Source organism: Eptesicus fuscus, chromosome 12 (genome assembly GCF_027574615.1).
Source record: "Eptesicus fuscus isolate TK198812 chromosome 12, DD_ASM_mEF_20220401, whole genome shotgun sequence".
In the NCBI taxonomy this organism is placed as follows: domain Eukaryota; kingdom Metazoa; phylum Chordata; class Mammalia; order Chiroptera; family Vespertilionidae; genus Eptesicus; species Eptesicus fuscus.
The window spans coordinates 69,583,271-69,644,782 of record NC_072484.1 but is presented as its reverse complement, the minus strand read 5'-3'; the positions used below and the strand labels follow the sequence as shown (position 1 = coordinate 69,644,782).

Sequence of the window (61,512 nt, the reverse complement as noted above, 5' to 3'; positions counted from 1 at the left end):
AAAAACCAGCAGAGAATTCAAAATAGTAGTTTTACAAAACAGGGGTTAGCCTTCTCAGCAAGGCCGCCCTGCAGGCCTCTCCTGAGCTTGTCAGGTTTACAATATGGCCCCTTCCCACCTCCACTCCCCCTCACCTCCACCTCCACCTCCACCTCCCCCTCCCCCTCCACCTCCCCCTCCACCTCCACCTCCACCTCCACCTCCACCTCCACCTCCACCACCACCTCCACCACCACCTCCACCACCACCTCCACCATCGCCGCCGCCCAAGGGGAACCGCTCAAGTCAACAAGCAGATTCTGGGCAGTGGACCCCAAGGATAACTAGGTGGGAGGGGCCCCAGCCAAGGCAAGGAAGCTGGTAAGTTTCTTTCGGGAAGGGGTGGTGACCGGGCAGAAGGCTATAAACCTGATTATGGAGTATTTTACCCAGAGGGAGAGGGGGCCGAGTTTTAAGTTCTGGAGAAGCTGGGTCCGGTTTACGTTTTAGGGGGCTCACTCGGGCTGCCAGAGGCACTGAGTTCGAGGCTGAAGGGGAAGCAGGTGGGAGGGCGCAGCCCTGGTCCAGGTCGGGGTGCGGGGGCCGCTGCAGGCCGGGGCTGCAGGCCGGAGGGGCGGCTCGGACCAGCCCCGGGGCCCCTCTTCCCTCCCGGCGGCTCACGCCCCTCCCTCAGTCTGGGCCGTGCGGGCGGCTCCCGGGCCACCCCAGCCCCACCTGGCCGAGCCCGTTCTCAGCTCCGTGGCGACCCGCCCAGAGCCGCACCTTCCAGGTCCTCCCTGCCCTGGGGCTGCGGGGCCCGGAGCCGTGCGCCGCCCGCCCGCCGGCCGCCCCGAGCGGCCCCGCCCCCGCCAAGCCCCGCCCCGAGCCCGCCCGTCCGCCTGCGCGCCAGGCCGGGCGGTGCCGACGCGCTTGGCGGGAGATAGGAAAGTGCTCCTGCGCGCCGGCGGCGGCTGCAGTTCCTGCGAGCGGCGGCGGGACCGGCGGGGACGCCCACGCCTCCCAGCGCGGCCCAGGGCCCGGAGCGGCCGGAGCAGCCCGCGCTCGGACCCCGGCCCGGCTCCCGCTCCGGGCTCAGCCGGCGGGCAGCGAGCGCGGCGCGGCCCGGGCCGGGGGGATGTCTCGGCGGACGCGCGGGTGAGCGAGCGGGCGGCCGAGGGCCCCTCCCCCTCCCCGGGGTCCACCCCCTCCCCCTGCACCCCGACCCCTGCCCGCACCCCACTCTCGCCTTAGCCCCTCTGAGCGGGGCCGGCGTGCGGCGTACCCGTGGGGAGTCCTGCGTCCAGGGCCGCCCGAGGCCGGGGGCGCACGGAGCCGGGGGTCTCTGGGGGCTTCTCGCTCGGCTCTCCGGGCCTGTCGGGCCTCGGAGCCGGGGCGGGTGGGTCTCCTGGGATCTCGGCCAAGCCCTGTATGATGTCATTTTTGTCTCCCGCCTCATTGCGAGGTGGGGGTGGGACGGCGGTGTCCGCGGGAAGAGCCATTCTGGGGCGGCTGGCGACCCTTGGAGAGGGAGCGATTTCCCAAGTCTCAGAGCGCGGGAGGCCGCAGCGGGGAGGACACTCGCCTTTCAAGCCTGTTGGCGTTCAGATTTGCCGGTGGGCATTTCCCTCCACCCCCACCCCCCAAATTCCGGGGAGCATAGAGCACCCTCAGCCCTCTCCCTGGCCTGAGAAGGGTGCCGGGGGTGGAGGGGTGGGGAAGGCCTCTCCACTCTCCCACCACCTGGACTGCGGGTCCCAGCTGGGCTGAGGTTCAGAGACCCGCCTTGCTGTTCCACTGGAGGAGGTTTCGGGCAGCTGGGGTGGAAGGTGAGGGGAAGACACATGTGTATCGAGGCTTCTGTTCCAGGAGCCCCTGGGGCCGAGGCCGGAACTGCGGTCTGCATTTTACTTATTCCCTAGAGAATACGTGGCGGAGTTGAGCCTGAAAGCTGGGGTCCCTTTCTTAACACCTGTGCGCCCGGAAGGAAAAGGGGTCCTCCCCTGTTCCCTCCCTGCACGAGGGCAGCCCCGACAGATAACCTTGCACCCTTCTCTGGGTGGTGTTTGCCTTCTCGGGCAGAGGGCAGAGACTTGAAAAGCACTGGTGGCTGGCTTGCCCCAGAGTTCCCAGCAGAGCAGCATCTGATCCCCGGGCAGTGGTCAGGGTGCCTGGCACAGGGTCTCTCCTCTTCAGGCCCCCATTTCCCAGGTCAGCCCCAATTCTCAGGCGGTTTCTGGTCGGGCACTTGTCAATTCCCATCCTGGTCTTTGCTTCAGGAAGTGTTGCTCCAGGGAATCCCAACAACCCCGGGTCCCCTTGCTGCTTCTCCCCCCGGGACTCAGTGGAGGGATGCCGGGTGAGGGATGGTTTCTGCACCCTGGCACCCTACAGTCATCATCTCCATTCTTGGCCCCTCACTGGAACGTTCCCCCCCCCAGCAGTGTCCCACTTCCTACTTAGCTTCTGACTCACCGCCTGGAGCAGAGCCCAGCACCTGGGAGGGCGTAGAAAAAGGGTGTGTGGGACCTGCATGTGGTTGCCACCACTGACGTGGCCTCTGCTTTTTAAGCTGAGGAGAGGACTTGGAAGGTGCAGGTTTCGAACCTGGCTCTGGACTTGGCAAATAGCATAACCCCTTTGAGCCTCAGTTTCCACATCTATTAAGTGGGGACAGTGAGAATGCATGTGAAGGGGGTGGTCAGTGCCATGTTGGTGATTGAAGTTTATCATCTCTCACAGAATTCTCCCAGCTGAGTTGCTGTCTCCATCCAGTGAAATGTTGCAGAGTGTTCATGCAGACACGTTTCACCTTTGAAGGAACGTTTGCTGAGCTTCTGTTAGAAGCTGGGTGTTGGAGAACTAAAGATGGTTTCTGTCAGAAACAGGCCCGGGGGCAGTTGATTATAAAGCCAGCTTCATTTCCTCATTAGTATCTTACAGAACTTTTTTTTTTTTTTAATATATTTTATTGATTTTTTACAGAGAGGAAGAGAGAGGGATAGAGAGTTAGAAACATCGATGAGAGAGAAACACCGATCAGCTGCCTCCTGCACACCTCCTACCGGGGATGTGCCCACAACCAAAGTACATGCCCTTGACCGGAATCGAACCTGGGACCCTTGAGTCCGAAGGCCGACGCTCTATCCACTGAGCCAAACCGGTTTCAGCATATCTTACAGAACTTTTGTCTTCTACGTTGAGGTCGTGGAAGACCTCATGAATTGGGTCAGGAATGATTGATTGGGCATGGCTGAATTCCAGGTCCTTCTGTGACTAATGTATTGCTGGGTTTAGACAATCTGTCCTTTTCCTCCTTCCAAAAAATTCACACTAATTGGCATTTCTTATCTACTAGTAGGCAGCATTGTGTGTTCATTCTTTCCTGAATCTGGTCATTCTCTTGAGTAAACATTTAGGGCCTTTTGGTGCCAACCCCCGAAGACCCCGCAGGTGTGGAGGTGGAGCTGACCTCCGTCCATGAGGGCAAGGAGACAGGAAGCCTAAGGGCCTACATTCTTTTTTTTAAATGATTTTGAGAGTGAAGAAGCAACTGGGGAGATCCTAGGCGGGGCTGCTGTGGCTCACTGAGAAGTCAGAGAAAAGGGCGCCTTGGAGACAGGTTCAGGGGATTAGCCTGGGATGAGCTGCTGCTGCCCATGGCCCCCCTGATTACAAGTCTCCTGGGGGGTCCCTTAGAGTTACTAATGTATTGCTGGGTTTAGACAATCTGTCCTTTTCCTCCTTCCAAAAAATTCACACTAATTGGCATTTCTTATCTACTAGTAGGCAGCATTGTATGTTTAAAAGTTGTTATCGAAGAGAAAATACTAAATTGTTGTCTAGTTTTGATTGAATATCATTCTTCTGGGAAGAAGGGGGGGAAGGGAAAGGTGCAGGCTATTCCCAGGATGGGGGTGGGGGTGGGGGCAGCCCTTGCTGGGCCTACATTCTGGAATAGAATTTCCAAGGTGTCCTAGGAGCATAGGAAGATGTTGACTTGAGGAAAGATGTGAGTTCTGGAGGAGGCAGAGGGAAGATGGACATGAAAGGAAGTCCCTTTCACACACGGTCTGCACTTGCCTTGCTTGTTTGGAGATGGGAGGCTCTTTCCACGTAGGAATGGACTCCACAAAGGGGACCTGATGCAGATCCCACCACATGGAGTTGGGAGCAGCTGACACCCTGGAGGTGGAAAGCATGATCTCGATTTTCCTAACCTGATTTAATTAAACCTGATCAAATATGGAAGTTTGGAGCAACTTGGAAAAGCAAACTATGCTTGTGTGTAGGCAGGGATTGGAAAGGGATGTGCAAAAATGGACATATTTACTAAGATGACGTATTTTAAAGGTTTTTATCAAATAACCAATATTTTTTAAAATATATTTTATTGATTTTTCACAGAGAAGAAGAGAGATAGAGAGCTAGAAACACCGATGAGAGAAACATCGATCAGCTGCCTCCTGCACACCCCCCACTGGGGATGTGCCCGAAACCAAGGTACATGCCCCTGACCGGAATCGAACCCAGGACCCCTGAGTCCGTAGGCCGACGCTCTATCCACTGAGCCAAACCGGCTTCGGCAAATAACCAATATTTTTTAAAATTTTGGTGTATCATATTGACTGACACCATCAGTTTTAATTTTTTTTTAAAAAATATGTTTTTATTGATTTCAGAGAGGAAGGGAGAGAGAAATATCAGTGATGAGAGCGAATCATTGATCGGCTGCCTCCTGCCTGCCCCCTGCTGGGGATTGAGCCCACAACCCCGGCATGTGCCCTTGACCGGAATTGAACTGGGAAACGTCCAGTCCTCAGGCCAAGGTTCTATCCACTGAGTCAAACCGGCTAGGGCCATCAGCTTTAATCTTCAGAACATCCATGCAAGTTTAAAAGTTGTTATCGAAGAGAAAATATTAAATTGGTGTCTAGTTTTGATTGAATATCATAATCTTAGTGAAATCACAACTTCTCTTTTCTTGTAGCTTTTCCAATCCTTAGGGTGTACCTGAAAAATAAAAGAAGAAAATGAAAATAGCTCATACCCCATTTTGTTAAAAAATTTTTTTTAAAAGGAGGATGGAAGTACCTTGTGTTTTTGAAAGCAAAAAGAGTAAAAACCTGCTTCCCACAAAACTTTCCCTTTCCCTAGACGTCACTGTCCCCTGCCCATGGGCTGTCCATCCATAATGTAGCAGGATAAGGAGACATATGTCCTTGACCTTTGGCTTGCTCTCCCTGCAGTGAGGAGCTGGATGAGCTACACTACCAGGACACAGACTCAGACGTGCCAGAGCAGAGGGATAGCAAGTGCAAGGTCAAATGGACCCACGGGGAGGTGAGTGACACTGAGGGGCAATTACAGCAGGAGTGTGGGCAGCGGGGGGGGGGTGTGCATGATGCCCTGGTGGGTGCAGTGAAGAGGAGAAGCTGATGAAAGAAGTCTTTGATTCTCCCACGTGCCTCTTCTAGCATTCTTGGGGACCCTTTAATACTGAGGACTCCTGTGGGAGGGGGCACTTGTGTTTCTCAGACCTCAGGACCAGCAATCACTGTTGTGTCTCTTAGAAGCCGGTGTATTCTGCATCATGAACAATAATTGTGTTTCTTGTCCTTTAACTGCTAGGAGGTTTAGCCAAGTCTGCAACCCCCTTTATTATTATTGTACCTTTGGACCTCAAGTTCTGAATTGATTTTCTTTTTATTCTTTAGTCAACTTTATGGAAGTATAATTTATATACAACCAAATAGACCTTTTAAAAGTGAACAGTTCAACAGTTTTAACAAAACATTCCCTTTGTGTTCCATCTTTCCCATTTCCAGGCCACCCCGATCTATCTCTCGGCTTGATTTATTTTGCCTGTTCTTGAATCAGTGAAATTATACAGTTGTGCGCTTTTCTATTTGGCTCCTTTTGTTCAGCAAAATGTTGTGTGATTCACTAATTTGTCTGTTTTTATTGCTGAGTAGTATTCCGTTGGATGGATATGCCTCGTGCTTCACTTGTTGTTGGGCATTGGGGCTCTTTCTAGTTGTTGGCTATTGTGGATAGAGCTGCTGTGAGGATGCTTGATAAGCCTTTTTGAGGATTGTTTTCTCTCTGGGCAGGATACTGAGGTACAGCCATGGGATGGGTGTGTGTTTAGTTTTATAGAAACTGCCAGACCTTTTTCTAAATTGGTTGTACCATCTTAGATGCCTGCTGGCCTTATTTATTTATTTATTTATTTTACTGTAGGAGTTGTAAATCCCTCTTATATTATAAAAGATTAGAGGCCCAGTGCACAAAATTTGTGCATAGGTGGGGTCCCTAGACCTGGCTGGCGATCAGGGCCAATCAGGGCCAGGCTGATCATGGCTGGGCGCGGAAGGAATGGACACCGGACATCGACACCGCCATCGTGGGGTTCCCCGCCTCCCTCCCTCCCTCCTCCTTCCCTTACTGCTGAGCCGCCACTGTGGTGGGCAGGCCGATTGGGGCCTGCCGGCCGGGGGAGGGACAGGGCATAGGAGGTTGGCTGCTGGCCCCTAGGAGGGAGCCAGCTCTCAGCCCCCCTTCGGAAAAGGGCCATGAGGAGGGACCACGGGAGTTTGGCCAGCTGGGGGAGGTTGGTTGTGGGAGCGCACTGACTACCAGGAGGGCAGCTCCTGCGTTGAGTGTCTGCCTTCTGGTGGTCAGTGCGCATCATAGCGACCAGTCATTCCAGTTGCTTAGGCTTTTATATACACCGAGTGGCCAGATTATTATGATCTCTGAATGCATAATAATCTGGCCACTCAGTGTGTATATGTGTGTGTGTGTGTGTGTGTGTGTGTGTGTGTGTGTGTGTGTATATATATATGTATATATATATATTTATTAGAGGCCCAGTGCATGAATTCGTGCATGGGTGGGTCCGGCCAGCCTGGCCGGGGGAGGGGACATGGGCAGTTCGCCAGTCTGCCTGCTGGTCGAACTCCTGGTCGAGGGGACAATTTGCATATTAGCCCTTTATTATATAGGATATACACTGAGTAGCCAGATTATTATGCGTTCAGAGATCATAATAATCTGGCCACTCGGTGTATATAGATGCTTGTGCAGAGGAGTGCTAAGCCAGCCTTTCTGTTCATCCCATCCTATTGTGGACCAGGAACTATTCAGCTTTTGTGGGCTTTGAAGAATCAACAAGATGGGGTCCCTTCCCCAGAGCAGCTCTCTGCTTGGCATGGAGAGAGAAGACTGCGCGCAGGCCCCTGGATGCACTGTGGTCTTCCATGGCGCCGGGAGGATTGGCGTCTGTGTATTGCACTAAGGGTCATAGCACGTTGGAGGCACTAGTAATTGCTGAAATACCTTAGGGGGAGAGTTAATGTTGTCTGAAGAGATTAGGGGAAGTGTCATGGATAAGGATTTGGAAATTCAGCAGTCAGGGGGGTAATTGTTGAAATACCTTTAGAAGGAGAGGTTACTGTTGTCTTAAGAGGTTAGGGGAAGTGTCATGGAGAAGGATTTGGAAATCCAGCAGTCAGGGAAGTGTGCAAAACCATGGGCAAGTCAGAATAGGAAATGGGGTGTAGGTGGAGAAAAGCCAGTAGAGGGGTCCCGGTGTGGCTGGAGTGAAGAATCCTTGAAGGGGAGGGGAAGAAGAGTGGTTAGAAAAGATGGATTAGGGCTAAATTCTGGAGGGCCTCGACTGCCAGGCTCAGAATATAGGCTCATTCAGCTGGCAGGTTTTTAAAGCCGAGGAGTGACATGGACATAGCTGGGCTTCAGAGGAGCTAACCTGCTGTGTGTAGGGTGGATAAGAGATTTGGGGGCAGTGTGGGTCCCAGCAATAGTGCCGGGACCTGGGGAGGGCACTGCATGGGGCAGGTAAGAGATGATGCCATGGAGAGACTGGGGCAGTACAGGGTGGAGTTAACAGGTGGAGGAGCTTCCTGGGGTCCTGGAGGAGTTGGAGATGAAATGCAAAGTGTCTGTGCCAGTTATTGGGAGGACAGTGGTGCTGGAGATGGACATGGGAGGAAGGCAGGTGTGGGCCTGCCCAGGCTGGTGGGCAGAGGAAGCCAGGGTGTCTGGGGATGGCAGGGTGTGAGCTGGCTCAGCTATAGGATTTATGGGGACTTTGTCCAGCGGTGCTACACTGGCCAAGCTGCAGCTGAGGGCCTGGATTTCTGTGATGGCCTTTTTTTTCTGTCCAGGAGAGAGCAGGGTAGGGGAAGGGAACACATAACGTTAAATTTACCGCTGTACCACTTTTAAGTGTGCAGTTCAGTAGTGTTAAGTGTATTCCCATGTGTAACAAATCTCTAGAACTTTCTCACCTTGCAAAACAATCTCTATACCTAGTAAACACTAATTCCTCATGAGTGGAATCATAGAATTTGCCCTTTTGTGACTGGCTTATTTCACTTAGCCTCATGTCCTTGAGGCTCATCTATGCTGTAGCGTATGTCCGAACTTCCTTTTGTTTCAAGGCTGAATAATTTCCCACTGTATAGATATAGCACGATATATGTAGTTTTTGTTTTGCTTGTTTTCTTCAAGTAAAATTGCTATCTCTCATTTTGGAAGCAGTTTTCAATACCTACCACCAACTTTCTCAAGCTCTGCACACTTCTTGTTTGTTCATGCTAAAATGGGTCCGTGTGCATTCCAGTGAGGGGTGTTCATTTCCCCGCCTCTGGTGGCCCCACTCGAGGGCCAGGGCAGCACTGAGCAGGGGGGTGCGGAGCCAGCGTGTTCCCTTCGGAAGTTATTGACTCTAGACTCGCTAAATGTCTTAGCAAACACTCCTCTGGCTTAAAAGTGGAATTACTACTCAGAATTTATAGGTCCACAAATGGAGTGCTCCCGCTCCCTCTCTCTCTTTCTAAAAATAAAGAAATAGTGCAAAAGTCAATAAAAATGGAATTCACAGAAAAGGGGGTTGGGTTCAAAGCAGAAACACCTTGGAGGAAGCGCCCTCGCTGCCATCTTCCCTGGCTCCACCCATTGAATCGTTTACTTTATATATTAATATTAAATTTAAAAATCAATTTGAGCCCAGCCTGTGTGGCTCAGTGGTTGAACATCGACCCATGAACCAAGAGGTCACCAGTTGGATTCCTGGTCAGGGCACATGCCTTGGTTGCGGGCTCAGTCTCCATTGGGGGATGTGCAGGAGGCAGCCGATGATGATTCTCTCTCACCATTGATGTTTCTATCTCTCCCTCTCCCTTCCTCTCTGAAATCAATAAAAACATATAAAAAAAAAAAAAGAATGGAAAGTCCTTACTGCATTAAATTTAAAAAAAAACAGTTTGAGGAATACTTTATGTACAATCCACTGCAATGACTTAGAGAATAATTCGATGAGTTTCTACCGAAGTATTATGTGCAACTTTCAGCACCTTTACCTTATAGGACATTTTCATTGCTCCCAAGCATTCTATGCTCCCCTTGGCTGTCCATCCTGCCTCCCTCCACCCCTGACCTCAGACAACCACCGACTGCCTTTTTGTTCCTATGGTTTAGGTCAGTGGTTGGCAAACTCATTAGTCAACAGAGCCAAATATCAACAGTACAACGATTGAAATTTATTTTGAGAGCCAAATTTTTAAAACTTAAACTTCTTGCCCTAGTTGGTTTGGCTCAGTGGATAGAGCATCAGCCTGCAGACTGAAGGGTCCCAGGTTCGATTCCAGCCAAGGGCACATGCCTGGGTTGCAGGCTCGATCTCCAGTAGGGGGTGTGCAGGAGGCAGCCAATCAATGATTCTCTCTCATCATTGATGTTTCTATCTCTCTATCCCGCTCCCTTCCTCTCTAAAATCAATAAAAATGTATTAAAAAAAAATAAACTTAAACTTCTAATGCCACTTCTTCAAAATAGACTCGCCCAGGCCGTGGTATTTTGTGGAAGAGCCACAATCAAGGGGCCAAAGAGCCGCATGTGGCTTGCGAGCCTCAGTTTGCCGACCCACAGGTTTAGTTTATAGTTTCTAGAATTTCATATGCATGGAGCCATACAGTGTTTACTGTTATGCCTGGCTTTATTTTTTTTTCCTTTTTTTATCCTAAGTTGAGGATACACTTACTGATTTTAGAGAAAGAGGAAGGGAGAGGGAGAGAAACAGAAACATTGATAGGAGAGAGAGAGGGGGGTGGAGAGGGAGAAGGAGAGGGAGAGAGAAACATTCATTGATTGCCTTCCATACTCACCCTGACAGGGGATCGAACCTGAAACCCAGGTATGTGGCCTGACTAGGAATCCAAACCCACAACCTTTTGGTGTACCAGAGGATGCACCAAACCACTGAGCACCCCAGCCAGGGCTATGTCTTGCTTCGTTGTCATGATGATATTGAGATTCTGTGTTGTGTGAATCAGTAGTTCATTTGCAGGAGAATATTTGTGACAGACACTGTTTTGCCTTCTGACTGCTCTTAAGTTCTGCCCATGTCTCCCCATCTCCAGAGCTGTGTCACTATCGTCTCTGGCCTGAGTGCCTGGAATGGCCTCCTGTTATCCTTCCTGTCCTCTCACAGCCCCTTTCCCTGCAGCTGCCCAAGTGAACTTCACAACAAGCATGTTGGACTGGGTCCGCCCATGCTCAAATGCATCAGCGGCTTTGCATAACATAACACGGAGTCCCGAATCCATCCTGTGTGTGGCCTGGTCCCGGCCGTCCCCTCCAAAAGCAGCTTGCATATCTCTCCTGTGTTTCCTGCATTCCAGCTACCCTGGGCTTCTTGGAATGGGCCTGTCCCTTTTCCTCCCTGAATAGGCAGTCGCCACACACCTCTCTATGCCCCCAGCATCGTGGCTTTACTTTTGTCTTTGGGAGACTTGGATTGGATCTGTCTCCCTCTGGACCGTAAGTCCCTCAGGGTGAGTTGTTGCTTCGACTATAGCACCTGGCTCAGAGGAGGTCTTGCTGAATGGCTGGATGAGGCTGTTCCTGGACCCATGTGAGCTGAGCTCTCTCTCTCTGGTGTTGGCAGGATGAGCAGTTGAGGACCCTGGTGAGGCAGTTTGGACAGCAAGACTGGAAGTTCCTGGCCAGCCACTTTCCTGTGAGTGCAGCCCTTCTGTGGCCTCCTGCCCCAGGGGCAGGTTCCGAGTGACCAGACAGCGTTCCTGGGACAGACTTGCTGCCAAGCAGAAGACAAGGAAATGATACTCCTGCCGAAACTTCCCAAACCCCACCCCACCCCCCAGGCCCTTTCTTCCCAAACTGGAATTCCAGGCACCCTGATTAGGCATCACCACGCAGCAGCCTCAGCATGCCTGTGGTCTCTAGGCTCTGACGCCTGCAGCATGTGACCAGTGGCACGTAATCAGTGGCGTATTTGCATTTCTTCCTGTGTTGGTGCTCAGTTTCTCAATAGTGAGTCTGAAACTGAGGGGGAAATGGTACTTCCAGCAGGTTTGCGGGGAGAGCTTCCTCAAGGGGTCTCCCTCAGACTCCCCCTCCCCCCCCCAGCTCCCAGGACTGCAGGTGTCTGCTTTGGAGAGGTGTATGGCGGGAGCTGCTGTCTGGCTTATTTCTTGGGTCACTCAGGGACCAAGTCACCAGACCTCTTCTGCCCATTCCTCATCTCCCTCCGATTAAAATAGCATGATCAGGGAAACAGCGCTGTCCCAGAAGCAAGCAAGCTGGCTTCCCACGGGGTTCTTAGTTTGCCCAGTTCCATCCGGTCCTCTGTAGCAAAGAAAAGCCATGGGTATTCTGACATGTGGCCACGGGGTGTGTGGTGGTTCCAGGAACAAGACAAAACCCATCTGAGCCACCTGGCCCAGGCCATAGTCCCCGAGCCCAGTGGTCAAGCATGATGCAGGACTGCCTCCCCAGTTCTCATGATTCCTGTCCTCCCAGAATCGCACTGACCAGCAATGCCAGTACCGGTGGCTGAGGGTCTTGAATCCAGATCTCGTCAAGGGGCCGTGGACCAAAGAGGAAGACGAGAAGGTAACTAGTGGGACAGTGTCTTGCACACAGTGGGCCTTCACTTACCCCGTGAGTCACGAGACTGCCAGGCTGCCCTTGCGTCTGGCCGAAGGTTGGGTGTGTGTCCTCCGCTGGTCAGTCCGTCGCACCTCTCAGGGCTGCGGTGAGGCCCACGTGGAGAGAAGGTGCTGGTGTGAGACGGGCAGGCTCGCTGCCTTCACCAGGCTTACTTCCCAGGTCATCGAGCTGGTTAAGAAGTACGGCACGAAGCAGTGGACACTGATTGCCAAGCACCTGAAGGGCCGGTTGGGAAAGCAGTGCCGCGAGCGCTGGCACAACCACCTCAACCCCGAGGTGAAAAAGTCCTGCTGGACCGAGGAGGAGGACCGCATCATCTGTGAGGCCCACAAGGTGCTGGGCAACCGCTGGGCCGAGATCGCCAAGATGCTGCCGGGAAGGTGAGCGACTTCCGGGGGCTTGGGGACAGTGGTGACAGGCAGGGTGAGGTTCCCCGGTCGGGGAGAGCCTTGTGGCTGAATATTCCTCCGGTCTTCTCTGGAGTTGTTCACTTCACCCAGAGACGCAGGAGTCCTTCAGACTGGTCTTTCTCTAGAGAATAAACCTCCCTCCTGCCGGCATCTGGACATCCAAACCTCTGCTCTGTTTTCATCCTGCTCCTCCCTGGGCCTGGTCCCTCCAAGCCCTGAGCCCCTTGGGATCGCAAGGAGCATCGGGAAGACTTGGCTCCATTCTTGCCAGAATCTTCCTCCGGATCAATTCCCAGTCTCCTAAGTGTCTTATTGCGCCCCTACGTGTTCTCCAATTTCTGGAAACATAAGTCTATTGTATGCTATTGTCTTCTACCCTGTTCTCTTTGTCCTTGTGCATTTTTACCTTATTTTGCTTTATTTTTAATCCTTCTTTTCTCATGACACTGGGGTCCTGAGAGGTAGAGGAGGTGGAATGCCAGCTGGTGTATTTCCCTTGAAGTATAAATGGGTCTGCTTCACACTCAGACCCGAGCATGCTGTCCTTCCGGAGCTTCTCCTAGCTCTGGGGTTGAAGACCCGGCCTCTTCCCCTCTGTGGCCTGTTGGCCCGGCTCACGCCACCAGCCTCGCCTTGGTCCCTCTCTGTTATACACAGTGAGCTCTTCTCTGAGATGCCCCCGTGCACCCCTGCCTTATGCCCAGTGTTCTCATCCTTCAGTTTCCAGCAGGAGTGTCATTTCTTCAGAGAAGCTTTTTTTTAAAAAAAATTTCTTTATTGATTAAGGTATCACATATTCGTCCTCATCCCCCCATTTCCATCCCACACCCCTCCCCACGCATGCCCCCACCCCCCTGTTGTCCTTAACCACTGGTTAGGCTCATATGCATGCACACAAGTCCTTTGGTTGATCTCCTCAGAGAAGCTTTCTGTCCTTCCAGCCTCTGGTCAGTCCGTGGTGACCTGGCCACAGCGCTCCCACCGTCTTCTGAGCAGCCTGTCCCCCAGTTGTAATTAGACCATGATGCCCGTCTCTCCTACCCGAGGAGACGCTAAATGTAGCCGCCCGTCTTCCTTGCCCGTGTGTCCCCAGTGCCTAGAGAGCAGTGTTTGCCATGTAATGGGCACTCCGTAAATATATGAGAGCAAAAGAACGAAGTGCATTATAGCTTGGAGCACCCAGCTTTGATCATTGTGGGCGGGAGGGCTGGGAGGTGTTTTGGGTCAGGGTTTCCTAGAAGGAACCTGAGATGCAGAGGTTAAAGGTACAGGGGTTTATGGAGGGAAGGGCTCTTGCCTGTGAGAGGAGGGGTGGAGAAGAACAGGGCATGGCCCAGCAAGATATGGGGACTCAAAGTCTGGCCTTGACGTGGTGCATGCTGTGTGTGGGCGTTTCCTGATGGTCTGCAGCGGGAGTGACCAGAGGTAGAGACCCTCCTCTTAGACTGGTTGCTCAGCCAAGCTGTTATTCTCTGTTCGCAATCCAAGGGCAAAGCACTCTGCTTGGAGCCTCAGAGAAAGAAGTGCCTACTGTGTGTGAGCACTTCCCTACTCCTGGGTACTAGGACTTAGCAGAGGTGAGTGGAAATGCTCTGGGAATCGTTAAGTGCTAGAAACGTGTGTGACTTCATCTTAGAGCTAAAAGACACCTTCGAGTTCCTCAGGTTGAACCCTCATGTACAGAAGTGGGAGCTCAGGGCAGTCAGTGATGTGACTGGTGGCACACAGGCCACGGGGTTCAAAGGTCCCTCGTTTGCCCCCGTAGGACAGACAATGCTGTGAAGAATCACTGGAATTCCACCATCAAAAGGAAGGTGGACACAGGAGGCTTCCTGAGCGAGTCCAAAGACTGCAAGCCCCCCGTGTACCTGCTGCTGGAGCTCGAGGACAAGGAGAGCCAGCCGAGTGCCCACCCCTCGGAAGGCCAGGTGAGACGGCTGCCCGGGGCTGCCCAGCACTGGCCTGGCTCCAGGTTGGTTGGTAGGGTTGATGGTAGGGTTACCCATCACCGTGTCATTTAACACCTGTCTGCCCTTTTCACCTTGCCCACGGCCATTCATTAGTTCCTGCTGAGGGTCAGTGTGGCTGCGTGTCTCTCACTAGGGCCTTTCCTTGTCACACACACGTCTGCACATACCTGGCAATTGTCTGCCCACAGACGAAGCATGACGGAGCAAGCTGACATAAAATTGAGTTCTCTGTTCTTATCAACACCTCCCTTCCTACCTGTTGCTCTTTCTGGCTTTTTCATACTAAAAGCGTGATCGCAATTTTTAAAATTCCGGTTTATTGAAGTATAATTCACATATAGCAAACATTCATTGTGTTGAGGGATAGAGTTCTGAGTCAGGACAACAACGTACAGTCATGTAACCACCACCACAGTCAAGGCACAGCACCTTTCCATCGCCCCCAGGCTCCCTTGGGGCCCCTTCCAGCCCTTCCCCACCCTTAGCTCCTGTCTGTAATTTTAATTTTATATGGTTTCCTAGAAAGGCATATGTATGGAATCGTTTAGTATTACATTGCAATTGTAAAAATGAAACCCAACACCCCAGAGCGAACTTCTTATTGATATTTTAAAAATAGATCTCTGCCCTAACCAGTTTGGCTCAGTGGATAGAGCATCAGCCTTTGGACTCAAGGGTCCCAGGTTCGATTCCGGTCAAGGGCATGTACCTTGGTTGCGGGCACATCCCCAGTAGGGAGTGTGCTGGAGGCAGCTGATCGATGTTTCTCTCTCATCGATGTTTCTGGCTCTCTATCCCTCTCCCTTCCTCTCTGTAAAAAATCAATAAAATATATTAAAAAAATAAATAAAAACAGACCTCATGAATCTTAAAAAATGAAGATTTGAAGCAAACGTCGAAGTGTGAAGATTTGACAGTGCTGGGTGTTGGTAACACACGTCTATGCTGCTTTCTGGTCTTTTCTGTAATCGTGAACCAGCAAACAGCGAAGTTGTCTTTCAGGAGAGAGCAGAGTGGTCAGACCTCCCTCAGTCTCTGAAACTCCTGCTTGGCTTTCGGCTGCTGGGCCTGATGAGCCCAGACCATGACCCTGAGCCCCGGTCCTTAGTCAATGAGTTGGTTCGGCCTTATAGCATTTTAATGGTTCTGTTATGCTGGTTATTTAATTAAATTAAGGTTATGTTCATTTTATTGTCATTAGAAACAAAACTTGAATGGTTTTAATGGCTGTGTGTTATTTAAGGTTAAATCCAATTTTAAAAATTTTACTTAAAAAATTGTTTTCCTTTTTTGTGTGCTTTTTCTTTTGTGTTAAATCTAATGCTTTTGATATTAGAAACAAAGCTTTTAAGGATCAGTCTTGTAGCTAAATCACCGTTTTCTCAGTTGTTTCTTGAGAAATTCTTAGAACTGGATAGTCACATTCTTAGAAAACGTGTTTTTTTTTCTCTCTTTAAAAGATATGGAATGCTTCATGAATTTCCATGTCTTCCCTGCATAGGGGTCATGCTCTGTATCATTCAATTTTAGCATATGTGCTCCAAAAGCGAGCACTTAAAATAGCCTCTTAATACCTTTTGCTAGATTGCTTACCAGGATAGTTTTGCCTGTTAATGTGTAGATGGGAGCACCTCCTGTTTTCCCCACTGATCAGTGTTTGCAGTGACAGATCTCTCCCTTATTATTAAGGGTAATAAGTTAAAAACGAGGCTATGTTATATCTCACTGTCTGAAAGGTTTCTCTTCCCACTTTGCTCAAGGTCAGCTAGTAAGTGGCCAAGTTCTGTCTGAATCCGGAGCTTGTGTTCTCTCCCTGACGCCATTGTGCCCCCTCCACACGGGACCTTGCTCTTCGCTCTCAGCGTGGCCTCTTAACCACAGACCCCTACACCGGGGTCTGTGTGCCAGGTTCATGTGTGAAGCTTTCTAAGGTTCTGCCAGGAGAGCTATTGCCATGAAGGATTTTCCTGTATTTTTATTTTCCCTGTCACAAAATTAGTATACACTTTTTTCATTTTTTTAATGAGTTTATTTCAGCCAAATTGATGACATATTCCAGGGAGCAAGATCTCAAATGCTCTCTACACGAATTTTTCAAACTTTCATTTTGAAGTAATATTAAGCGTACAGAAAAGTTGCAAGAATAGTACAGAGAACTCTCACATGACCTGTACTGGGTTCATTTTTGGTTTTTGACACTTGCCAGATCTGCTTTGTCTTACACATATTTTTATCTTTTATCTGAGCCATTTGGAGGTCAGTTACATACATTGTGCCTCTTTATCCACTAATATTTCAGCGTGTGTTTCCTAAGAACCCATGCATTCACTTACATAACCACAGTATAGTTAACGTCTAATTCAGGGAATTTAACTCTGATTCAGGACCTTTTTTTTTTTTTTTTTTTTACTTCTATCTAATCTATAGTCCATATTCCATTTCTTCCTGTTCCTGATCCAGGATTAGACATTGCATTTAGTTGTCCTATCTCTTTTGTCCACTTTTAACTGCAGTCTTTCATGATGTTGGTATTTTCAAGGCATACAGTAAGGACAGTTATTTTAGAGACTCTCAATTTGGGTTCCTTATTCGATTCAGGTTGTGCGATTTGTAGCTGGAATATGGCATGATCTTCATCTCATAACACAAACTCCACCAACGGTGTGCCCTTGTGTCCAACAGGGAAGTCTTGGGACCAGCTGGTCCCCAGCGCTCCCTGCCATGAAGGAAGAGGAAAGCAGTGAGGAGGAGGCCACAGCAGCAACCCCTGCTGAGGAGCAGGAAGCTGGCCCTGCAGAGCTGGACGGAGTGTGCACACCAGAGCCCTTAGACAACACCCCCAAGCGTGAAGACCAGGAGGGCTCCTCGCCAGAAATCGGCCTGCCGTATAAGTGGGTGGTGGAGGCTGCAAACCTCCTGATTCCGGCCGAGGGGTCCAGCTTCTCGGAAGCCCTGGACTTGATCGAGTCGGTAATGTTGGTCACAGCACTTCCCAGCGGGCCCAGAGCACCCCCAGCAGGGAGTCCTCTCCTGGGCGGGCATCCTTGTGTTCACACATTCTCCCAATAGCATTTACTGGGCAGATGCTACGTGCCCAGCCTGCAGCCAGGGCTGGGACATGGAGCTGCCATATGGTCCCTGCCCTCAGGAGTCTCCTGACGCATGATGTACAGCATGGGGTGGGGTGGGAGGGCTGCCCAGGGGAGGCTGCGCTCTGAGTTCTGAGGGATGATGGCGGGGGAGGGTGTTTGAGCCGATAACACAGCACAGTTGAGCATGGTGCTTGCAGCACCACAGACGGTTGGGAGTCCCTGGAGAGGGACCTGGGGACTGGTGGGGCTGGAGCAGTGAGTGGGTTCTGATTACTCGGGGTGCAGCCCTAAGGCCGAGCTGGCTGTGGGTTGTGCCCCGTGGGGGAGAGCTCTGCAGCGGGGGAGGCACCTCTTGGTGTGACATCCCAGCTCTGAGCTGCATCAGCCAGGCCTGTGTTGTGGAGTGGGTTTCAGGAGGTGATGGGCAAGAGGCCTGGCTGGTTACAGACGTTGTTCCTCTTTATCCATTAATATGTCAGTGTGTGTTTCCTAAGAGCACAGGCATTCACTTATATAACCACAGACAGTTACATCTCACTCAGGAATTTAACACGGATACTGAACTCCAGGGGCAGTGGAGTTTGGTACATTCACCTTCCCACTTGGCCCTTCCCCTCCTTGGTAAAAATAATGACATTCATTGAACACCTATTAAATGCCAGCCTCTGAGCTTGATGTACAGTCCACCCAGTATTCGGTGAGCTGTGTCCTTTCTCTGTTTTGTAGATGAGACTGAGGCTCAGAAAGGTCAAGTTGTGTACCCAGGGTCACACAGCAAGTCAGCTGGGTGATCTTGACCATTGTGCTGTGCTCTCAGTGTCCTGCTTAATGGTGGTTGGGTGGCACGGTCCCTAGGGAGCCATCTCTAAAACCCTCTGACTCGGGGTCTCATCTTTTAGCCCAGTGGCTGGGACTGGGCCCCGCTACAGGGTCTGTCTGCTGTGTTCCTTCCACTCCAAGGAATTGTCACAGGATCTTGAGAAGCAGGCAAGTGGGTGGTGGGCTCATCACCAGTGAGGGGATCCCAAGCTCAGAGGTCAGGAGGCTTGTCTGGCATCACACAGCAAGTGAGTGCCAGGGCCCTGAGTTCAGGCCCAGCAGCCGATGAAGGAGCTACGTTTGTAGGAAAAACGGCTCTCGCTCGCTCCCCTGCAGCACCTGCAGGAAGTCCTTGCAGGATGTGCTTCTATTAGATGCCATCAACTCTATGGCCTCCCCTAGCTTGTGGGCTTGTGCTGAAAGTGGGCCCGAGTCAGCACTGCCCTGAGCTGGCCTCCACCACTAGGAACGAGCTGCCCCACCTTCCTGCGAGCCTCACGGGCCAGAAATCACCACTGGGGTCCAGGTTCACGCAGGGCCAGACCCTCCAGGAACCAAAGTGGAAGCTTCTGTCCAAGTCCTTTGTCTGGACAAGGCCTGGGTGTGCCTCTCAGGATTGATAGCTCTTAGACACTGAGTGGGCAGGTGCATCTTTTCTGGCCTGGGCTCCTCGGTGTGGACGGGGGAGGGACGCTTCCCGAGCAGGTTGCTGGGGTTGGAAACGGCCTGTGAAGGGGCGAGGGAGCACCATGAGGAGCACAGGAGCTGCCTCCCCTCCAGGAATGTGGCCACAGCCTTGCGCCCGTGACTTCCACATGTGGTGATCTATGTTGACGGGAAACCTAAGCCTGCGGGAGAAGATTATATACAGGGTGTTCGTAAAACAGTTAAATAACTGATAGAGTCATACGATGGAGTATTTTGCAGTCATAAAGTCATTATAAAAGTTGGAAAATTTTCACCGTTCATAGTAAACATTTAACTTATAGGTAATAGAATTAGGCATGATTATTTCTGCTTTACGGACATTTTAAGTGGAACAAAGAGCAGGATATAGAAGTGATTTATACTAACCTTAAAAACATGTAAAATACTAGAAATGCATGATGACGGTAAATTCTAAATTCCAGTAGTGGTTTCCCACCTGAAGGCAGAGGATGTGAGCGGGCAGGTGAACATGGGGTCTCAGTGATAAGGTTTTATTTCTTTAGCTTATTTGATAGATATTTGGGTTTCTTTGTATTTTTCTTGGTGTTTTTTATATTTTAAATAGTGCATGGGACATTTCAAAAATAACAGCCAGTAGCCTTATGCACAACTTACCTTCAGTTTTATTTACAAACATAGATATGCAGCATAGAAGATTTATATTTCCTTGGGAAAATGGGAGGAATTGTTCATGATGATTGTTCTTGGGCTGTGGGATCATACTTGGCACTCGTGTATTTTCCTTCAGTGAGTTAAGTCCTCTCGTATCTGCTGGAAGAAAAGCAGACAGATTGCAGTGATTACTAACCCCTCCTCTCTGGGCAGGACCCCGATGGTTGGTGTGACCTGAGTAAATTTGACCTCCCCGAGGAGCCGTCCCCAGAGGGCAGCATCCACAGCAGCCCGGAGCAGCCACAGCCATCGCAGTGGCCGGCCGCTTCGCCTCGCCAGCCTATGGCCCCGGGGCCCAGCGTGACCGAGTACCGCCTGGACGGCCACACCATCTCAGACTTGAGCCGGGGCAGCCGGGGCGAGCTGATCCCCATTTCCCCCAGCACCGAAGTGGGGGGCTTGGGCATTGGCACTCCGCCTTCCGTGCTCAAGCGGCAGAAGAAGAGGCGTGTCGCCCTGTCCCCTGTCACAGAGAACAGCGCCAGTGTGTCCTTCCTGGACTCCTGCAACAGCCTCACCCCCAAGAGCACGCCTGTCAAGACGTTGCCCTTCTCGCCCTCCCAGGTGTGTGGACCCCACCCCAGCTGCTCGCTGGGTTTTGTTTGCAGACTCCCAGTTCCCAGTGCAGGGCCTTGCACGCAGGCACATGTACTCATGGGTTGTCTGCCGTGTGGGAGGGCTGGCGATGAAGGGTGAGCAGACACAGGCCTGGCTTTCCCTCGTGAAGCTTACATTCTGGCAGGAAGACCAGTTAATAATAAAAAAGGCCCCAAGTAAACATGGTAAATGGGATGAAGGAAACGGCTTTTGCTGCATCTGGTGGGAGGGGGGAGGAGGTCATCCAGGAAGGCTTCCATGAGGAGGAGGAGTTGCTTGCGCTGAGGGTAGTGGGTGATAACTGGGCAGAGAAGGGAAGGGGCTCAGTATTTGGTAAAAGAATCAATTTATTGAGCACCTATTTCTTATCGGCTTCTTTGTCACTGGGGAGCAGAGGGGGAAAGGACAGCCCTGCCTTTGAAGAGGGTTAATATTGGGGGCAGGCTGGTGATGAATGAGCTGATGCAGACTGTAGTGTGGAGAGAGCTCTGACGATAGCAATTGAGAGTTTACTGTGTTCTGAGTACTGCTCAGGAGGGGCCCTGACTTTCCTAGAGGTGGGTGACGGGGGCAGGCTTTCTGGAGAATGGTGTCTGAACAAAGGTGCAGAGATGGGGAGGGCGAGTGAGTGAGTGAAGTCCAGAGCTAGGAGGGATTGAGGGCGGGGGGGAGGGTGGCATGGGGGCAGGAGCCTTGGAGGGCCTTAGGTGTATCTGAGGGGTATGTACTGCCCTGGGGACTCTGGGGGGAATGGGGCGGCAGGGCTTTGTGAGGATGCACTGGAGCGGTGGGGGAGAGGCAGGTCTTAGAGTTCCCATGTCCTGGACGGAACAGGGCGTGTGGAGGCTTCCTCCCTCCCGAGAGGATGTGAGAGAGCAAGGCCAGAGGTGGCATGTTTCAGGAGGCTACACCATCATCTGCAGTAGAGGGATTGAGGCCAGGCCCATTGTTGGGGATGCTTGTTTGTCCAAGAGAACTCCGTGTTCACCTGCTAGAGCTGCCGTAACGAAGTACCACACACTGTTGCTCAGCAGGAGTTTATTTTCTCGGTTCTGGAAGGAATGGGCAGGGTTGGTTCCTTCGGAGGCCTCTCACTTTGGCTTGCAGATAGCTGACTTCTCCCTGTGTCTTCACATGGTCTTCTCTCTGGGTAGGTCTGGATCATCATCTCTGTCTTCTCAAAATCTCTTACCTCTTATAACCTTCTAAGGGCACCGGTCTTACTGGATTAGGGCCCACCCACATGACCTCATGTTACCTTAGTTATCTCTAAAGGCTATGCCTCCAAATACAGTCACAGTCATGTGACTTCAACATACACATTTGGGGAGAGCACATTTAGCCCATATTGGACCCCAAATGAGGATTACGGACTGGAGAAGGAAGACAGCAGAGTCTTGAGCTGCCCAAGCAGCAGCCCAGGATGATGGGGTGAGGTGGCCACCTTGCTCCAGGAACCCCGCACAGGGCGGTGGACCTGAGGCCTGCAGATGGACCTGAACTACCAGGGGCAGAGACGGAGAAGGGAATGCTTCAGACTTGGCTCCCATCTGGATTTGAGTCCTGCCTGGAGAAGTCACAAGAGTCTAACTCTCTCCAAACCTCAGTTTTCTTATTTAAAAAGGGGTTCACAATAGTACCTGTACCTCAGAGGGTCTGAGAACACGAAGTTCTTGGTGTAAAGTGTGTAGCTCTGGTGGGAGAAGGTGCTCTTTAATGCCCGCATCAGCACAGCCGCCCCCATGGCCGTCCCCTGTCCATTACGGGTCCTTTAAGAACTGTTCCCACACCGTCTGTGTTCTTTGTCCTAAGTGCACCGTCAGCAGCCTGGCAAAAGTGGGGACGGGCCATGACAAGCCCAGTGATACATGAACCGTACCTGCTGATCTGCCTTGGCCTTTTTCTCTGGTGCCTGGCTGGAGGGGAGTCTCCCATATCAGGAGGGACCTCTGTCAGCAGATGTGGGGGAGGAAGGGAGTGTCTGGAGGGTCTCGTCCCACCTGCAGGTCACCCCTTTGTCTTGTTTCCTTTGTCTTCCCTGGCAGTTTTTGAACTTCTGGAACAAGCAGGACACACTGGAGCTGGAGAGCCCCTCGCTGACATCCACCCCCGTGTGCAGCCAGAAGGTGGTGGTCACAACGCCCCTGCACCGGGATAAGACGCCCCTGCACCAGAAACACACTGCGTGAGTGCTGTGCGCACCCCCCCCCCCCCCCCGCACCGCTACTGCCGGCCTAGGAGTGTAGGACCTGTCCTCCCCCAGCAGGGCCGGGGGCCAGGATCACTGGTGGGGAAAGGGCATCCTTGGAAAAACACCTGAGAACCTGTTATCGAAGGCAGCCTCCTGGCCACCACGCCTCTTCAATTTTGTCAGGATAGTCTGGTGCTTTACCATTGCTCTGATTCTTCTTATATTTTAATCTGGTGGTTTTCTAATCTCGGAAATGGAGAGGGTCCAAATTGCCATGAAAAACTTAATCTCTCTATCTATGCGTTTCAAGCACAAATCCACTGTTTGAGTAGCCTTATGTGGAGTATGGAAGTGCCCCCAGTTCTGTCTCTGCTCAGTCAGAAGTGAAGGCTGCATCCGCCTTCCAGGCCCGGACAGGTTGTAGGCCTCCTTGTATATTCATGATTCTTTAAGTATTAGACATTTTATTACTGTTAACATTCCACAAGGTCATATTCCTACAAATCAAACTGAAAAAAATTCCAGGCACTCAAACTGTCATCTCTGGTAACATTTGGTCTTTCATTGCAAATGTCAAAAATGGAATTGTTTTAAGATAAAACGTTTTTGGCAAGTCAAACCTGCTGTCCATTGGTGTTAGATCAGAAAGCTATTGTCTTCATTCACTTCATGAAATCCATGTTAAAATACCTGTCTTGGTGGTACAGTGTCACGCCATTCTTGTGGTAACCCATTTTCCTCTTCTCCCCGTAGTGGAAATTTCTCACTGGCAGGGTCCGTTGGAGACTCTTCAAGCTGACTGGGTGTACGTGCTTCCACCAATATCTATTAGCAACTCAGTCCCAAGAGTCACATTTTTGCTATAAAAATACAAACTTTTGCAAAGATTTTTTTTCTCTCCTTTTTTTTTTTTTTTTTTTTGATTTTTTGATTTTTAGAGAGGAAGCGGGAGGGACAGAAACAGGGATGAGAGAGGAACATTATTGATGGGCAACCTGCTCGCCCCCAACCGGGGAGCAAGCCTGCAATCTATTGACCTTGTGGTTCTTGGTTCGATGCTCAACCACTAAACCACACTGGCAGGGCACAGGGATTTTCTTTATCATTGATAAAACTCCAGGGTCTCGGTGTTCAAAATGGTCAGACTCATATAAAAGAGCTGTACTTGTTCAGAACCATCATCAACCAAATTTAATTTTAATCTTGTTCAATCTGAGCCCTTCAGCAGATACGCTGCGGCCACAGAAGGAAGTGACACTTCTTTTTCCCCTTTTCCTTCTCATCTATGTTCCTGCTGCTGCTCCAACTTCTGTTTTCCTCCACACACAGATCTCCATGCTCTTCGTTCCTCTGTAGGTCCTTACTTCCACCTGGTGGTAGGTTCCTTCTGTATGCAGGCCATCCTTGAACGGTCTTTAGTGGGAGCCTGCTGGTGATGAATTCTTGCAGCTTGTGTGTAGCTGAAAAGTTGCCTTAATTTTTGAAAGCTATTTTTGCTGGGTATAGGATTCTGGGTGACAAGCCGCACCCTTCCCTCCCCTGTTTTCTGTTTCCCATCTGCTGGGTCCTCTGGCTTCCAGAATTGCATTTCTTCCATCTCCAAGGCATCTTATGTGTTCCCTTTTCAGTCAGCCTCCCTCACTTCACTTCTCTAACAGGCTTGTCCTGTCAGCTCTTGCTGACATAGTGACTTCAGGAGTTTCTAGAATTTTCACGTTTGTTGTAAAAGTTCCGTGTCTCACAGAGATGTTGGGGCCGTGTCTCAGATTCATTCCTTTGAACTGCGGTTTGAACTGTGAGGTGTTTCCATTTGACCAGCGCGGATCTGTCTGCTCATCCTTACAGAGGGCTGTGTGTGTATCTGGGGTGGAATGTAACACGGATATGGGAACCGATTGGGTGATCTCTGTCCAATCTCTCAGTCCCAAGGAAGGAAGAAAAGAATGGTTTGTACTCTTCTAGCTTTTACCTCCCTGTGGGATGGCTGGCAGGCCCAGGGAAGTGGCTGGAGCAGCAGCCCCAGGCAGCCGTGTCTAGGATTGGCCACTGCCCCCGAGTTCTCGATAATCTGGGGTGTTTCTCACGTCCTTGCACCCGCCCCAGGGAGGCTGTGGGAATCGGCTGTGGTGATGCCTCCTGTTGACTAAGGTCACACAGGCCTCGTGCAGGTGGAGTCTGGCACGTGCCATCTGCCGAGGTTTGCCCACAACCAGCAGCCCGGCCGTGAGGCGCCTCTCCTGTCCCTTCCCCAGCAGGCTTTTCCATCGCAGGCAGAAATCACACATTGGTGGGGCCACATGTGCTAGAAGCTTCCTAGTGTTTCTGCCTGTGGACCGACCCTGCCTAGGTTTCTCTCTGCTAAAGCTTTCCCTCCACGTTTCTGTCCCCACTGTGGTCATTCTGAGGAGACTGGGAAGATGGTAAGTTCAGCATGTGCGTTGGCCTCACCATCTCACACCTGGTGTCTGCCCTGCCTTTCCCTAACGATGCTGTTGCCACTGGATCTCCGAAGAGGTGGGGGAGGCACACGACCTCCAGGATTTCCTCCTTCCCTCCCCTCCCTGCCTCTCCCTTGCAGGCCACAGCCTTCTGTGTTTTATGGAAAGTCCTCATTGTAGACTGATGACCAAGCAGCATTCTCAGCCATTCTTTTACCCACCTGGGTCTCCAGGACCCTCTTAGCCTCTTTCCTGTTCCCGGGGATGGCTCCTTCCTCTCAGTCCCTGATTAAGACCCTCTCGGGTTGGGGGGTGGGTGGGCCAGTGCCAGAGGACAAGAGCCTGTGTGCGGGTTTCCTCCCTGTTGCCAAGGCCAGAGGTCCAGGTGGAGGGGGGCCGGGAGAGCATCTGGTGACTGTCCCCAACCCTGTCACTAAACCTCCTTCCTGGCCCTGGCAGGTTTGTAACCCCAGATCAGAAGTACTCCATGGACAACACTCCCCACACACCGACCCCGTTCAAGAACGCTCTGGAGAAGTACGGACCACTGAAGCCCCTGGTATGTGGCGTGGGCAGGGCTGTGCATGTGGTCTCCTGGGTTCGTCCAGCCATTTGCAGTTCACAGAGCCCTCTCTCAGGTCTCATTGGGTTCTTCCAGCGGCCCTGGGAAGTTGCAGCTATCCTAATTTTACAAATGGGGAAACTGAGGCTGGGTTACTCATCAATTCCTCAGACCTTTCCTGAGCACCTACTACGTGCCAGGACAGCACTGGCTGGTGTTGGAGACACGGCTTCACAGCATCCTGGTGAGGCTCAGAGTGTGGGATGGTGGAGGAGGACCCTGAACACATGAATTCACAAATAACTAAATACTTCCAGCACATTGTACGTGCTGGAAGAAAACGGGAAGGTGCTGGAACAGAGGAGGACTTGCTCAGATGTTAGGACTAATTTGGGGATGTGGCAAATTATTCCTCTAGCCGAAGCCTTTTGCCTAACTGCTGGTTCTTTACAAAACCTGGGAAAGCCGTTCCTGGGTGGGCTGGAGATGGCCAGTGAGGACACCCCGCCAGCTCCCCCGCCCCTCCCAGTCATCACATGGCCATGCTTTCCCAATGACAAGACAGCTGGCACCTTGGGCTCTGAGACAGGCAGTGTTTCAGTTGGAGGAGAGAGAAGGCTGGTCACAGAGCAGCACTGGGCCTGTGAGCAGTCTGCAGCGGCCCCCGGCTTCCTCTCCCCTCACTGCGCGGGGTCCTCGTGAGGGCCTGGCAGTGGGCCTGTGGCGTCCCGTCCTGTGGTGCAGCTGATGGGAGTTACAAGGGCCCAGGCCGGGTACGGTGAGCTCTGCCCTCTCCTGTCCGAGGGCGATTTGTCTCCCGTGTCTGTGTGCTCTCCAGACGGGCTTGGGAGGGCCAATCTCCCAGTCTGACCTGGGCAGTAGGACAGTGCAGGGGCTCAGGGTGACTTCTGAGGTGCCAGTGCACCTCCCCTCCCTCTGCTTGGGGGCGCTCTCCTTTCTCCGGGCTCTGCTGCCTGAGGCCCGAGAGGTCGCCTGGAGCCCCCAGGCTTGAGAAAGGGGAGTGGAACCAAGCGTCCGCATTAGTGTGGAGCAAAGGGGTGAGGGAGTTAGGGCTTGGAGCGTGTCCAGGTTCTGATTCCACGGCAGTGTGACCCTGGGGCAGGCTCGCTCTCTGAGCCTCCATTTCTACCCTGTGGGAGACGACAGCTGTGTGAGGGCTGCTGTGGGGACTTGGCCGGGGGCGTTCCTGGCCCATGGTGGCCCTCAGTACGTTGAGGTCAGTGTCTGCTTGTCCAGGGCAGGACAGCAAATGGTGTGTGCGTGAGGCCAGTGCCCCAGCACTGGACCTCCTTCTTGCACGGCCCGGGACAGCCGGAGCGTGGCTCTGCCCCGTATCCGGCCGCGTGGGAGCCTCACGTGGCCCTCTCTGCCCCAGCCCCAGACCCCGCACCTGGAGGAGGACTTGAAGGAGGTGCTGCGCTCCGAGGCCGGCATCGAGCTCACCATCGAGGACCAAGTGAGGCCGGAGAAGCAGAAGAGGAAGGCTGGGGTGAGTGGGCGAGGCGGGCAGTGTGGCAGGAGCCGAGGGAGATGAGAGAGGTGGCCGGGAGCACGTCTGGACAGTTGGTGAAAGTGAGACGATGTCGGGAAGTGGAGCTGCCCCAGAGCCTCGCTCCCCGAATGGTTATCCATGAGACTGGCCAAGGGGAGGCCTTGGTGTCTGGGGCCCTCCCCTCCTCTTGGAACTGTCCCTTGGCTGTTCAGCGATGTGTCCCTTGTGCAGTGGGCCCAGGCTGGGTGCAGGGGAGAGAGCAGTGCAGACCCGAACGTGGTTGCTCCCTCTTGGAGTCCAGTGGGCAGACACCCTGGTGACTCGGTGCACGTGGCAGAGAGGGACACAGGGAGTTTTCCAAGAGAAACCCTTCAGAGGGAGCCGGCAGGCACCCTGGTCAGGGACTCCTGGAAGCAGAGGCCGGGGCAGACGCTCTCCCAGGCCAGCCTCTCCCCCGCTGCCCTTCCTGTGGTTTCCTGATAGCGGGAGTTCACTGTGCCCCTTTCCCCCCCGAGGCTCTCCTCTGAGGAGAGGCAGGAAGATGGGAATGGGTCAGGGTGGCAGGTGGAGGTTATGGGGAGCGAGTGGGGGAAGGTGGGCAGGCGGCTGGGGGGACCCCCTGGCTGGGGCCACAGGGTATTGTAGGCAGAGAGAACTTGACCCGAGGCCTTCCTGGGCCTCTTCTCCGTGTTGGATGGTGGTTCTGAGCCAGGACTGCACCTGTTTGGGGCACACTGCTGGGTTGGGGTGCTATTAGTCCCAGGGCCTCTCTCTGGTATTAGAGCCCCCCCCCCCCTCCACTCCCACCTTGAGGATGGGAGGTGCAGGGGTTTGATAGAGGGCCAAGAGTGGAGTTTATGTCTCCATGTTACTGCCCATGGGTGATGGTTTTAGTGGGACTTGGATGATTATTTTGGGGGCCTGTTTTGGGAAGGGGGTGAAGACCATTCAGGGGTGAGGAGTGGGTGTCTGGGTGGTGGTTGGTGTTTGTGTCCTGGCTCCCATTGTAGCATCTGGCAGGAAAGTCTACCCTGGGTGTAGTCTTCAGTGGGGCCACTGTTGTTGTGTCCCCCTGAGCCCCTCCAGCACATCCTCTCCAGCGGGGCCCGGAGGGATCCCCAGCCCAGCCCTGACTGCCTCCTTCCTCTCCCCCCCACCCCCCAGCTGCGGCGGAGCCCCATCAAGAAAGTCCGCAAGTCCCTGGCTCTTGACATCGTGGACGAGGATGGGAAGCTGATGATGTCCTCACTGCCCAAGACTCTGTCCTTGGTAAGGGGCTGAGAGACGCCGTCCCCCCCGGGGAGCTGCAGAGGCTCCTCTGCCCCCGGGAGGATGGGCTCTCCCTGGAGCTCTGCCTCTGGGGCCCTGAAGCGGTGGGCGGACCCTGGAGGTGGAGTGGTCTGGTGGTTCTTGGACGTGACTTCCGTGTGCTGCTCAGCAGAAAGTTTTACTTACAAGTTTGCTAGAATACTTGTGAGAACCATGGGTCTGGCTCGCCAGCACCTTCACTGGGATCTTACTCATGGGGGTGACCCCAGAGAGTCAAGGACAGGCCTTTATACAGCCAGGTGGTGGGTGCTCAGCCCTGGGCTGGGTGCTCTCCAGTTCCCAGGCTGACCCAGGGGGCTGCTGTCTACACACAGACGAGGTCCTCAGAAACCATGCCACAATGTTGACCTCTTGAAGCCGGGGATGGGGCGAGCTGTCTTCCCTGGGCGCCCAGTGGAAGGCAGTGAGGGGCGTGGGGGTCGCGATGGAACGGATTTCCTGAGCAGATCTTGCAGGTATCCACAGTCCTTGCAGAGAAGCCTCTGTTTGGACTTGGTCCCTCTAGCCAGACCTGCAGCTGGCATCATGTAGGGCACATAAAGTAATTACCAGAAAGAAAAGACCGTTTGGCAAGTGGTTAAGAGCACAGGATTTGGAGGGTGGACCTGGGCTGAGTGCCGACCCAGCACTTGCTCTCAGATCTGTCAAGGCCCCGCGCCTCAGGCCCTGCCTGTGACGAGGGCCCTGAGCCCATCAGACTGTTAGGAGGGTAAAGGCCACGCTGAGTGGGGAGGTTGGACAGACCTGGGTGCTTTGTGCAGCTCCTTGTGGGTGCTGGTAGACTCGGCATCACTCTGACTGGCCGGGGACCAGAGCACCCTCGTCTCCACCTGATGCTGGCGGGGAGGAGCCAGCTTCCTGGAGAAGGACCCAACATTATTGAGCATGTGCTGGGCGCTGGGCTCTGAAACAGGCACTTTCCAAATATCGTCTTAATCTTTACGTGATCTCCCCACCTGGAAGAGAAAACTGGGCTCAGAGGCTAAAGTCGTGCCCCAGGTCGCCACAGCCAGGAGGATGTGTGCTGGGGGGTGTGACTGGGTATTTATTATTTGAACGTGTGGCAAAATAGTGAGTCTTTCACTTGGTTTTGATTTCAGCCAACACATGTGCCATCCGGCTCCTCCAGCCTCATCCTGCCCGGCATCAGAGGAGACAACAGCCTGCTCAACCAGGGCTTCCTGCAGGCCAAGCCCGAGAAGCTGGCAGCGGCCCAGAAGCCCAGAAGCCACCCACCAGCCCCGGCCCCTGCCCCTGTGAGTGCTGTTCGCACGTGTGGCACCACCCTTGGGGGCTTGCTCGGCTGCCCTCTCACCGCGGGGCCTTTGCACAGGCTGTTGCTTCTGCCTGGATTCCTGATCAACTTAGGTTTCAGCTCTCAGTCCCGATGCCAATCCCTCAGAGAACCCTCATGCTGGCAACCCCCGCCCACAAGTCCCTTTTCCACGGCGGGGGTCTCACTCGTCTCTGTGTTTAGTTGCTTAGCACCTGGCTGTCCTTGAGGGTGGAGGCTGCCCTGGTTGCCCCCGCGTGTACACATCTGCACGCGTGAATCCCTCCTCCCCACCTGCATGGCTGTAGGTTTTCCTCTCATGGAAGCTGGTACCTCAGAGGGGCGTGGTCATGTCTTGTGGTCCAGCCTCCATGCCCAGAGGCAGGAGTGACATCCCCAGGCAGTTGGGGAAGAGCACGAGGAGATTGGCTTCCGGAGGGAGAGTCATAGAAACGGCCCCCACCCCTCCCAGGCTCGCTTCCACCAGGGTTCCCTGGGAGCGCGCTGCTCCTGCCTGGATGGTAACCTTCTTGCCTCCTCCCAGATGACCAGTGCCTGGAAGATGGTGGCCTGCGGAGGGACCAGGGACCAGCTCTTCATGCAGGAGAAAGCCCGGCAGCTCCTGGGCCGCTTGAAGCCCAGCCACACGTCTCGGACCCTGATCTTGTCCTGAGGGGCTCGGCAGTCACGAGCCCACTCTCATGTTTACAGGGGGCTGGGGGACAGGCTGGTCTGTGAATTTGAGAACCACACTCAGGTGACCACCTGCAGGGAGCCTTCTGCTGCCAGCCCCTCCCCAGATCTCTCAGGTGGAGACGCAGGGCCGCCGCTGTCCTGTCCGCATGCAGCTGTGCCTGCGGCAGTATCTGGTGCTAACAGAACAAAGTCCTCTTCCCAGGGCCACAGGGAGCCCCACGCTCTGGTTAGGCCTGGCCTCATCTCAGACCCCTGCTTAGGACCAGGCATAGCCTGTGTGTTTCTTCTCACCCTGTTGGTGTGTGTTCTTGAAAGAATAAAATTGCCTTTTTCCTGCAATGTGATGGTGCTACTCTTTCACCACCTTGTGGTCGTTGGTGTGTTTGCATCAGTAGGTAAAGTGGGCCATAGCTACTTCTTGAAGGTCTTGGAAGGCCCTTTTTATCTGATTTTAAGGCTCCCTCTTCATCCTCATTAAGCAGTTGTCTGACCTTTGAACAGATGGGAGAAGTGACTTTTTGACTCAGCAGCCAGCTCCATTCCTGGAATAAGTGGGATGAAAGATTTTGGAATCCAGAGCCATTGTGACTGTGCCTGTGTCTTGATTGTTCCCCAGGACACCTGGCAGCTCTCCTGGCAGCTGTGGATACAGCTCTGCCTTTGGGTCACACAGATGTGAATCCGGCTTGGTCACCTCTAGTTGTGTCTCTCCTGCTGTGAGCCTGGGAGTCCTCGGCTGTGAAACGGGGAGAATCCTTAGCCTTTCAGAGCTGTTGAAGGGATTGGCGAGAACATACTTGGGGCTCAGAAAATACGGACTCTGGATGTTATCACAAAAGCTTTCTCACTCCTTTTTTCTTATGCCCAATAAACCCTGCCAAGGATTAGTGTCCGTGCTTGCACTGGTGCTCTGAGCAGAAGTTATTAAGTGACCAAGTGAGGGCTTGAACCCAGTCCTGGACTTGAAGGCTGCACTGGAATCTGTTTGATAGTTTCCAGCCAGGGAAGCACTGCGGTGCAGTAGAATAAGCTTCAGGTGTAGGGTCGGTTTTCAAAGGCTTTCCATGAAAGTGCAACACATTCCAAGTGAACAACAGCTGGGTGAATTCCCAAAAAGGACACGTGTTACCAGAACCCCGACCAAGAAATAGAACATGGCCAGCCCCCCAGAGGGCCCCTCTCCACCCGGTCCAGGTTAGCCACCATCCTAACTTCCAACACCACAGGTTTGTTTTGCCTGTTTGTGTTTTAAATTTGTATTTGTATGAGAAACATTAATTTGTTGTTTCTACTTATTGGTGCATTCATGGGCTGATTCTTGTGTGTTCCCTGACCCAGGATTGAACCCGTAACCTTGGTATGTGCTCTGACTGGGAATCGAACCCTCAACCTTTTGGTGTGCTGGTTGGTGACCCAACTATAACAGCCACCTGCCAGAGCAAGGGATGCTGCATATCTGAATATTGGCAATAAAAAGACTTGTCCCTTCGTGTTGTGGTCAGAACATATAAAAATACTATCTGCAAGGGACCTGGCCCCAGTGTAGCTCCCCATCCTCCCTCTGCCATGCCAGAGTCCCGCTGTCTTAGGACACGGCTTTCTGCTGGGCTCCCCTCTGCCAGGAATCCTGCGTAAACTTGGAAAGCTTGCCTGCCGCCCACGGCGGGTGGGGCTGCCTTCACCCAGTCCATTTGCCAGCTCTCCTTTGTCATTCAATCACTGGCACCCAGCCCAGCACTTGCTTGCTGTGGTCACTGTCACTGTTAACAAGTGTTTTTATGATGGTCCCTGTACGAGTGTGTCCACAGCAGGTGTTTTCTGGAGTCAGGCCCAGGAGAGGTTAGGAATGAGGACTGGGGAGGGAACAGGTGGCTGAGATCCAGCTCAGGGATGTAGAACAGACATTCCTCTTTCCTGGTCTGAGCCCCTGCATTTCCTTACTCTTCCTGAAACACCTCGAATCAGGCCATGAGGGGACAGTAGGTCAAGTGAGGAACCTGCCTCGAGGGCTCTGTCAAGGCAGTGTGCACTTCTGTCGTGTAGTGTCAGCTGGAGCGTTGAGTTGAGGATTCTGAAGGTACTGTCCAGGCTCAGGAAAGACTGCTGTGATTGATTAGTTATGTCTGCTAGGAGCACAGAATGGGTTGTAGTGACATGTTTCACATATTCACTACTATCTCTGGCTTAAAAGTATTGGTTAGTATTGATCAGAATGGACATGTACTTGATTTAGAGATAAATGAATGTTTTTAAGTAGGTGCTAAATCCTTTTACATTGATATGATTATTGATATAAAGGGCTTTTTCTTCATTAACTCTCCTGACTGATGTTACTGTTCCTTGTACAGGGGTGGGCAAAAGTAGGTTTACAGTTCATATGGTAAATCCTATATAACAAAGAGGTAATATGCAAATTGACCGCCACTCCAACACATAAGATGGCCGCTGCCATGTGGTCAAAGATGGCTGTCCCCATGTGGACACAAGATGGCCGCCACAAGATGGCCAGCAGGGGAGGGCAGTTGTGGACGATCAGGCCAGCAAGGGAGGGCAGTTGGGGGCCAACAGGCCTGCAGGGGAGGGCAGTTGGGGGTGACCAGGCCAGCAGCAGAGAGCAGTTAGGGGGGACCAGGCCTGCAGGGGAGAGCAGTTAGGGGCAACTGGGCTGGCAGGGGAGGGCTGTTAGGGGGGACCAGGCCAGCAGGGGAGGGCAGTTAGGGGCAACCAGGCCAGCAAGGAGGGGAGTTGGGGGGACCAGGCCAGCAGGGGAGGGCAGTTAGGGGCAACCAGGCCAGCAAGGAGGGGAGTTGGGGGGACCAGGCCTTCAGGGGAAGGCAGTTGGGAGGGACCCAGGCCAGCAGGGGAGGGCAGTTGGGGGCGACCCGGCCTGCAGGGGAGGGCAGTTAGGGGTGATCAGGCCAGCAGCAGAGAAGTTAGGCGTTGATCAGGCTGGCAGGGGAGTGGTTAGGGGGTGATCAGGCTGGCAGGCAGAAGCGGTTAGGGGCAATCAGGCAGGCAGGCAGGCGAGCGGTTGGGAGCCAGCAGTCCTGGATTGTGAGAGAGATGTCCGACTGCCCTTCAGACATCCCTCCCAGATTGGAGAGGGTGCAGGCTGGACTGAGGGACCCCCCCACACACACACACAAATTTCGTGCACCGGGCCTCTAGTAATAAATAATAATACAAGAAGAAGTCCGTAAGTATTTTAAGCCTAAGCTTAAAAACTTGACAAGACTCTTGCTCTTGTCATATTACATCGGCAAAGTTTGTTTCTACTTGTTCTCATGTTTACTCCCCTCTGCTTGTGTCTCAGACCTCCCACGAGGGGGCGTGCAGGAGAATGTTGTTTCTGCTAGAAGTTTACCTTTTATTTTGGTTTTGTTTGTCTGACAATTTCTTTATTCCTCCCTCATTCGTAAAAGATATTTGTGCTGCATATAGTTGTGTTCTCTTCTTTTTTCATATTGAAGCCAAGTTCACTTTCTTCTAACTTCTACTCTGTGGCTGAGAATCAAAAATTCCACTGATACCTAATTTCTTTTGAAGGTAACCAAACTATTTATTTTCATACACCTGTTTTAAATAAATTTTCTTTTTAAAAAAAAAATATGTTTTATTGATTTTTTGCAGAGAGGAAGGGAGAGGGACAGAGAGTTAGAAACATCAATGAGAGAGAAACATTGATCAGCTGCCTCCTGCACACCCCCCACTGGGTATGTGCCCGCAATCAAGGTACATGCCCTTGACCGGAATCGAACCTGGGACCTTTCAGTCCGCAGGCTGACGCTCTATCCACTAATCCAAACCGGTTGGTCAGGGCTTAAATAAATTTTCTTCATTTTTGGTTTTCCTACAGTGTCACTCTGATGTTGAACAGTGAATTTCTTTTTGTTTATTTGTTAGATCTCTTGAATCTGTGGCTTTGTGTCTTCCATTAGTTTTGGAAAATACTCAGCCATTGTCTCTTCAAATATTGCTTCTTACCTTATTCTCTAATTTCCCCTGAAATAATAGATGTAACCTTCACTGACATTTCAGTGTCCAAAGAAAGTCTCTTGGCTACATCTAACTTCAAGGGTCCAGAAGTACAATCCTATCACATGTGCAAAAGGAGGGGGATAGGAACTTGGTCAAGAGTCCTAAGAGCGTCCCAAGTCACCAGTATTCATTTCCCTTTCTCCCACAAGTACAATGTACTCCCTCCTTGAGGGAGAAGACCCGAGTGAGATCTTAGCTTAGAGTGGGGGATAAATGGCTTGGTCACTGCTCACTCAGGACTTCTTGGGCTCTGGCAGGGCCTCACTCTGGACTGGTGGGGATTCTAGTGTCTCCAACCACGCTGTCTCCCGTGAGGAATGAGAGGCACACGGAGTCATGCTCTCTGTACCCACCACCCACCCCGGGCTGTCACCTGCTATACTTGGTAAATTGTAACTTCCACACCATTTATGTGACAGAGAGCCTCTTTTCTCCAGGCCTGTGATCCAGGATTGAAGGCACGGTGACCCTGGCCCTCCCGGGAGTAAAGGAGGTTCAGCATCTGCTCTTAAATACCCCAGAGCCCAGCACGCTGTTTATTGACAACACGGATGATGCTTTCGTATGCCAGTCCCATACCCTTTCTCATGCCCATGACCAGGGCTGGCCAGGCTCGGTAATCCAGGCATTTGTAAGTCTGCGAATGGAAATAATGAAAGCACTTCATCTGTCCTTAAAATCCACATAGTAAGGAACAGGGCATTAGCTGTTGTCCGTTTCTTTGTGGCTGAGCACCCATTAGTGCGACAGGCCCACATGCGGTCCATTAGGGAGAGAGGGAAGGCCCGGCTTGTTAATGCTTCTAATGGGCATCTTGAATGGTCCTCAACCCTGCAGCCTTCTCCCGGGTCTGCTCCGAGCCTGGGACCTGACAGGTCGCTCACCATGGCAACCAAGGGAGAGAGGGATGCAGACAAACCTGTCTGCACATACATGACCAACCATGCAAGCGAGGTCAGGTCTGCCCTCCGCTCACTCCCCTCCCACGCCGATCATCCTGAGGGATGCTGCCCACAGGTGGCAATGCAGGCGTGGAGGGAAGCAGGTCAGAGACATGCTTTCTGGACATGAAAGACGGTGAGCTGGCCAGCCAAGCCAGCAGTTACCATTAGGGATGGAGCCATAGGAGGATTAGAGTCCCCATGAGTCTGAATCCTTCAGGCGTGGAGACGTCTCACATCAAGGCCAGTGCTGCTGCCCGCTCCAGAGCAGCCCTAGGGGATGCCCTAGTGACAGGGAGCCCCTTACCTCGAAGGAGGCCCACTGTTAGGTTTCTGACACTGAACTGAGCTGGCCTGCCTCTCAGCAGTTAGCAGTTACAGTCGCCTCTGAGCTCTCGGCCCTGCGAACATCCATCCCAGGCACGCCGACCTCATGCAGCGGGTATGACCTCATGCACGCCGACCTCATGCAGTGGCTCGGGTGGGGGTGTCCACTCCCTTTCTGGCTCCTTGTGTCTCCTTGCTTGTGCAGCAGACAGGCGTGGACAGCCTGGGTTCTGGCCCTGGGCGTCCCCACGCTGCCCACCATGGGCCGCTTCTTGTTCAGGCTGCCCTGACCTCTGCCCCTTTGGGCTCCCGCTGGCCCCTTGATTTGAGGGCCCTATTTTGAAAACCTTCTGCGCTGTGCTGTGCAGCGCTTCTCCAAATGGACCGGGGGACCTTGCTGAGGTACCAGACTGAGAGCCGTTTGGGTTGCTTGTCAGGTTTGTGTGTCACGGCCCTGCTAGATGTGAAAAGGATTCCGAACGCTTTCTATCTTTCTCTGTTTTCTGGGCGGCTTAAAGAGCCTAGAAACGTTCTTTGGAAGTTTGGAAGAACTTCTTTACTAAGCTCTCTGACCCCCACCCTTTTGGGAAATAGCTCTATGCCAAGTTGGTTTCAGGGTTCTCTACTTGTCTCGGTAATTTTGTTTTTCTAGAAAAGCATGCTGTTATGGAACGAATTGTGCCCCCCCCCCCCCCCCCCCCCATTCATATGTCAAAGTCCTAAGTGTGACTGTATTTGGAGAGGCATTTGAGGAATTAAGGTTAAATGGGGTCATAGGGTGGGCCCTCATCCAATAGGACAGGTGTCCTTGTAAGAGGAAGAGGAAGAGGCTCAGAAATCTCTCTTTCCACGGGGGCACAGAGGAAAGGCCGTGTGAGGGCACAGTGAGCAGGTGGCCATCTGACAGCCACCTCAAACCCACCCCGATAGCACCTTCATCTTGGGCTGCAGCCTTCAGATCTGTGAGAAAATGAGCTTCTGTTGTTTGAGACACCCAGTCTGTGGTATTCTGTTATGGCAGCCAGAGCTGACTCATACACAAGCATTCTCCATTGAACATTCCAAATTAACCAGCAAACCACATGTGTTTAGTATTCTCTTTCATCAGAAAACTCTCCTCTGCCTCTTTGGTTAAATTTTCTTTACTTCCTAATGTGTTTTTGTATTTGTCTCCCTTCCTCTCCCCTCCTCTCCCATTCCCTCCCCTTCCCACCCCTTCCCTCTTATCCCCTTCTTTCCCCTTCTCTGCCCTCCCCCTCTTCTCTCTCTCTCTCTCTCTCTCTCCCTCTCTCTCTCTCTCTCTCTCCTCCTCCCTCCCTCCTGTCCCCTCCCTTTCTTGGGCTTTTTTTTTCTTTATTGATTAAGGTATTACATATGTGTCCTTATCCACCCATTTCCCCCCCCCCCCCCCCCCACCACACACACACTCATGCCCTCACTCCCCTGGTGTCTGTGTCCATTGGTTAGGCTTATATGCATGCTTACAAGTCCTTTGGTTGATCTCTCCTCCTTACCCACACCCTCCCCTACCTTCCCTCTGAGGTTTGACAGTCTGATCGATGCTTCTCTGTCTCTGGATCTGTTTTTGTTCATCAGTTTATGTTGTTCATTATATTCCACAAATGAGTGAGATCATGTGGTATTTATCTTTCTCTGACTGGCTTCTTTCGCTTAGCATAATGCTCTCCAGGTCCATCCATGCTGTTGCAAATGGTAAGAATTCCTTCTTTTTTTTTTACTGCAGCATAGTATTCCATTGTGCAGATGTACCACAGGTTTTTAATCCACTCATCTGCTGATGGGCACTTAGGCTTGTTTCCAAATCTTAGCTATTGTAAATTGTCCTGCTATGAACATAGGGGTGCATATGTCCTTTCTGATGGTGTTTCTAGTTTCTTGGGAGATATTCCTAGAAGGGGGGTCACTGGGTTAGTTCCATTTTTAGTTTTTTGAGGAAACTCCATACTGTTCTCCACAGTGGCTGCACCTTTCTTGGGCTTTTTCAAGTCTAGATATCTTACAGCTATTTACAAGTAGCCAGTTCTTAGATTTATCATTTCTACTGGTTTATATGTTTTCTCTTTCATTCATTTTTACTTTTACTTTTAATTCTCTCCCCAAGTTTATCTCGTTGCTACTTTTCTAACTTCTGGAGTGGGAGACTTTATTCACTTCCAGGCTTCCTTGTTAATGACAAAATCGTTTGGCGCCGGGGAGTGCCTTGGCTCCATCCCATGAATTTGCATGTGGAGTTCTAATTGTCATCATGTTCTAAGTGGCTGATAATTGCAGTTCTTTCCCTTCTTTGACTTGAGTTATTTAGGGGATAAATTTCCTAGTGATTTAATTTTTTTGTTTATTCTTTGGTTTTTAATTCCTGCTTTTATTGCACTGTGGTCAGATAATGTGGCCTGAAGAGTATTGCTTGCTGGTACCACTGAGGTTTTCCTTGTGGCCAAGAATGTCATCCACTTCAGCCATTTCCTCACAGATGGTTGAATTAAAGGTTGTTTCTGTTTGTATGTTTGTATTAAACGAAGCTTGTTTTCCAAGCTGACATTCCTGGAACATGAGTCCTACAAATCACTCTGGGAGACACAGTCATTCCGCGTGGCTTCAACAGCAGAAATGGATTTCCCCCCAGTTGTGGAAGCTGGGGTCCCACTGTCACTCCTGGGCATCATCCGTGTACCAGGAAGTTGCCAGTTTGATTCCAGGTCAGGGCACATGCCCGTGTTACTGGCTTGATCCCCAGTGTGGAGTGTGTAGGAGGCAGCCAACTGATGTTCCATTCTCATCGATGTTTCTCTCCCCCTCCCTTTCTCTCTCTAAAAATCAATAAACTAGTCTTTAAAATAAAATCTATATATATAAAAGGCTAATATGCAAAGTGTCCCCTTGGGAGTTCTACTGGGAGACCGGGAGTTCGATTGCTTGCTATGATGTGTGCTGACCACCAGGGGGCGGCACGGAATGAAGGAAGGCTCTGACTGGCAGCTGGGGAAGGGAGGCCCCTGCCAGCAGCTGGAAGTCCCCGGTCAGCCCTGATTGCTGGCCAGGCCCTGATTGCTACCCGTGCACTAATTTCGTGCACCAGGCCTCTAGGCCTACCTAATAATAGACAAATATGCAAATTGACTGCACCTTCGCTACGCCCAAGCCACGCCCACCATCCAAGCCATGTCCACCAACCAATCAGGACGAGTATGCAAATTACCCCAACAAAGATGGTGGCTAATTTGCATATCAAGACAGCGTAGAAAGAAGCCAAGAGCTGCAGAAGGGAGCAAAGCTGCGGAGAAGCAAGCAAGCTGGGGGGAGGAGAAGGGAGGAGTGGAGGTGGGGCCGGGGGAGAAGGGAGAAAAGCAGGCAGGCTGGTGGAGAAGGCGGGGCGGGGGAGAAGGGAAAAGCAGGTGGGCTGGCGGAGAAGGTGGGGCGGGGGAGAAGGGAGGAGCACAGGTGGGGCCAGGGGAGAAGGAAGAAGAGTGGGCGGGCTGGCAGAGAAGGGAGAAAAGCAGGGGGGCTGGCGGAGAAGGGGGCCGTGGGGACAAGGGAGGAGAGCAGGCAGGGCGGGGTAGAGTGCTGCAGGAAACCCCATTGCAGGATTTTTCCTGCAATGGGAACGCTAGTATTAAAATAAAAAGCTATTTGGTGTTTATCTGATATTCAAATTTAACTGGGCATCCTGTACTTTTACTTGCTCTATCTGGCAACCCGAGGTGGCCTTATTCTAGGGGTCACTGAAAACAGCTGGTTATCAGGTTTTGATCTGGGTTTCCTTGGAGCCTCCGGTGAGAGCTCAAACCCAATCATAATAATGTGGAAACTTGTTTTTCATTTTCTTTTGTTTTGGAGAGTCTGTACCTTGGGAACCTTGTGTGGAAGGGCGGTTGGCAGGGAAGGATTTAATATTTCTGGGTCCTCCAGCAAGCTACCATCAAATAATCAAATACCAGGAAAATCGCACTTGGAGATCTAATAACTTGGATTTTGGTTGTGAATCCAATCACAGAGAAGCCACTGGTGGAGCAGGTTGGAATGGAGTTGCCTCAGGACAGCATCAGTGAGACCAGGGACCCCAGCACAGTGCGGGGAGCAGCCTGGATTCCTGAGCCCCCAGAGGGTGTGCCTGTGGCTGAGGGTGGGTGCTCTCTTGAGTGGGCAACAGGGTCTTTGGAATGAATGTTTCGGGGGCTATGGCCTGCTGTAGCCATCTCTGCAGCAGCAGGAGGAATCGGAGTGACCCAAACTCCAGGGAGGCCAGTTTGGGCTAAGCACCACTCTCACCTGGACAGCCCTCCTCAAATGCTAAGGTGGTTTGTACCCCTGCCCCCAGCTGGGATCACCTCTGGGTGGGTGGTGTGTGTGCACATGTGCACCTGTGAAATCCAAATACAATGAACATTCACCCTAAGCAGAGTTGGATGAAGTGGCTGTTCTATGTTTACAACTTTTCCTGCCTTCAGTGGAAATGGGAGCTTAAAAGCTACAATGAGTTAAAAAATGAAGAAATATGGAAATTGATAGTTTTTATCCCCAGGGATGTGAACTAGGAAATGTATACTTGCTAATAGACCCACCCCTGTATTACTTGAGGTCCCAGCAGGAAGCAGAATCCCACCCAGTTGGATCCGTAGAAAGAATAGTACAGAAGGAAGGTGAGCAAGGGTCCCAACCACAGTGTTGAGTCTTCCAAGAATTAGCAACAGTGGGAGGGCCTGGCGGTGGTCAGGGGAAGGGGATTGTGCTGTTGGAAGCCTGGGGTGGGGCATATTGGGGTCCGTTGAAAACTGGGAGCATAACACAGAGGTCAGCCCACAGGACTGAAGCTGTGGAGGGCCCAGGTGCTGCCTGAAATGAGACCCAAAGAAGGAAGGCAGTGGAAAAGAAACGCCGCCATTTCTCTCTCTCCTCCAGCCTCCAGTCCCCAGAAGACAGCCAGCAAGGTGTCTGGTGGTGCAATCCACAGGGGCCAACCTTCCAGGGCACAGAGCAGGGCAGGGGAACGGGCGGGGAGGGGGCTGGGGATAAAGTAGCACAGGCACACCCTCCTGATGGAGTAGATGGGGATACTGAGGCCCAGGCAGGGGGAGGACTTGCCTAAGGTCACTTGGCAATTGAAGGGCAGAGTGAAGACGTGCGACCTTATTCTCGTATTAGAGCTCGTTGCCCCAAACGGTGCTGCTTTATTTCCTTAACACGCAGCTGTATTTTCTCATTTTCAAACCTTATTATACAAAGAAATCAGAAAATGCAAAAATGTATGAAGAAGAAAATAACCGGTTGGCGCCTCTTCTTCCAGATTGCCTCTCTATGCATGGACACACACACCTAATAAAGATGGGAGTGGGCTGAACAGGGCGGAGGAGTGAGGTTCCTGCGAGTCCTTGGTGGGGCCTGCACTCGGTGAGTGAGCAGCAGGGTTCCTTGGAAGAAAGGCACACCCAAAGGAGGAGGAAAATGCAAAATAAATACAACCCCAAAGTGGTCAGTGCTTGGGCCAGCCTCAGTTTCCCCAGTTGCTCCTTGGAGGAGTGGTTATGAGGGTTTAATCGGAAGCACGGGAACAGTAGTGCTCCGTGAGTTCCGGCAGGCAGTCCTCGCACCCTTGGCCTCAGCATTCTCATCTGCACGGACTGACCCAGCACGCCTGTTTTCTGGCCGAGGAAGCGCGAGTGTTAATCATATTCCTTCGCAGGGACTCAGGGCTGGTAATGTTTGGGTCCGTAGAGTCGCCCGGGCTGATCATAACCATATTGGACAACAGATATGTGCAGGAGTCAACCCAGAATGGGTGGTGTCAGTCAATAACATGTGAATGTCTCCATTGCCCAATACAGAAACCCTGCCGCCCGCTGACTGGGCGCTAATGGTCCTCTGAGAGTAGGTTCATGCTGTTTTCACCACTCAGCCCAGGACACTCTGACAGCTGCCTGACCCCCACAGACCCACTCCAAGCTTCAAGCTTCAGTCATGGGGGTCCAAGGGAGAGGGGTTGGAAGAAAGGAGCGGTGGGGTGTGGTGGGGTCCGGCTGCCTGATGCCAGACCCCCTGGCAGGCCCCTTGCTACCAGCATGTTTCTGAGCATTTATCCAGATGGGTTCCTGGCCCTGCCCAGTTGTCTTATCAGTAGCCAAGGGTCCTTCCTAGAGCTCAGTGTCACCTTTTTTTCAGCTGCACATTTGTAACAGTTTGCTTTTCCCTTGCTGCCTTTAGGATTCTCTCTTTGTCTTTAATTTTGGGCATTTTAATTATGATGTGTCTGGACGTGGGCCTGTTTGGGTTCTTGCTTGGGGTTCTCTGTGCCTCCTGAACTTGTGTGATTTTTTTCCTTCACCAAGTTTCTTTGTCTCCTCATTTTGGCTGTCTGTTTGGGTTTGTGACTGTGTATTAGGTAGATCTGCTACACCTCTCAATCTCTAGTGTAGGACAGTGTCATAAGCTGTTTCTGACTAATTAGATCAGGCAAAGACTCTAATCCTCTAGAGCAGCAGTCGCCAATATTTTGGACCTCAAGGACCACCAGCTGCTCTAGAAACCACCTCTGGCTGAAGACTGATAGGATTCCTTTTAATCTGCCCTCAGGCAATAGTCCACAGGTGTGGCAAGGTTTTTTCAGTAGGGTGGGGTAATTGTTTCTGCCTAGAGACTAATTGTTGTTCTCAGTCTTGTAAGCAAAGTGTTTTCCAATAGGATGGGTCAGTTGTCTTCCCCACAGACAATGCCACCTGTAATAGCAATTGTCTGGGTGAGAAAGATGACTACCACAGCTTGAGGGAATGGCTCAGCACAGAAAACCGGGGGTGTCTGCCTTCTGAGCTCAAACCCCAGAGTCTTTTATCCTGGCTTCTGCTCACCCAGCTCCAGTCCACTCTGCTGTCCCTCTGCTGGAGCACAAAGTGGGTGGCTCCACAGGGAATTTTATGCATTGGCCCTTTAAGAGGGTGCCTGAATTCCTAGCCATCCCTTCCTGTCAGACAGCTACCCCAATGCTTTTCACAGCCAGATACAGTGTGGCTACCCTTCTCAGTTCTGGTGCTCTCTGCTCGGGCCCAGCTCAGGAATTAGACCCCAGAGTTCTCAGTGGCTACCCCCCACAGCTGAGATATCTCCCTGAACTTAAGCTGCTGTCTGCAAGGGCCCGGCCAGCCCTTTTGTGCCTTCGCCCCTCCTACCAGCCTCTATGCCGTCTCCACTTTTGGTCCTCGGTTATCAGGTTCTCTCCAGCGAGTCTTCCGTTGATTATTCAGTAAGTTTTTCTGTATTTTAGTAGTAATTCCAGTTTGGACCTGGGAGCATGTCCGTGCAGCATCCACTTACTCCACCACCATTTTTAATCTTCAGCTGCACATTTGTAAATGCAATATGAAGAACAGGAAAAATGCATAAAGCTCACATATTCAGCTTAACACATAATTGTAGTTCCCAGATTAAGGACAACTGGGGTCCCAGGACCCTCATCATCCCTTCCCCCAGAGATAACTTCTATCCTCACTTTAATAATAATAATGTCGGTGCTGGTTTTTTTATAGTTTCTCCACCAGGGTAAACCATTGCTTATTTTTGCTTGTAAAATTGTAATCTTTTTATTTAAAAAATTTTTGGTGATTTTTTTCCTACTTCTCATGTCTCCACTCCAACGCCCACTCCCTGTTTACGGTATAAGTGAAACTGTTTTTCCCCCATCTACTGTGGGGATCCAAGTGTCTCTTTTAAAATGAGTGATTTTGCATAAATACATTTAGGGAAAAAATTAAGTAAATAATAATAATAATAGTTCAGGTAGCATACGAGATGGACAAAATGTTGAAAACGTTACCCAATGAAACCGAGTTTGGGGAACATTATGTTACATTGATGAAGGGAAACAGGCCTGGAGAGGCCATTGGAGAATTAGGGAACAGAACGCAGGTGCTGTGTCCCAGGGCACGGGAGGCACCTGCGCGAGTGTCCTTTGGGAAGTCCAGCAGCTGCAGCAGCGCTATGACCACCAGGGGGCAGCACGCCCCAAGCTTCTGCAGCTTCTGCAGCTTCTGCAGCTTCTGCAGCTTCTGCAGCTTCAGCGGGCCAAGTGGGATGGAGGGCTGAGCGCCCCAGGGATTCGAATTTGTATGTGGGTTCACCCTAATCTAAGGATTCTCAGGTGGAGGTCCGGAATATGTTCCCTTCAAAACGACCTGGGTGCTTGTTAACAATGTATATTGGAGGGGAGGGATCTTCCTGGACCCACCCAATCAGCACCTTACAAGCTCCAGGTGTGGAGGTTTGGGCACCAAGGTTGCCCCTGGGGAATTTTGAGAACTACTGTTCTAGGGAGGTGGGCACGTACTGGGTCAGAGTTTGGGTGTGGTGTGGGGTGTAGTATGGTGTGTGTGTGTTAGAGAGAGGGGGGCATGGAGCAGATGATCAAACACAGAGCAGGTGGGATTGATTGATGGAAGGCTTGGGCTGACATTTTGGCCCCATCTTTTACCTGGACAGGTGGCAAGTTTTTCCATTTTTGTTTTTAGCACTTCTTAACTACCCATTCTCCCCTTCCTTCCTTCCTTCCTTCCTTCCTTCCTTCCTTCCTTCCTTCCACACCCACCCATCCATTATTCATCACCATCTATCCACAACCTATCACCATCTACCCACATTTTATCCATCATCCACCCATCCATCCACCTTCCATCCAATATATAGCTTCTAAACTCTTACTTTATGTCCTTTCCAGATTCGGGGATACAGTGACAGACAAGAAAGACACCATCCCCGCCTTCCTGGAGCTCATGCTTTCTGGGGAGCCAGGCAATAGCAAATAATTGGCAAAAGTGACATTACAAATTTTAGTAGCTGCTTTGAAGGCGGAGGAGTATAGTGCGCTGCATGAGTGAAGACCTCGTCTGGGAGGATGTGGGAGGGTGCAAGGAATCCTTCCCTCAGGAGATTATGTTGGATTGAGATCTGAAGGGTGGGAAGGCGTTAACCAGGCTAGGAGTCAGGGGAAGAGAGTTTCAGGCGGAGGAATCTGCATGTGCAAACGCCCTGAGGTGGGAACTCGAAGAAGGCAGTCAGGCTGGAGGGAGGGAAAAAGAAGGAGTGGTTGCACCTGGGGTTTGGGCCAGGGCCCTCAGATTCTCAAATTTTTCATCTTCAAAACGGGGCAGTAAAGTTTATCTTGCAAAGATGATTGAGTGTAACGACGAGTCCAAACCACCTAGTCTAATGCTCAGTACCCGGTTGGCGTCAGGAGATGTGAATGAGTGTGGGGGAGGCCGCCTGGGGGGTGGGGAGCAGCTTGGTTAGAGGGTGAGCCGCGGGGAAGCACCGGCAGGTGCAGGGAGCGGGCTCTCTGCTGGCTGCGGGCACCAGCCGTGCAGCACATTTTCACCAGGGTGAAAAGTGCCGTTGGCATCACTCTCCTGTTGAAAACAAAGTGAAATTGAGAACATGGTGTTGTCTTTAACTGGGCCAAGATGACTAATTATTAGACTCATTTTCTGAAGTTTACCATATACAGACATGCGATTAGACGGAGAGAGGAGCGTGCGGAAACCTGATTCATTCTGAAACCCCAATAGACGGAACGTGTGCAGGGTTTCTGAGCGTAATGACTGTGAACATTCAGTTTAACTCAGCTGTCACCACAGGCGTGATACAAAATGAAATGTTTTGCATCAGCTCTGTGGAGCATCTTGGGGCGGCCCGGCCCGTGGCGGCGCTGGGGGCGCGGAGGGAGGGTGGGAGGGAGGTGGATCTCTGCCAAGTTGCAAATGGTGTGTATGTGGGAGCGCGGGGTAGGGAGGGGAGGGCGCACCAGACCCCGAGTCCTAGCTGTGGCTTTGACACTTAGTGACCCGGGGGCTTGGCCCTTGGGCCTGCGCTTCCCTCCCTGGAAAAAGAAGGGCCAGGTGACCTTTAAGGGCCTTTCCCGTTTTGTTCTATAGCAAAACGGATCTCGCTGTCCCCACCACTTCCTTGGCCTCAGTTGGCTTCCTTTGATCATGCCACAGTTCCCTAAGAAGTTGGTTCTTGTTACTCCCCGATGGGTGCACCTTCTTTGCAGCCCAGCGACTCAACTCCCCGTCCCAGGCTCCTTTGAGGACACGTGACACTTGTTCTTTCCCCAGGAGTCAGTGGTTTAATTTGGGGCTGTGACGTCCACTGGGATCCAGTCTGGGGACACAGACTCCACTGGGATCCCATACTCACAAACCCCAGGGGTCCCTGAAGGCCCTTGAGCCCCTTCAGAAATCACTTCTGGGACTTGCAAGGGAACGTTCATGAAGCCAGTACCAGGCCACACATGGGCCAGGGCTTTCTAAGTGCCGGGTGCAGTGCTAGGCACTTGGACATATGTGATTTCACATCCTTCACGTGGCTCACGTGGGGTAGGTATCATTCCCACCTCTCAGAAGCAGGGCGCTAAGTGATTTCCCCAAGTCACACAGGGAATAGGGGCGAAGGGCACATATTTACTCAAGCCCATCTGATTCCAACCCCTTCCCGATTTTGGAAACTGACTCCCCCATCTCATTTAATCCTCACAACAGCAAACAGGGCCACTGGCAGAGAGCAGAGCAGGGGAGGAGACCTGCGGGGAGGCCTGCTTCCTCTCTGAGCGGGTCTCATGTTGCCCCTTCTTTTGCTCACCTTGCTCTAGTTCCTCTTGTCTCCTTGCCATTCCTCCAAGTGCATTCCTGCCTCAGGGCCTTTGCACTTGCTGTTCTCGGCCTGGACTGTTTATGCATATTCCCCCAAATATCCATGTAGCTCCCTCCCTCTCCTTTTTCAAGTTTTTGCTCAATTGCTACCTTCTCAGAGAGACTCTGCTTGACCACTCCATCTAAAATATCAGCTTCCTTCCTTCTTTAACACCCTGCCCACTTACCTTTCCTTCATATTTTGTCTCCACCTGACCGAGGGTATATTTATTTACTGTCTTCCTCCACTAGACAAAAGCTCCATGAGAGCATGGACTTTGCTCTGCTCATTGTTACATCTTCAGGGCCAAGATCAGTGCCTGGGCCACCGTAGGATATCAGTAATATGGGCTGAATTGAATGATCGAATGAAGGAATAAACTGAGCTTTCATTTGATGTGTTTTTGCCCATGATGGAAGCACTTGCTGAAAGTTTCATGAGCCACACTTTCTGATTTCCATATTGAGTATGTATTGAAGTTATTCATGTGGTAGATTTGAGATGCACTGCAATTTGTTATTCTTTTTCAGTAGGAAGCTCTACATCATCACTTTTGTAGGTACCTTCACGTCATCGTTACTCCTGTTATCAACATAAGCCATTGGATTTATTTTGGGGTCCATTTCTCATAAAAGCAACATTTTATCACTTCTTGGAAGTAGTTGGGGTCATATAAGGACTATGAGAGGATAACCAGACCCTGTTGAGATGTGTTGGGTGGTGGGCTTGGCTCACTTGCTGGCTAAGGGACTCACTGTCAATACCCTCCACACCCAGTCTGCTGGGCACATCATTTGAATTAATTCATCAATAACAATATACCAAATAACAATCGATCTCATGTTGTAGTGTTTGAGGGAAGCTTACAGCAGCAGTCACCAACCTTTCGGACCTCAGGGACCACTGGCTTATAAAGTATTAATGGTGACTTCGTCAACGTCAAAGAGTCTGTTGGGTTTATCTGCTCCAGGGGTGGGGAACCTTTTTTCTGCAAAAGGCCATTTGGATATTTATAACATCATTCGTGGGCCGTACAAAATTATCAACTTAAAAATTAGCTGCTGTATTTGGTCAAACATTTAAGTAACTCACCCTAATGCCTTGGCAGGGCCAGACCGAGTGATTTCACAGGCCTCATACGGCCCCCGGGCAGGAGGTTCCCCACCCCTGATCTTCTCCATCTCTGTTTACTTAACCTTGGCGTCTTCCAGGTTTCCTGGCGGTGGTGGCATTCTGAAGTTCTCGTTGTTTACTCATGGTTCTAGAGTCCCATCCCTGAGGCGGGATGTCAATGGACCAAGAAACAATGGGGCCTGGGGGGTTTGGGGGAGGAAGGATTGAGAAATTTCCCACTCTTCCTAGGATCTCTCTGGAAGCCTAACTCTCGAAAGCCAGCAACCGTCCTTTGCCTCACCCTTACTCCCTCCCCTTCCTTAACAATGAAACAAGCCTGCCTTAGCTGGTTTGGCTCAGTGGATAGAGCGCCGGCCTGCAGACCAAAGGGTCCCGGGTTCAGTTCTGATCAAGGGCACGTAACTTGGTTGCAGGCTCCTCCCCAGCCCTGGTTGAGGTTTGTGCAGGAGGCCACCAACCGATGTGTTTCTCTAACATCGATATTTCTCTCTGTCTCTCTTCCACTCTCTCTCTCAAAATCAATGGAAAAATATCCTTGGGTGAGGATTAAAAAAAAAAAAAAAGATACCTGGATTCAGACTGTCCTAAAGATAGATTTGAGCTAGGCATTGTCTAGCAATAAACTTTTCCTTGCTCCATTGGGTGGGGGGAGGGGGAGGGTCTCTCAGCAGGAGGAGAGACATGTCACTAGATGCTGGGCAGGGACCTGGCTGTGCTTGGCCTCCCAGGGTTCCTGGGAGCTAAGCCTTTAGCCACGTCGTCGCTTTCTCCCTTGAGTTCTCTCTCACAGGTAGACAATGGGATGTGATCACCTGAGGTCAGGATTGAAAACTCAAGATTTTTTGGTACTTTTCAAACTCATGAAGCATTTCTCCTCTGGCTTCCTTGACCTGTGGTCTCCTTTATTCCAACTGTGTGTATTGAAGACCTGTTTTGTGGACCGTGGACCTCCATGGGATATAGGATGAGGAAGACAGTTCCTGTCCCGCAAAGATGAGCAGGCCAGGAGGGGGTGCAGCAGGCGTGGCAGCACCTCGGAGCAAGGAGGGTGACATGCAGGCCAGGGAGAGAGCCGAGGGCACCGAGTCTGTTGCCAGGGTGGGCTCCGGGAAGGACTTACTGTTTTCAGAATAAAAATAGTCCATATCATCAATATGCAAAAAATACAGCAAGGTGCAATAGATAACAAAAAGATACCCCCACACCCCCCAAGAATATCATTCGAATTATGTTTCCATAATTGGTGTTTCTAGATGGAGAGGAAGGTAGGAATATTTTTGTAAAACGGGAAACTTTTGAAAAGTAAAAGTCACAAAATGTAATTTTACTCGACATTAACAAGGAAAAGGGAACCAGGGAAACCAAAGGAATTTCTGAACCTCAAACAAATATTACACGATCACCAGGGGAATTGTTTTCCTAAAAGATCCCTCCAAGTTTAACAAGAGATTAGGGAAAACGCCGTGGTTGCCGTCACCTGGTGTTTAAAACCCATGTGTTATTTTAAGCACAATGAACAATGTTATTCTCGGATAGCATACTTACTGTAAGTTAATCTGACGATGGATTTTTTGAGAGCAACATAACACTGTCCATTTAACCAAAAGACACGGGCCTGTTCTGTGGGAAATCTCTGACTAACTTTTCCACTCCTGCCCTAGCCCATTGTCCACAGAGCAGGGTACAGTCCGTCCTGAGTTTTGACAAACGCCTCGTCACGCGTCACCCGCAATCAAGCATGATGTGGAGTGGTTCCATGACTCTGCCCAATTCCTTTGGGCACCTTGGTGGCCAACCCCCCCCTTCCGACCCTGGACCTTGGCAATCAACTGCTGTGTTTTCTGTACCTATAGTTTTGCCTTTTCCAGAAAAATCACAGAACTCTTAGAGAAAATGGCCTCAGAAGTGTGGCTTTTACCGGTTGGCCTACTGCATTTGGGGTTAACATGCTCTGTGTTTCAGCAGTTTGCTCCTGGTTACTGTGACGTCCATTGAATGGAGAGATGTACGCAGTGGGTTATCTGCTTACCAATTAAAGGACATTGATCTCAGTTTTGAACAATTATGAATAAAGCTGCTCTAGACAATCGTATGTAGGTTTTCACCCTGCAGACACACATAGGTCTCAGTTTCTCTTTTTCTGGGTCAGTTATTTTTTTATCTTAAAATTTTTAAAATTATTATTTTTTTGTAGATGAAGGCTACTTTGCTGACTCCGTGTGACTTACTGACCCGTGCCATTGCCAAGGCCACTGTGCACAGGTAAGAAGGGTGGAGCGTCTTGGTCTCCTCCTCGGACAGAGTCTTGAAGTCCTCCTCCTTGGCCTGGAGCCGCTCTGCATGGCACCTGGGATCTTCCTTGGTCGAAGACCTGCAGGCCTCAGCTGCCTGCGAACCTTATTTATATTATTTTGATGTCATCTCTGTTGTCATCACTTCTGTTATATTTGTGCTTATCAGTTTATGCCTTTAAACTATTCACAGTCTTATGTAGTTTTATAACAGAAAAAATGTAAATTTTCTGGTTTTGGGGTTATGTTTTTCTCTAGGCTGGGTGATTTTTGCTTGGGGTGTTGGTTGGAGTATGTTTGCATAGTTGCCATTTGTTTCTTGTGTCCTGGCATTTCTATCTATATCTATCTACTATCTATCTATCTATCTATCTATCTATCTATCTATCTATCTATCTATCTATCTACTATCTATCTATCATCTCTCTATCTATCATCTATCTATCTATATATACTAGAGGCCCGGTGCACGAAATTCATGCACGGCGGGGAGGGGGGGAAGCGGGGGGTGTTGTCCCTCAGCCCAGCCTGCAGTCTCTCCAATCTGGGACCCCTCAAGGGACCTTCATTTTTTTCCTTCAAGAGTGTGGTGGAAAAACCCTAGATTACCTTCTTGGATTCTTATAACCCAAATTACCAAGAACACTGCAATTGGTGACCTACAGGGAGCTTAGCCAATGAGTTGTCAGAAAAGGTATTTACTCTCAAAATGGTTTGGCTCAGTGGATAGACTGTGGGCCTGCAGACTGAAGGGTCCCAGGTTTGATTCCTGTTAAGGGCATGTACCTTGGTTGGAAGCATATCCCCAGTGGGGAGTGTGCAGGAGGCAGCTAATGGATGTTTCTCTCTCATCGATATTTCTGACTGTCTATCCCTCTCCCCTCTTCTCTGTAAAAAAAAAAAAAAAAAAATCAATAAAAATTTTTTTTAAAAAGGTGTATCCTCTGTAGCTCATGCAGCCCCTGGGTTGTGTCCACTGGGCTAGGGGCGTGTCCCTGCCACCCGGTGGTGGCTGCCAGGGTCTCTGCACACCCCAGAGGCTAGCAGCCATCCCCCTGTGGAGGGCGCTGGGCTGGGGGCATGGACACGAACCGCCACTTGGTGCTGGAGCTTGGAAAGCCTCTGGGGCAGGGCGGGAACATCCCCGTCTCCAAACGCCCCAAGGCCAGCAGCCAGCCCCACCATGGGCCCCAGGCTCGAGGCTTGCAGGGACCCCGGGCAGCACATAGCAGTGGCCGCCAGGGTCTCAGCAAACGCAGGAGGCCAGCAGCAGCCCCTGGTCCTGGGCACCTGGCTGGGGGCGTGGCCCCAAACTGCCGCTTTGTGTAGGAGCCTTTACAAGCGGCTTGGGGAGGCCAGCAGCCAGCCTGACCATGGGCCTCAGGCTTGGGGCTTGCAGGGACCCCGGGCAGCACACAGCAGTGGCCGCCAGGGTCTCGGCACACCCCAGAGGCCAGCGGCAGCCCCCAGTCCTGGGCGCCTGGCTGGGGCGTGGCCCTAAACCACCGCTTTGTGAAGGAGCCTTTGCAAGCTGCTGGGGGCGGGGCAGAACATCCCCGCGTCGCTATAGCAATGCGGGAATGTTCCCGCCCGCCAGGTTGCTTGGCGCCTACACACATAGGCTCTGAGTGGCCAAGGGGCATTCTGGGACCCCTGCCGCTCAGGACCTAAGCATGGGCCTACAGGCTAGGAGCAGCCTGGGTCCGGAGGATGTTTCCTGGACCCAGGCCACTCAGCGCCCACATATGCAAATTAACCGCCATCTTGTTCGCTCTGATTGGCTGTGGGCGTAGCGGAGGTGCGGTCAATTTGCATGTTTCTCTATTATAAGGTAGGATCATCTATCTATCTATCTATCTATCTATCATCTATCTATCTATCTATCATCTATCTACTATCTATCTATCATCTATCTACTATCTATCTATCATCTATCTACTATCTATCTATCTATCTATCTATCATGTATCTATCTATATATATATATTTCTCTTATATAGTGTGGCTTTTAGACCCACTTCTCAGTAGCTGAAACAGGTTTGTTTTCCTTGGCAAGTCATAGTTTGAGGTCTGGGTATTTTGCGTTCTGAACATTTTTCCTTTCACCTGGGATCATGGTGGATGAGGGGAGGGTGGAAAAACTCAACCAGATCAGTATACAGCCTTTGGAAGAAATACCTGGGGCTGTTCTCTCTCTCTCACTTCTGAGATTTTTTTAATCCTCACCTTGAGGATACGGCTTTATTGATTTTAGAGCAAGAGGAAGGAAGAGAGTGAAAAAAACCCCTGATCAATCAGTTGCCTCCTATACAGGTCCTGACTGGGGATCAAACCCACAACCTTTTGATGCATAAGATGATGCTCCAACCAGCTGAGCCACACTTGTGAGATTTTGCTAATATGTTATGCTAGGGGCACACCCCCGTGGGGAGAAGGATACCTTTTCTTTAGAATGTGGGCTGGTTAACACTCACTGTCCTCAGCTTTGTTGGGGAGGAAGGTAACACGACAAGTCACACCCAACATTCTGAAACAGATAAATGAAGGTGGTGGCGTGAGCTCTGAGGGGCAGCCGATGGCCGAGTCAGGCTGGTGTGCTGGAGGGGACAGGATAAGGTCCCCAAAGCCTGCAGCATCCCCGGTCTCCTTCAGGCCACCATGAGAGTGAGCAGGTGGGACTGGAGTGGGGTGGACAAGAGACCCTGAGCTGCTCTCAGATTGTGTCCCTTGATCAGAATCCTGTGGTGAGAATCTGGAAGGCTCCGACCCGGTGGCTAAAGAGTCCAACTCCATAATAAGGTGGCATCACCAGGGACCATTTATTGATGTTTCCAGGGAGAAATGAGAAGGAATGCATCAATTGAATAAGATGATGTTCATTTATTACATCCACGATGTCTTTCAAGGCTTTGAAAAACACTCTCTTTTGTCTAATTAGTCATTGTGACCATGTCTCCATAGAAACCATTCTGTTTGTACTCTCGATAGACACGTGTGCATCCATTAAAGGGACACAGTTGCCAATTGTGAGCCGTGGGTCCAGGGTGGAGTGGCTTTTTACACCACAGCCATCGAGGCTTCTGCAAAAAGTGTCAGAAAACAAGCAGCTGCCGTCCCTGTCCATGAAGAGAGACGCTGCTGTCAGGCCTGGATTTAGGGGGGTGGGGGGGGGTGGGGAGGGGTGTAAAACGCAGGAAAGCAATTTCCCTCCCGCTCATGGTGACGGCCGGAAGGGACAGATTACTTCTTTTTTGAGAAGCTGTGTCCAAGATTTTTTTTTTAACCCGTTAATTAATGAAGGAACCAGTAAGGTGTTCAAAAGTGGCTCAGAAGAGAATCAAGAGAGCAGACTAGGCCAGCAGGCCGGTGGCAACGAGCTGGGGGAGAGATGTAAAACTGGCTTCTTCCAAGGGAGGTAATGGGACAGGAGGTTTCGTTTTTCATTTAAAATAATACGGAAGCCACAAAGCGCCCCATGGAGGTGAGTGAGTGCCCTGCTGGAGGGATGGACAGGCTGGGCCGGGGGACTGGCCTGAGCCCACATCACCCAGGCCTGGGCCCTCCAGGAGGCTGCACACAGAGGCGCAGGAGGCTGGTGGTCCCCGTCTGCTTATGTTAGAGTCCCCCGCGCCCAGCGCAGGCCCAGAATAAGGTAAGTGAACTGCCAACCTAGGGGCCTGAAGGGATGGCAGGGAACTTCCCATGAATGGAGGTGGAGCCGACTCGCTCACGCCCAGGGTTACAGGACACCAGCTCTGGCGCAGGCGGAATCGGTCCCTCCCAGGCAACACGCCAGCGCTCACGTCTGCCTCAAGACGGAGAGCTGCGAAGGGCTTTTGTTCTCCCGGCTCTTTTGTCTGAAGGGCTTCAGGACTACAAAGACCGGAGCTAGCTTGTCAGGTGCTGACCATCGGCCCCAGCTATAGAAATCCGACAAGAATGAAGACCTCAGGCCCCGGCCGGTGTTGCTCAGTTGGTGGAGCATCATCCCGTGCACCGAAAGGTCATGGGTTTGATTCCCTGTCAAAGCACATACCCAGGTTGTAGGTTTGATCCTTCGTCATAGGTGTGTGCAGGAGCAATCAATCGATGTTTCTCTCTCTCCCTCTTTCTCTAAAACCAATAAGAGCATTTTAATCCTCAGGTGAGGATTATTAAAAAAAAAAAGAAAGAAAAAGAGCCTTGGCCTGTATCGCTCAGTTGGTTGGGCATCTCCCCATGCACCAAAAGCTTGCTGGTTCCATTCCCGCTCAGGGCACGTGCCCGGTTTGATCCCCAGTAGGGGGCGTGCAGGAGGCAGCCAATTGATGTTATGCTTTCACATCAATGTTGCTCTCTTCTCCCTTCCTCTCTCTAAAAATCAATAAATGATTCTTAGAAAAAAAGAATGAAGTCCTCAGACCCCAAACCACAAAACTTATTGAAGCCGTCAAAGAGGGAAACATTTTAGGAATGGCTTATCTGGAAACTTCACCTATCTGGACCCAGGAACAAACAGGAATGCAGCTAAGCCAGATGGCACTGTCCGTAACGGATGGGTTGGCAAGTCCTTGTTCATAGCCACTTGCTCCTGTTTTGCTCACAGTTCCAATACCCCCCGTGTTTTGGTTTCCTGGGCACAGTGGGTGAGTACAGGCACAGTGACAGGGGCAGCAGGGAGCAGCTGAGAGCCTGGCAGTGCCGTCAGGAGCCGGATACATATACAAGCAGCTACAAGGCACAGAGGCAGAGTGTGCGGGGGCCATGTAATGTGGGAGCAAAAAGCTCTCCACTCACCCGTGGCCCAACCCACCTATGGATTGTGCTTAGCGAGAGCCTTGAGTCATCCAGGAAAGAGGTTCCTGACAACGGCAGGAGTCTGGGGGCCGTAAAGTGCTGGGGACAAGTCTCCACTATTGTGGGGCTCCAGGCAGATCGCGTACAACGATGCCTTCATCTTAGAGAACCGGGAGGGCTGAATGAACTTACAGGTGCATGGTAAATACTCACTGAAAATTAGCAGAGCAATGAATGACAGTCGTTTGCATGCGGAGATCTGAAAAAAACATAACGAGGGTAAGAAGTCAGGCGTGCAAGGAGACGGAAAGCACAGGGACAGGCAGAACTGATCTGCGACAGCAGAGGTCAGGATAGGGTTAGGGGAGGTAGCGACTCAGGGGGGACGTGCCCTTTCCCTTGTAAAGTACAGCAGATACAGAAATCCACTTAAAGCGAGCATGGAGCACTTAGGGGATGATGGTAAGCCCCCCCGGGAAGCTGTTCTGCTCACAGGCTCCTCCCTCCCTCCAGGTGTTTTGTTTCTGGATCTGGGTGTTGGTTGCCTGGGGGTTTTCATTTTATGGAAAGTCAGGGAGCTGGGCACTTAAGATAGGTGTACTTTCTAAATGCACATGACGCTTCCATAAAAACGTGAACATGTCAGCTATTATTATTGTTGTTATTACTGTTACTATTGTAATGTCTTTTGTTGTTGTTAATCCCTACCTGAGGATATTTTTCCATTGATTTTTAGAGAGAGTGGAATGGAGGGGAGAGACACAGAGAGAAACATCGATGTGCCCCAACCAGGGCTGGGGATCGAGCCTGCAACTGAGATAGGTGCCCGTGACCGGAATCGAACGGGGGACCCTTCAGTCCACGGGCAGATGCTCTATCCACTGAGCCAAACCAGCTAGGGCACTACTGTACTGTCTTTAAGCCTCAACCTCTTTGCCTGAATAATGGGGATGCTAATCCCTTTCTTTGCAGAGTTGTTATGAGAGATGGTGTTCACAGCACAGTCACTCATTGGTCCACGCAACCTCTCTTTCCCGGGGACCTGCGGGACTGGGCGCCGTTCGAAGTGCTGGTGAGAAAGCCGTGACCCAAACCGACAGAAACCACGGCCTTGCGCTAGTGAGGGGAGAGAGGCAGGCTGGGCGCTCACTTACAGGGACCGGTTCCACTCCGACGGTGGCCTCTGGGCTGGGAAACAACATCCTGGGCCACAGCTCCACCCCAGACGGTGGCGATTGTTGTTTGTTTGGTTTGATTGTATTTGTTTTTTTTTGTTTTTTTTTTTTTTTTTTTTTTTTTTTTTTTTTTAAATTTCTTTATTGATTAAGGTGTCACATATTTGTCCTCATCCCCCCATTCCCATCCCACCCCTCTCCCCACGCATGCCCCAATCCCCTGTTGAACTTAACCGTTGGATAGGCTTATATGCATGCATACAGGTCCTTTGGTTGAACTCTTCCCCTCCCCCCACCCTCCCCCTACCCTCCCCTATCCTCCCTCTGAGGCCCGATAGTCCGATCGATGCCTCCTTGCTTCTGGTTCTGTTCTTGTTCCTCAGTCTATGTTGTTCATCATTTCCTCTAGATGAACGTGATCATATGTCACTAGATATATACTAATAAGAACTGAATGTGAGACGAGCAATAATATTTATGCTGACAGGCAAATGAATCAATCTGTAGCGAGCTTCCCCCTGGACCAACAGTTCTTTTGAGACCCAATTTCGATGTCCAGTAGTTCCTTATGTGTACATGTCAGCACTGACCCCTCAGCTCTGGATGGTGGACAAATGGTGGTAATGGGGGTCCGACTCCCTCTGGTTTGGTCTCGGCCGAACCCAGGGGCACGGCGTCACCCGGACTAAGGGGCACGTGGCCTCACCCATACCCAAGGGACGCGTGGTCTCACCCGGGCCTGGGACCCAGCCTCACCCAGATGGATCCAGGGGCACACGGCCTCACCCGGACCCAGGATCTGGCTTCACCCGTACCCAGGGACGCTTGGCCTCTCCCAGACCCAGGGGCACGTGGCCTCACCCGGGCTTAGTTGCACAAGGCCTCACCTGGATCCAGGGACACATAGTCTCACCCGGACCCAGGGACGCTTGACCTCTCCCAGACCCAGGGCCACTTGGGCTCACCCGGGCCTAGGTGTACGAGGCCTCACCCAGATCCAGGGACACATGGTCTCACCCGGACCCAGGGACGCTTAGCCTCTCCCAGACCCAGGGCCACTTGGGCTCACCCGGGCCTAGGTGCACGAGGCCTCACCCAGATCCAGGGACACATGGTCTCACCCGGACCCAGGGACGCTTAGCCTCTCCCAGACCCAGGGCCACTTGGGCTCACCCGGGCCTAGGTGCACGAGGCCTCACCCGGATCCTGGGACACATGGTCTCACCCGGACCCAGGGACGCTTGGCCTCTCCCAGACCCAGGGCCACTTAGGCTCACCCGGGCCTAGGTGCATGAGGCCTCACCCGGATCCAGGGACACATGGTCTCACCCGGACCCAGGGACGCTTGGCCTCTCCCCGACCCAGGGCCACTTGGGCTCACCCGGGCCTAGGTGCACGAGGCCTCACCCGGATCCAGGGACACATGGTCTCACCCGGACCCAGGGATGCTTGGCCTCTCCCAGACCCAGGGCCACTTGGGCTCACCCGGGCCTAGGTGCACGAGGCCTCACCCGGATCCAGGGACACATGGTCTCACCCAGACCCAGGAACGTTTGGCCACTCCCAGACCCAGGGCCACTTGGGCTCACCCGGGCCTAGGTGCACGAGGCCTCACCCGGATCCAGGGACACATGGTCTCACCCGGACCCAGGGACGCTTGGCCTCTCCCCGACCCAGGGCCACTTGGGCTCACCCGGGCCTAGGTGCACGAGGCCTCACCCAGATCCTGGGACACATGGTATCACCCGGACCCAGGGACGCTTGGCCTCTCCCAGACCCAGGGCCACTTGGGCTCACCCGGGCCTAGGTGCACGAGGCCTCACCCGGATCCTGGGACACATGGTCTCACCCGGACCCAGGGACGCTTGGCCTCTCCCAGACCCAGGGCCACTTGGGCTCACCCGGGCCTAGGTGCACGAGGCCTCACCCGGGTCCAGGGACACATGGTCTCACCCGGACCCAGGGACGCTTGGCCTCTCCCCGACCCAGGGCCACTTGGGCTCACCCGGGCCTAGGTGCACGAGGCCTCACCCGGATCCAGGGACACATGGTCTCACCCGGACCCAGGGATGCTTGGCCTCTCCCAGACCCAGGGCCACTTGGGCTCACCCGGGCCTAGGTGCACGAGGCCTCACCCGGATCCAGGGACACATGGTCTCACCCGGACCCAGGGATGCTTGGCCTCTCCCAGACCCAGGGCCACTTGGGCTCACCCGGGCCTAGGTGCACGAGGCCTCACCCGGATCCAGGGACACATGGTCTCACCCGGACCCAGGGACGCTTAGCCTCTCCCAGACCCAGGGCCACTTGGGCTCACCCGGGCCTAGGTGCACGAGGCCTCACCCAGATCCAGGGACACATGGTCTCACCCGGACCCAGGGACGCTTAGCCTCTCCCAGACCCAGGGCCACTTGGGCTCACCCGGGCCTAGGTGCACGAGGCGTCACCCGGATCCTGGGACACATGGTCTCACCCGGACCCAGGGACGCTTGGCCTCTCCCAGACCCAGGGCCACTTGGGCTCACCCGGGCCTAGGTGCACGAGGCCTCACCCGGATCCAGGGACACATGGTCTCACCCGGACCCAGGGACGCTTGGCCTCTCCCCGACCCAGGGCCACTTGGGCTCACCCGGGCCTAGGTGCACGAGGCCTCACCCGGATCCAGGGACACATGGTCTCACCCGGACCCAGGGACGCTTGGCCTCTCCCAGACCCAGGGCCACTTGGGCTCACCCGGGCCTAGGTGCATGAGGCCTCACCCAGATCCAGGGACACATGGTCTCACCCGGACCCAGGGATGCTTAGCCTCTCCCAGACCCAGGGCCACTTGGGCTCACCCGGGCCTAGGTGCACGAGGCCTCATCCGGATCCAGGGACACATGGTCTCTCCCGGACCCAGGGACGCTTGGCCTCTCCCAGGCCCAGGGCCACTTGGGCTCACCCGGGCCTAGGTGCACAAGACCTCACCCAGATCCAGGGACACATCGTCTCGCCTGGACCCAGGGGTGTGTGGGCTCTCCCAGACCCAGGGGCGCTTGGCCTCGCCCGGGCACGGGATCCAGTGTCATCCGGGTCCAGGGGCACTTGGCCTCACCCGGACCCGGAGTCCGGCCTCACCTGGACCCAGGGGCATGTGGCCTCACCTAGACCCAGGGACGTGAGGCCTCACTTATACCCAGAGGCGTGTGACCACACCCGAGCCCAGAGGCGCGCAACCCCGCCCGCACCCGGGTCTCAGCGGGGTCCCGTCTTCCCGATCCCAATTCCTGCCAGTCAATCCCCCCTCAGCAATTCCCCTGGCCATCCTTCCAGAGCTCCAGTATGGCTGCTGCAGAACTCGTCGGGCGGCGGCTCGGCGAAGCTCCGGTGCACCCGGTGCATGGCGGTGGGCCGGTCTGGCGTCGCTGCGTCGGCCCTTGGGTCTGCATCGGTGGCCGGTCGCCGAGCATGCGCACCTGGCCGCTTCCGCGGCGTTGAGATTCTTGACGGACTCATAGGTCAGCAAGCGCAGAGTCTCCCACCCCATGTCTCATAGGGGCTCGTCTGTCCGTGCTTGGCTGCCAGTGGAGCCGTCCCCTCAGCCGGAGACCGCCGGGGGAACTGCGCCGAGCACGTTCCAGGCCGCTGTTGTATCGCCTGAGCCATAGTTCTTTTGTGTCGCCTGAGCCGTAGTTCTTAAAGTGTGGTCTTTGGGTCACCGGCATCAGCATCATCCCACATACCCCTCTTTTATTCTAGTTGTAGAGCATCTACTCAGCCAGCCCTATGGTGGTCTTGGATGGTGTCTGCTCTGCTCTCTTGTCGTAGTCTCAAAGTTGTTGTGGTAGGCAACAATCAGGCTTCCACCCTATGCCTCCATCTTGGTCCTCCTTTGTATAGTTAAGTCTTGATTGTTGTTGGTGTCACTGGGGGGGGCTCTCTTTGTCTATAAAGGAAGAGTTGCTGTGCAGGAGACACGTTTATGGGCCGGGTCTTGGTGCAGCAAAGCTTTGGCGCTCACTGAATATTCCCGTTGAATGTGTCCCTTATGCACGTGGTTGAAATCTGGTGTCATCTCCCACAGACCACCAGATGCCCTCGTTTCTGGGTCTCCAATGGGGTGTAGATCAGCTACTGCCTTAGGCACTCAGCAAGGATTACAGCAAAAACTGTAGTTTCTTCCTCCTGTCTGAGTGGCCCTGGAGCAGTCCGACTAGAACAGCAGATCATCTGGTCCGCTGCCAGAGGGCAGGCCACCCATATGCATAAGCCGTTGCTTGGGGCGCAGGTGTGCCTGCAAGACTTGCGGGGCAGGTCTTCAAAACGTGCGGGGCGGGTCCCAGGGCGGGGCGGGGTCTCAGGGCGCCAACAGGCCATGGTGCGGCGAGCCTCGATGGCTGTGAGTCTGGTCCTTCTGCCTTCCACGTATCTAAGTCCCCTCGTTCCGCACTCCAGCGCAGCAAACACTGATTGCTGGGCGCACCTCCGCAAGAGTCCCGCCTCTCCCCGCAGGCATCTGGGTCTCCCGGGGTTCGCCAGAAGATGGGTTTCAGGGTGATGGAGAGCTAATCTCCCTTAGGTTTGGAACAAAAGCCCCTTTCCCCCGCCACCAGCCAGACCCACGCACCTCCACACCTCATCCCCTCCGATTTCGCTGGGTGCGAGGCAACAGAACAGCCTTTAACCTCCGCCGCTATCTTTTTCAAACTTCTCAATTTGTACTTCTTAATCCCTTCATTTCAGTCAACTCTACTGAAATCTAGCGCCGCCGGGAGGTGCACGGAAAGGGCGCCCGGGCTTCCGTCCGGTGCGCGGTGCGCGCGTCCCGCGGAACCAGACGCGCGAGGGCCGCGCGGCTGGGACGGGCGCTGGGCGGCCGCCGAGCTCCAGGCACCGCCATCGCCGCGTTCCGGACGTCGCCGCCGCGGCATCCCCCCAATTTATACTTCTTAATCCCTTGAATTCAGTCAACTCTACTGAAGTCTAGCGCCGCCGGGAGGTGCACGGAGAGGGTGCCCGGGCCTCCGTCCGGTGTGCGCGCAAGGCCCGCGGCACCAGGCGCGCGGGGGCTGCGCGGCGGGGACGGGTGCTGGGAGGCCGCCGGGCTCCGGGCGCCGCCGCTGCGGCGGCGTCCCCAGCGTCCCGGGCCGGGAGGCCTGCGGGGGCGGCGGAGTTGCGAAAGTGAGTGAGTTTCCCAGGGTTTCGCCCGGAATGGGGTTCAGTGCAATCGGAGCCGGTGCTCAGCGCACTCCGGAGCCTTTATCTCCTTCCTGCCAGTGAACTCCGGCCAGGTCATCAGCCGCCCCCTCCTCTCCGGTTCCATCCTCCCCGCTGGCGCGTGTGCTCGTGTCTCCGCCCGTTTCTCCATACCTCAGGCTTTTACGGCTTCCCCGACTGTCCCCGTGGCCTTCTCCTTCCCCCCAGCTGTGGGCATTTCAGTCCACCAACTTTCCTGTGGTTCTGGACGATGTCCGTTCTGACCTCTAGTTGTATTTTTGAAATTGTTGTGCCCGGCTGCAGGTTAGGTGTTTAACCTATGCCGCCATCTTGGTTTCTCCCTGGTTTGATTGTATTTGGGCTCATTAAATAATTAGCTTCACCTGTTATGAGGTCTTGGTTAGAACAAAGTCAGACCAGTGAAGGCATATGTATGGTAGGCACACTAAGGATTTCTGCCTTGGGCGGGGTGTGTGTGTAAGAGATCAACCAAAGGACCTGTGTGCATGCATATTAGCATAACCAATGGACCCGGACACGGGGGCGCTGGGGGCTTGTCCTGGGTGGTGGAGTGGCTGGGGAGGGGCCGATGGGGGGAAAAGGAGGCATATGTAATACTTTAAACAAAGAATTTTTGCCTTTTCTAGACCTCTGGGTGCAGTTAAATTGTGAACTAGAGCAATTATCCTTCATGAGCTGCAGTGT

General features: G+C 52.5%; 1 protein-coding gene, 1 long non-coding RNA gene and 1 pseudogene across 3 annotated transcripts; 1 reads left to right on the top strand and 2 right to left on the bottom strand.

Moving 5' to 3' along the window:
- Positions 1-967: 967 nt before the first annotated feature.
- MYBL2 (MYB proto-oncogene like 2) lies at positions 968-30,736 on the top strand. Of its 2 annotated transcripts, none has more exons than XM_054723861.1 (14): positions 968-1,134; positions 5,226-5,319; positions 10,949-11,020; positions 11,824-11,916; positions 12,133-12,353; positions 14,149-14,311; positions 17,036-17,323; positions 19,798-20,208; positions 22,287-22,426; positions 25,330-25,429; positions 26,829-26,942; positions 28,110-28,214; positions 29,375-29,524; positions 30,092-30,736. In XM_054723861.1, exons 1-14 carry the CDS (start codon positions 1,115-1,117, stop codon positions 30,218-30,220), a joined length of 2,100 nt encoding a protein of 699 aa, XP_054579836.1. In that variant the 5' UTR covers positions 968-1,114; the 3' UTR covers positions 30,221-30,736. The 2 variants fall into 2 exon arrangements, with proteins under 2 accessions (XP_054579836.1, XP_054579835.1); XM_054723860.1 differs by having other exon boundaries at positions 29,375-29,530.
- On the bottom strand, positions 15,810-15,907 carry LOC114230062 (U6 spliceosomal RNA; annotated as a pseudogene).
- An 11,992-nt stretch (positions 30,737-42,728) lies between the features above and the next one.
- LOC129150994 (uncharacterized) lies at positions 42,729-47,435 on the bottom strand. The gene is made up of 3 exons (XR_008557791.1): positions 47,328-47,435; positions 46,423-46,817; positions 42,729-42,893 (listed from the first exon to the last, which is right to left on the bottom strand). It is a non-coding gene; the product is annotated as an uncharacterized LOC129150994 (long non-coding RNA).
- Positions 47,436-61,512: the final 14,077 nt, after the last annotated feature.

Excerpts from the sequence above, each read along its gene's own strand:
- MYBL2 (XM_054723860.1), top strand. The coding sequence starts at position 1,115 with ATGTCTCGGCGGACGCGCGG. Across the intron at positions 5,320-10,948 it reads TCAAATGGACCCACGGGGAG|GATGAGCAGTTGAGGACCCT; the intron begins GTGAGTGACACT and ends TGGTGTTGGCAG. Across the intron at positions 14,312-17,035 it reads CCCACCCCTCGGAAGGCCAG|GGAAGTCTTGGGACCAGCTG; the intron begins GTGAGACGGCTG and ends TGTGTCCAACAG.